At 32.5% G+C, this 72089-nt stretch overlaps 7 protein-coding genes across 10 annotated transcripts in view; 4 read left to right on the top strand and 3 right to left on the bottom strand.

Moving 5' to 3' along the window:
• Window positions 1-2193: 2193 nt before the first annotated feature.
• LOC106763689 lies at window positions 2194-4337 on the top strand. Its single transcript, XM_014647854.1, has 2 exons — window positions 2194-3815; window positions 3938-4337. The coding sequence occupies exons 1-2, from the start codon at window positions 2194-2196 to the stop codon at window positions 4335-4337; spliced, it is 2022 nt and encodes a 673-aa protein (XP_014503340.1).
• A 2294-nt stretch (window positions 4338-6631) lies between these two features.
• On the bottom strand, window positions 6632-10927 carry LOC106764302 (protein TIFY 8). The gene is made up of 6 exons (XM_014648579.2): window positions 10435-10927; window positions 9213-9400; window positions 8686-9110; window positions 8496-8583; window positions 7774-7918; window positions 6632-6932 (listed from the first exon to the last, which is right to left on the bottom strand). Exons 1-6 carry the CDS (start codon window positions 10652-10654, stop codon window positions 6886-6888), a joined length of 1113 nt encoding a protein of 370 aa, XP_014504065.1. The 5' UTR covers window positions 10655-10927; the 3' UTR covers window positions 6632-6885.
• Window positions 10928-20714: 9787 nt separating this feature from the next.
• Window positions 20715-24030, bottom strand: LOC106763017 (pentatricopeptide repeat-containing protein At5g11310, mitochondrial). Its single transcript, XM_014647169.2, has 2 exons — window positions 23343-24030; window positions 20715-22645 (listed from the first exon to the last, which is right to left on the bottom strand). Exons 1-2 carry the CDS (start codon window positions 23971-23973, stop codon window positions 21429-21431), a joined length of 1848 nt encoding a protein of 615 aa, XP_014502655.1. The 5' UTR covers window positions 23974-24030; the 3' UTR covers window positions 20715-21428.
• Window positions 24031-28238: 4208 nt separating this feature from the next.
• On the top strand, window positions 28239-33593 carry LOC106764090 (photosynthetic NDH subunit of subcomplex B 3, chloroplastic). The gene is made up of 6 exons (XM_014648311.2): window positions 28239-28555; window positions 28712-28825; window positions 32285-32338; window positions 32453-32515; window positions 33138-33200; window positions 33388-33593. Exons 1-6 carry the CDS (start codon window positions 28406-28408, stop codon window positions 33421-33423), a joined length of 480 nt encoding a protein of 159 aa, XP_014503797.1. The 5' UTR covers window positions 28239-28405; the 3' UTR covers window positions 33424-33593.
• Window positions 33594-47954: 14361 nt separating this feature from the next.
• On the top strand, window positions 47955-53647 carry LOC106765275 (cyclin-A2-2). Its single transcript, XM_014649842.2, has 12 exons — window positions 47955-48105; window positions 48371-48608; window positions 49492-49750; window positions 50386-50522; window positions 50741-50830; window positions 51421-51554; window positions 51671-51746; window positions 51846-51922; window positions 52648-52681; window positions 52796-52945; window positions 53047-53181; window positions 53330-53647. The coding sequence occupies exons 2-12, from the start codon at window positions 48399-48401 to the stop codon at window positions 53420-53422; spliced, it is 1395 nt and encodes a 464-aa protein (XP_014505328.1). The 5' UTR covers window positions 47955-48105; window positions 48371-48398; the 3' UTR covers window positions 53423-53647.
• A 335-nt stretch (window positions 53648-53982) lies between these two features.
• Window positions 53983-57688, bottom strand: LOC106765063 (serine/threonine protein phosphatase 2A 57 kDa regulatory subunit B' kappa isoform). The gene is made up of 2 exons (XM_014649555.2): window positions 55907-57688; window positions 53983-54747 (listed from the first exon to the last, which is right to left on the bottom strand). The coding sequence occupies exons 1-2, from the start codon at window positions 57047-57049 to the stop codon at window positions 54415-54417; spliced, it is 1476 nt and encodes a 491-aa protein (XP_014505041.1). The 5' UTR covers window positions 57050-57688; the 3' UTR covers window positions 53983-54414.
• A 10964-nt stretch (window positions 57689-68652) lies between these two features.
• Window positions 68653-72089, top strand: part of LOC106764970 (E3 ubiquitin-protein ligase At1g63170) — a 7923-nt gene continuing 4486 nt past the window's right edge. Inside the window, exons 1-6 of one of the 4 annotated variants that reach the window (XM_022782431.1) lie at window positions 68658-69126; window positions 69224-69264; window positions 69427-69514; window positions 69595-70243; window positions 70794-70919; window positions 71002-71281. In XM_022782431.1, the coding sequence (XP_022638152.1) occupies window positions 69636-70243; window positions 70794-70919; window positions 71002-71281 (1014 nt within the window). In that variant the 5' untranslated portion in view covers window positions 68658-69126; window positions 69224-69264; window positions 69427-69514; window positions 69595-69635. Of the gene's footprint in view, window positions 69127-69223; window positions 69306-69426; window positions 69515-69594; window positions 70244-70793; window positions 70920-71001; window positions 71282-72089 lie in introns of all 4 variants that reach the window. The other 3 variants (XM_014649431.2, XM_014649432.2, XM_022782432.1) reach the window with 3 other exon arrangements.

The following is a 72089-nucleotide window of genomic DNA, read 5'->3' as shown; positions in this document are numbered from 1 at the left end:
AATGTTTTATATGGTGTATTATTTCATTTGAGTAGCAATTATGTAGTTGATGTTATTTAGTGTGATTGTGATGACGTGTAAATGTATGCTTGTGTGGTGGGACTCAGTAAAAAGGTGGATACTATCAATTTCTGAAAGAGTAGTGGGGAGTGGTCTTTGCTCGTAAGTCTTTCAAGGAGAGCAGTGGAAGGGTAACTTTGTGTAACTCTAACGGGATGAACTTCGTTAAGGAAGCTCTTGAGGAGAGTGATGGAAAGTGGCACTTGTGTATTTCGTCACGCAAGTTCTCAAGAAAAGTGAGGAAAAGTGGACCCTGTTTGTAAGGCTGAAAGGGTGATTGTTCTAGTGGTGAGCAGTTGTTGGTAAACTGCTTACAAGAATTACAAATTGATTCCTGATGTTGAGATCACTAATGGCTATGTTAATTGTTGTGAGGATATATTTTGAGCCTATTTTAATATGTTTAAATTGTTGTTTGAGACAATAGGCTTTATGAGTGGTTGTGTGAGACGAATGATGAAATTGAATGTTGTTGTGGGACACTAAATTTATGAAAGGTTTGGACGAATTGTTATATTATTATTTATATATATTATTGATTATGATGTTTGATGTTCCTACTAATAAATTCTTATCTATGTGTGTTTGGTTGTGATAATCATATATGTATGACAACATATGACTATAGATATTAATATGGATTTTTTTTGAGATAAAGAATTTTGTTTTTATAAATTAAAAGACAAATATTATTATAAAGTAATGTACATTTTGATTTAATTATAAATTTTTATGTTCTTGAGTTATTTACAAATAAATAAAAGGTTTAGTTAATCTTAAAATGTGATATTAAAGTTACAAAATGATTTTTTTTTTTAAATTTATGAATTTTACTAAGTAACTTAAAGTATTTTAGTGAAGGTGTTATAAAAAAATAATTCTAAAACAATAACTTAAGAACTTCTTTAAAATCTTTGATATTAAAATTTAGGTTTAATTGCTTCTTTTGTTCCCAGTTTGGTTGAAGTGTGTCAAATTCGTCCCCCTTTTAGAAAAATGTCAATTTTGTCGTCATATAGAAAAAATTTGTGTCAATCAAGTCATCTCCGTTAAAAATCATTGCTTTCAAAACTCACTTTATCCACTGCAAAATCAGGAATCGGACCCATGAAGTGGTTATTATTCAAAACTCACTTTAAGTTTTTAACACCATTAGTTTATTTTTAACGGAGATGACTTGATTGACACAAATTTTTTCTATATGAGGACGAAATTGACATTTTTTTAAAAGGGGGACGAATTTGACACACTTCAACCAAACTGGAGACAAAAAAAGCAATTAAACCTAAAATTTATGTTATGCGGACATACTTTAATATAAAACTTTTATAAAACTTAAATATTAAATTTATATTACTCCAACAATAGAAATTTCCTAACAAGATTATAAGTTCATTCCCTTACACATAAGTCTGCGTATTCATTCTAATATCATGCATGTAATCTTTCCACTCCCTAAAATGCCGAACTTGTTAAAATTAACTTGTACTTATTTATATATATATATATATATATATATATATATATATATATATATATATATATATATATATATATATATATATATATATATATATATATATATATATATATGGTTATCACATCCAATCAAAGCCAATAATTTATAGAAAAATCCAAAATTTGTATTGTTTTTATCAAAAGCATTCTTAATTATATTGGAAGTCATATATCGATTAGAGATAAGGTCAAATTATAATATATAAGTAAGTTACAAACCTCACTTTACAAGTCGGTTTTGTAAAGTTGAGTTAAGCTTAAAAATCCACTTTTCTAACATGGTATCAGAGTCAGATTAACATGTATTTAGAAAGATGTATTAATATATTTGACCTCTAACTTGTTCAATTTTATTTTAGATAAAGATTTTGAAAATTTTAATTTTGGCTATCCCATGTTTAATTTAAGAAAATAATTGTATTAATAATAGAAAAACTAAAAGAGATAAAACTAAAATATAACTCAAATAGAATAAAAATATGCTATATTGATATTGAGAATTACTTTAACTAGAAAAAATTTAAGGTAAGTTTATTAATATTAATTATAATAATAAATTCTTCAATACGATAAATTAGTTGACTGAATTAGATGGAATATAGAATTAAGATGACGATGGCAGGAGACCTACCTCTACAACTTTTGCAAGAAATGCAGAGACAGATGCAGGAAATGAGGGCAGAGATTGCGGCCATGAGGGCCGATCGGGTCAATGAAGAGGGTGGACCATCCATCCAGTCGGTAAATGTCGAAACGCTAAACTCGGAGAGTGACGAAGGGGATAATCAGCTAACTCAAGGGTTGGGGATCAGAGGAGATCAAAATCCAGCGATTGGTGTGAGAGGGGGAAGAGCAAACGGTAGGGGAAGAGGCCGAGGGGAGAGGGGTAGAGGTCGAGGTAGAGGACGAGGGAGACGTGGAGACCCGGACAATTTTGATGAAGTAATTCATAATGATGGAGAGAGGCAAAACGAATTGGGAGAGAGGAATCATGTACTTAATGATCAAGCCGAGGGGTTTCACCCCTTTACACCCCAGGTTATGAGGGCAATTATCCCAGGGAACAAGATGATACCCCCATTGGACAAATACGGAGGTTCGTCAGACCCAGTTAAGCACCTTCGTTCATTTGTGGACGCCATGGCTGTGTATTCAACGGACGAGCTAGTGTGGTGTCGGGTCTTCGCTTTGTCGCTAAAAGAGGAAGCGTTAGATTGGTTCCATTCGTTGCCACCCGCAACAATTGATAGTTTTACAACGTTAAGGCAAATGTTCAGTCAGCAGTATGCCTCAAGCAAGACTCCACGAGTGACATACACTGCACTGGTGAGGATGAGACAGGGGATGGATGAGCCTTTCAAAATGTTCATGGATCGGTTCAACCGAACCGCCAGCCAAGTAAGAAATGCGGACCAAAGATTGATTGTGGGTGCATTGACGGCAGCGTTAAGACCGAGACCATTCTGTGACTATATGCATGCTGAAGAGCCTCGGAGTATGGATGAGCTGCAGAACAGACTGGCGAGTTTTATCCAGATTGAAGAGGGGAGGGCTCAACAGCGGGGAAGAGAGGAGGGAGAGCCATCGGTGCGGATGAACAGGGAGAGAGGCGTCAGACAGACGTTCGGGAGAGCTTATAGGAGGGTCGATCACCGGAGGGGAGATCAAACTCGAGCGCAGCAGTATGCGCACCACACCCCATTGAATGCCCCTCGGGTTCGAGTATTGGAAGAGGCTTTAAGGGCAGATTTGATGACTGTCACCCAAGCATCAAGCCCGCCAGGCGCTGACGAAAGCAAATACTGTCGGTATCACCAGAACAGGGGGCACACAACAGAAGATTGTGTCACACTAAAAGACAAGTTGGAGACTTTAGTTCAGGCGGGGCATCTACAGAGGTTTGTCCAACGACACAGGGGGACCTCTTCGAGCAGGGCCGGACGACTCAATACGAGGAACGACCCTCCTAAGAAAAACTATCACCAAAGGCGTGATCGGAGCAGAAGTAGGAGTCAGGACCGAATGGTCAGAGGTGTCATTAATACAATTTTGGGAGGTTTTGCAGGGGGTGGTTCGACCTTGGCTGCTAGAAAGAGGCATTTGAGAAGCCTACATAGCGTAAGCCGAACGGGAGAACCAAAATGGTCTATGCCCTCAATTACTTTTTCTGATCAAGACTTCCATGCGCCTGACTTAGAGCAAGACGATCTGATGGTCATAACGACCATGATTGCTCGGTACCAGGTTGGAAAGGTTTTGATAGATCAGGGAAGCTTGGCCAATATATTATATTGGAAGACATTTAAACGTATGGAGATTTCGGAGGATGCTATCATGCCGTTTAATGAACAAATTGTAGGATTCACAAGGGAAAGGGTGGATACAAGGGGTATGTGGATCTGAGGACTAGTTTGGGCACAGACAAAAAGGCCAGAGAGATTAAGGTCTGCTTTTTCTTGGTAGAAGTAGAGACCTCGTATAATGTCCTTTTGGGAAGACCATGCTTAAACGTTTTTGGAGCTATCGTCTCAACCCCTCACTTGACGTTGAAGTACCCGACAGATGATGGTGTAGTTCATACCGTTCGAGCCGACCAAAAGATGGCTCGGGAGTGTTATGCAGGAGGCCTGAAGGTGAAACCAAGAGCATCTGAGTTGTCGTGTAATAAATCAGAAGTAGCTATGATGGAGTTGGATCCGAGGTCCCCCCTGGAGGAACGAGTGGAACCGATGGGCGACGTGTGGCCGTTCGGCAATTGAGAGAAGGAGGGACAATCCACCATGTTGGGGCGCAACCTGACGGCAGATCAAGTCAAGGCGATAGGGAGCGTACTATTGAAGAATAAAGACTTATTCGCATGGACAGTTGCGGATATGCCAGACATTCACTCAGATGTAATATCTCACAAGTTGACACTATTTAAGGATGCCCGACCGGTGGCCCAGAAGAAGAGGAGATTAGGGGAAGAAAAAAGAAGAGCGGTAAATGAAGAAGTCGGAAAACTACTGGAGACAGACTTTATTCAGGAAGTGAAGTATACCACGTGGTTGATCAGATAAAGTCAAAACTAGAGTATAATATAATGATACGTGGGTTATGCAGTTTGAATGCGTGCATGCTTTTATTAAATTATTTTGTTAGTAATTAAGTTAATTAATTATAATAAAATCATTTTCAATGATACTAAATCCATTTAACTAAGGAAAAATCTTAAATATTGGGTGCACTTGAGGCTATGTGTTTTCGAAGTTTCAATGGTCATTGAACTCATTAAGATATTGATATAAGGCTAATAATGGTAGAATAACATTCAAACTAATATTAGTAAAGCTATTTTAATAATTAAAAAATATACATAATAAGAAAATCATTAAATAATAATTAATTATTAAAAAAATAAGTATTATATTGACTAATTTAGATATCATTTTATAAATTTAAAATTGATCATATTTAAAATAGTATTTATTATAAATGAAAAATTATAATTATTTTAAATTTATTTCTAATATATTGAATTAGGGTATAAATAATTTATTAAAATGGTATCCAACTTAATTAGTATAGTAATTAATTATTTTGATCTTTAAAATTGCTTATTACATAATGATTTTTTTAATTATAATGATAATATAATATAATTGTTTTAAAAATATAAATAAAATATAAAATATATAAACTATTAACATTTGAAAGATTTTGAAAAAGATTTGTCTTTTATGTAACCTTGTAACATTTAAACGATTAGATTGTTTGGTGTTCTGGTTTTGTGTGAAGTGAAATTATGGGTAGGTGAAGAGAAATTGGTTTACACATTCTGGAAATTAAATTAAAAAACAAAACTTAAATTATTAATTGTTATATTTATTAACTTTAACACAAATAGTAGTATTTGTTTCCTCCCAATTTTCATAGAGTTTGTTTCTCCAATTTTCAGAGTTTGTTTTTCAAAATTAAAAAATGAACAGATATAATTAGAGCTGTCAAAATGGGTAACCCGGCCCGACCCGGTTCGGTCCACTACAGGTTGGTCACTTAGTGAGTCAATCCAACCTAGCTCATTTACTAGCGAAAATTCGATCCTGGCCCGACCCACCACGGGTTGGTGGGTAAACAGGTTGGCTCACTGACTCACTTAAATACAATTTTTTTAAAATAAAAAAAAAATTATAAACTTCCTATAATTTAAATCTAAACAAATTTCACTTCTAAAATTTCACTCTCAAAATGGGTGTTTAATTAATTTTGACAATAGGGAACTTAAATAATTATTTCAAGCAAAAAATAATAATAAATATTTTTTTATAAAATTAAAATTAAATTTTAATAAAATAAAATTAGGTAGGTGGATTACTGGGTCAACCCGACCTACCACGGGTTCAACCCGCATGACCGGGTTTAAATGAACCGAGTTAAAATCTGACCAACATAAAAATACAATTTTTTCAAACCTAACTCGGCCCAAACCCATGATGGGTCGGATTGACCCGCAGATTTTAATCCATTTGACAAGATATAATAAAAAGTATTTGTCATAGTCTTTCAAGCTAATTTTATATCATTTCACACGTTTTAACTTAAATGTTCATTTGAAATATCATTTAACACTTAAAATATATTAACTTATTAGATCAAGAGAACTATTTTATTTATTTATAAAAATTTAGAAAACAAAATTTATCAAAATTTAAAATAAAGAGTGCGCACATATTTTACACTATTTGTTATTATCAAAACCTTATTATTTAAGGTAAAAATTTCAAATGAAGACTTATGTTATGTTTAGTCTTATATAAATCCTTTATGCCTTAATAATATTTCCATTTCTATTAAGATAAATATATAAGTTTTATAGAAAGATGCATTTCAACTTTCTTCATAGTCCTTGTATTACTTTTCTTTTCAATAAGAAACATAGTCTTTTTATCAAGGTTTCTGTAAAAATATAATAAAAATGGTAATGGAGGTAGAAGGATGTCACAAAAATTGTTTTAAAACATAATCTTAACGTTCAAAATTATGTTTCTCAAACTACTTACCCATTTATTTATACTTTTTAAATCTATCCATTTCTGTAAATTTGAAAAATATGTAAATTTTCCTTTGAAAGACCTTCATGTATTATATGATAAATATTCAATCGGCCCCTTTAGACAATAAACACTAAAAAAGCATTGAAAACTCAACAAAATTACACAAAAGGAGAGGATTATACACAGTAGTCATCAGAATTGTAGAAAGGTCTAAAGCATTCTAATAAATACAGAAAACCTTGTACACTAACTATATATCATTGTGTTCTTTTCTTCAGAACAGGGATTTGCAGCTTGAACCAGATTTTCTTGTAACTTCGGCTGAAAAGAAATCAAACTTTGATGTCAAAGAGCAAAAGCTTATTTTAATGAAGGGTCATGCTAACTTGGACAGGATAGGATCACAAAAACAAATACAGTTCAAAAAAATAATCTCTCCATTTTTACTTCATTTATCATGTTGGAAGTTTCACATCGACTAAAGATAAGGCCAATTTATAATATATAAGTGAGGTGCAATCCTCACCTTACAAACAGGTTTTGTGGAATTGAATTAGGCTTAAAACCCACTTTCTATAAGTGGACATTTTTGGTTTTATTCTACATGTTGTCGGGCCAATATTGGACCACCTAATTTCTACTATCACACACATCGACTAGAGATAAGGCCAATTTATAATATATAGTATTACTCAATTACATACTCACACAATAGTTTAACAATCATAAGTATATCATGTATTTACACAAAAACATGTGTTGTCAAGTATACTGATAGACAAATATAATCATTAGATACAATGAAAAAGCTAGTTTTGTTTCCTTAATAAGTGACTTCAGTATTTGCGTTTAAGGAATCATGCCACAACAAAAATCATGAAATTTCAACCAGACATAACCTATAAGAAATAAGATTTTGTATTCTGTCAACACCATCTCCATGAAGTATAATATATTCAGATTCTCTGCTGAGTTTTGGTATGTTTTTTTTTTCTACTGAGCCTTCAAAATACATTGATCTTGATACATCAAAATAGTTTTTAATATATTTTAAAACATCAAAATCAGTGTCCATCATTGTATTTTGAAGGCACGGCAGAAGAACAGCACCAAAATCTCAACAGAGAATACAAATTCATAATATGATATGATGCATGCATACCTGTTGTAGAAGTCAGTTGACCACCATGATGACTAGAATTTCGTTCCAAGTTACTATCATGGTGTAGCCTTACAGAAGATTTGGAAGAGAATGCTGTGGCCCAAGATCCACCATTAGAGCCAGCTAAATCCATTATAACATCAGCCTGCATTCATCAGAGAGCATGCAGAAGTTACAAAGCATAAAACATGCATAGATAACACTCTACACACTGCTAGAGAAATTACACTGTAATCCAATCAGAAACCACCACCATGCATAGTAAACTTATTGACTTTCATAACAATGACCTTAAAAAATCTTATAAACAATGATTTGATTGATCAACATACACAATGCATAAATGTTAAACTCTATCAGAACTAGCCCTGCTTCATATTAAGACCTTGCTATTTTCAATACTTATACACTCTTCATGGTTTACAACACAAGCCTGTTTAACAGCTGTTTAAGTGCGTGTGAAACATCATCAAGTCTCCTCTATTGTCAAGGCAATGGTTGGTTAAACAGATACAAACAAGCAACACAAATAGAACTGGCATAACAAATTTGACCTCCTAAAAACCTGCTATGACAAAATCGTTACATTGAAGTTAACAATAGTTTTCCAAGATACAAGTTTTCATTCCCAGATGATTATAAATTATAAACAAAAACTAATCTCAGTCCACATTTCACTAAATTCAGAAAACAGATAAGCCTCACTAACATAAAAAGCTGACCTTATTAGGCTGTACATCATCAAACACATGAGCTTGACCTCCGTAAAAGATAGTCATCTGACAGGTGGCAGATGATGAGCCGCGTTGACTGCAGCCAAACCAAAATGCATAAAGTCCATTTCCAAGGTAAAATCATAAAGGGCATGTAAAAAACATAAGGAAAAGTGGGAAATTATGTTAATAGATTTACTTCAGAATTGTAGAAGATTCAGGGTCTGCTATGTTTGTCACAGGCATTGCTCTGCTGCCACCAAGCATGGAAGAAGTCTTTTCAGTGACTGCATTGATTGTGTTAATGGAACTGAAAAGCCCAGGACCCTTGATTCTGGTTCTAGACCCTTCATCAGCAGCTAACTGAGAGATAAATGAAGGAGCAGCACTGGTATCACCCATCTTGTTTGAAGTTCTTTGGTCCATAAGAGGAGCTAACTGCATGAAAGGACCAAAATTCATGAGGATTGATCTTTCCAATTTATTTGCATCAGACTTAGTTCCAGTGGGAGTCTGCAATATCTGAGAGCCACTGGTTGTTGGCTTCAGTGACTGCATAGGAAGAAACATATCATCACCATTAGACCTTCTAAGGCAATCAGAAGTAGCTGCATTCCGAAGCATCTGTATCAAACCCAATTTCAAGAATTAACCAACAGAATGCAAAAGCAAAACGTGTTTCCTTTTTGGTCATATGAATGAAACAGATGAAGAATTATGTGAGACCTTCACCGAATGTGAATTTGGAAGGGAATGAGGGACCATTTGGAAGGAATCTCTGGAAGAAAAGGTAAAAGTGGTATCAGAATTACTTTTCTTCTTTCTCACTACTCTGTTAGCTATCTCAATGCCACAGGATTCCCTCTTCGGACCATAGTATGGAACTCCCTCAAGATGATTCCCAGTTTGTTTTTCTATCAAATTGATGAAGAACAAACAGCATTACACTCAATTAAAAGTGGGAAACACTTCAAACATTCATTTTTAATTTTCAACAATACAGTTTAAATATTTTAAAAAGTGCAGGACTAGAACCACCTATGTATTCAACGAAAAATCCAAGAATTAAAACAAAAAATTTAAAAAAAAAACAATAGAAATCGACATCAGCATTATGAAAAGAAGACTAAAAGTTGATATCATCAGTTTTTATTATCAACTGCACAAGCTCAAACAACAGAAACTCCTAGAGTAGATTCAAATATCTTGCTCAATTTTAGATCAAAAGATTTTTATAGAAGCATGAACTATGATGCATAAAATATAACCAACATACACCCACTAAAAACTTAAAATAAGATAACAAAAAAGGGTAAAAATTTACAAAACTTACCAGATAATGATTCTACCAAATAAAGACACACTGGGTGAATGGTTAACAGTGGAGAAGGAAATTCTCTAAATAAAAACAAATCCTCTCACACTCAAACAACTTTGTTGAGAAAAGAAAGAGCAACACAACCTAACAAATCCATCCAATTCATAAACTTCACAATAACTCCGGGAGAAAAGAAAATAAGAATGTAAACAAAAACTAAATTACTTCGATAGATAAGTTAATTGACGGAATCTCCATTATTTAGTTTTTTCAAAAAAAAAATAATTTTATGTATTGTGAAAAAAATTTAACAAAGTTTAGTTTTGACATTCCCCTCCCCTAATGTCCTTGCTAAAAAAAATTTCTTTATATATATATATATATATATATATATATATATATATATATATATATATATATATATATATATATATATATATATATTTCCAAACTGAGGGTAGAGAACAACACAAGTGTACAACGAAGACAGACACGTGAAACTAAAGTCACAAGTGAACAAGTGGCTTCCACTGAGAAATCCGAACTCGACCCTCGAAAATGTAGCAGATGGGGTTTGCGGGGAGAAGAAAAGATGGAGTTTTGAAGCAAATGGGGGTGGAAGCGGCTCACCGGAAGCGTGGTGGGAGGTGGCAGCGCCGCTGAACACGGTAGTGGAAGATAGGGAGGAGCGGGGGACGTAAAGATGAGAGGTTTGGGGGGCATAGAGCACATTGGAGTGAATGGGGTTGGTGGTCTTAGTGCCAAGAAAGTCATGGAACATGGGCTTCAGAAGCTGTTGATGTTTTTGTTGGGTCACAACGTTGTTGTTGGCATTGTTTTGCTGAGCCATTCTCTCAGTGAGGCCATTGCATATTGTTGTTAGTCTTCTTCATGGCTGCCTCTGGTTCAACTGTGCACTGAAGAGAGGGAGAGAAAAAGAAAAACAGAAGAAAGAGAAGAACAGAAGAAAAGGAGAACAAGCGTGTGAGAGAGAGAGAAAGGAAGGGAAAAGAAGGGAGTACTACGGTTCAGTGGAGAGCATGTCTTGTCTCGTTTTTATTTTTCTTACTTTTTTCATTAGTAAAATATAGGTAATGTATTTTTTATTGTTATAATTCTCCATTAAATTTGGAACAGTCTGAATTCATATTTAATTTTAATTTAATAAAATAATTTAGATTAAATATGTTCTTATCTTTTAAATTTTTTATACGAATTTAAAATTTGTTTCTAAAATTTTACATTAATTTATAAACTTAAAAATAAAAATAAAAATAAATAATCATTCTAATTAATTTTCTTTTTTAAGTACTAATTGTGAATTTAAAATAAAATTTAACAGATAAAAGAATTAACATTATTAAAGTAGAAACATGAATATCTTTCATTTGTAAGATGACAATTTTCTAAATATAGTTGTAAAACGCAAGTATTTCATTTATACCTTGGTCTTTTGTCTTATTTGATAAATAAAGTCTTAATCAAATAATACACACATAATCTAAAGTTAACGTTGTATTTTACAAAATGTTGTATGTTTATTTTTATGTTTTAGGAAATATTGATATCTTTGCATATATTAAGAAAATCTCTAAAGCTTCTATCTACATCAAATAACTCTTGTAACTCAAAAAGGTTACTTGAACACAAAGTACGGTTCAAGAGTATTTGAGAATGAAGAAATCCGATGTATTTTATGTTCACTTTTGAGACGAAATGCGAAGAATGAAAAGTGTGGATTTGCGAGATTTATGTAACAAGAATAGATGAGGAGGATGATCTAGAAGCAGGAAAAAAGACTAATGTCAGCAGACACAACTAAGGACAGGTGGCAGCACCTCATGAAAATGACGTGGAAGAAAAAGGGAAACGTGTGAGGCAACCAAATACATGTTTCAGAGGATATCTTCTGGAATGAAATTAGTTATATAGCAGAGGGTGGGGTAGGAAAGATGGTAGGCAATGAATGGAAATTATTCTTCTCTTTCTTGGGCGTAATTCCTTTTCGTTGTTGAACTTGTACTGGTGCTATTCTTCCATTTCTGTTTGCAATTTCTTGTTATTGGATTGATTCCCTATGATCTCATTTGAACTCTTAGGAAGTGCAATTTGAGACAGCTCTGTTATTAATATACCAGAAATTCCTTACGATATCAGTATTCTATTGTCTGTGATTTCCTCACTGTTTCATTGGTGCTTTCATCACCTCCACCATGACTACAACTACACCTTCACCGGAGCTCTCGCAAATACTAGAAATACTTGAGAAACGCGATCGTGACCACACACGTGAGATGGCAGAGCTGCAAAACGAAATTGAAGATTTCAAAGCCAATCTCCAAGGTGGGGACATGAACTCAAAAGGATTTACCCATCCCTTGCAGGTGAGGAACGTGAAGCTGGACTTTCCTAAATTTGATGGATTTGACGTCCTTCAATGGATTTTTCGTGCGGAGCAATTCTTTGAGTATTATAATACACTAGATGTACAACGCATTGTGATTGCAGCAGTCCACTTTGAGAAGAATGTCGTGTCGTGGTACCAAATGATGCAGAGAACCAGTCCCATTATCTCGTGGAACATGTTGGTTAGGTCCTTGGAGCTTGAATTTGGTCCTTCTCCATTTGATTCCCCTAGATCTACACTATTTAAACTCACACAATCAGGATTTGTAAATGACTATTATGTTGAATTTACTAGCCTTGCTAATCGTATTTATGGCGTTAGCGCAAAGGCTCTCTTGGATTGTTTTGTCAGTGGTCTTAAACCTGACCTTAAACGTGAAGTTATTGCACAAGCACCTGGGTCTATATTAAAGGCCATTTCCTTAGCTCGCTTATTCGAGGAAAAGTATACTGTCAAAACCAAATCTCAGTATGTGAGTTACAATAGACACATTCATCCCAACACCTCCACACAATCTTATACGAACCCTGTGCAACAACCCATTTTGGCTATGCCAAACACCAAACCCAATGCTGCTCAATTTAGAAACAATACTATTAAGAGAATGTCCCCTAGTGAAATGCAATCTCGTAGAGAAAGAGGATTATGCTTCACTTGCGACGAAAAATTCTCTGCCTCACACCGTTGTCCAAATAGACAATACTTGCTAATGCAACTAGATGAGGATGAGAAGGACAAACAGGCAATGGAGGAGGATGTGGCTAACTTAGAAGAAGAATTGACACATCATTTATCCTTTAATGCATTAAAAGGATCCGCTGGTGTAGGTACAATGCGGTTCACTGGAACAATTGCAGGGAAGGAGGTTCAGATACTGCTTGACAGTGGTAGGAGTGATAATTTCTTGCAACCTAAATTGGCCCAGTTTCTTAAGTTACCGGTGGAACCTGCTTCAGGTCTTCCAGTGTTAGTGGGTAATGGGCATACCTGTCAACTGAGGGCAAGATTTCCGAGCTGCAAGTTCAGGTGCAGGGTCAGATTCTGAGTCCCCCTGTTTATTTACTATCCGTTTCTGGTGTTGATTTGGTGTTAGGGGCAGCTTGGCTAGCTACCTTGGGCCCCCACATTGCCGATTATAGCTCACTGACTATTAAATATTATAAAGATAAAAAGCTGGTGACATTAATGGGTGACAAACAAAAACCTATTGGTTTCACACAATTCAATCAGTTGAAGCGCTTGAACCATACTCAGAGTATTGCTGAGATATTTACCCTGCAACTATGCCCCACTTTTACTGGCCCAGACCACTTAGCCATCGGTCTTTAGGATCTGGATCCAGAGCTCGCACTATTACTCTATACGTATAGAGGAATATTTGCTAAACCTGTTGGACTGCCTCCTCCGAGATCTCAGGATCATAAAATTTCCTTGCTACAGGGTAGTGATGCAGTGAAAGTCAGACCCTATAAATATTCGTATAGTCAAAAACAACAAATAGAGGTCATGGTGAAAGAGATGCTTGATAAAGGGATTATTATCCCAAGTTCTAGCCCTTTTTCTTCTCCGATAATTTTGTTCAAGAAAAAAGATGGGACATGGTGATTTTGCACTGATTATAGGGCATTGAATGCCATTACAGTGAAGGATAGCTTTCCAATTCCCACTGTAGAAGAGCTTTTGGATGAATTGTTTGGCGCTAAATATTTTTCTAAGCTTGATTTGTGGGCGGGTTATCATCAAATACTGGTAAATGAAGCCGACAGATACAAAACAGCCTTTCGAACTCATCAAGGCCATTATGAGTGGTTAGTTATGCCATTCGGGTTAACCAACGCTCCTGCCACATTTCAAAACCTAATGAATGATATATTCCAAGGGCTATTGAGGAAGTCCGTTTTGGTGTTCTTTGATGATATCCTGGTGTATAGCCTATCATGGTCCGCTCACTTGCATCACTTATACCAGGTTTTGCAGATTCTTGAGGATCATGTGTTGTATGCAAAAATGTCAAAGTGTTCCTTTGGGCTCAAACAAATCGACTATTTAGGCCATGTGGTTTCTAGCAGCGGTGTCCAAATGGAAGCCAACAAGGTTCAAGCAGTGTTGCAGTGGCCTGTGCCAAAAACTATCAAACAACTCTGGGGGTTCTTAGGTCTCACCGGCTATTATAGAAGGTTTATTAAAGGATATGCAACCATTGCCAATCCTTTAACGAACTTGTTAAAGAAGGATAATTTTAAGTGGTCAAATGAAGCATCTACTGCTTTTCTGTCATTGAAACATGCCATTACCACCGCACCAGTGCTTTCCTTACCCGACTTTTCCAAGCCATTTATCCTTGAGACTGACGCATCAGGGTCGGGAATTGGTGCAGTCTTGAGCCAGGAANNNCACCNTATTGCTTTCTTTTCCAAGAAATTATCCAACCGATTAGCCAAGCAGTCAGCTTATACACGCGAATTTTATGCGATAACGGAAGCCATTGCTAAGTTTCGGCACTATTTGTTGGGTCACAAATTCTTAATTCGCACGGATCAAAAGAGTTTAAAATCCCTTATGGATCAGTCCTTACAAACTCCAAAGTAGTAGGCTTGGCTGCACAAATTTTTGGGATATGACTTTACGATTGAGTACAAACCAGGGAAGGAAAATTTAGTTGTTGATGCCCATTCACGATCCTTCTTTATGGCTTATTCTCATATCACTACTGATCTCATTTCACATATTAAAGTTTCCTTGCATTCAGATTCCGAGCTACAATCCATTATTGTTGATTGTTCTCAAGGGAAATTCATTCATCCTCATTACTATTGGCTAGATGGAGTCTTGTATTGGAAAGACCGCATTGTGGTTCCAAGTGAGCAAACAATCAAAAACCAAATTCTCAATGAATACCACTCATCTCCAATTGGAGGTCACTCTGGTATTGCACGGACAATGGCACGAGTTTCAACTCAGTTCTTTTGGAAGAATATGCCCAAAGACATTACTGCTTTTGTCCAACAATACATGGTCTGTCAACAAGCCAAAATTTCCACAACCCTTCCTACTGGATTATTGCAGCCCTTACCAATTCCTCATCAAATTTGGGAAGACATTACCATGGACTTCATAATTGGTTTGCCACCATCTGAGGGATTTACCGTAATCTTTGTGATTGTTGATAGATTATCTAAATATGCACATTTTGCTCCACTCAAGTCTGATTTCAATAGCAAAAAAGTGGCAGAAGTCTTTCTCTCTACAGTGGTCAAACTTCATGGGTTTCCCAACTCAATTGTTTCCGATAGGGACAAAGTCTTCACTAGCTCTTTTTGGCAACATCTTCTTAAGCTCAGTGGATCCAAATTGAACCTTAGCACTGCTTACCACCCTCAGTCTGATGGACAANCTGAAGTGGTCAACAAATGTTTANAAATGTACTTGCGATGNTTTACTTATGAAAATCCCAAAGCNTGGCTCAAATTTCTACCTTGGGCAGAATTTTGGTATAATACCTCNTATCATCANAGTACTAAAATGACACCTTTCCGGATCGTTTATGGCAGAGATCCACCTGCACTTATCAAGTACAATTACTCATCACTAGATCCCCCTTCAATCCAAGAAATGTTGCAACAGAGAGATGNTGTTTTGGCTCAATTAAAGTTGAATTTGATTAAGGCTCAGGAAAGGATGAAGAAATATGCTGATCAGAAAAGAGTTCATAAGGCATTTGAGATTGGTGATTCGGTGTTGGTTAAGTTACAGCCATATCGGCAGCACTCAGTTGCCTTGCGAAAAAATCAAAAGTTAGGTCTTCGCTATTTTGGACCTTTTCCTATTATGCAGAGAATCGGCACAGTAGCTTACAAACTTCTTTTACCTCCTCATGCCAAGATACACCTCACCTTTCATGTTTCTCAGCTAAAAGAATTCAAAGGAGCTACTGATGTGGTTTATGTTCCATTGCCTTTAACGACAGTTGTAGAAGGTCCTATTTTAACACCCTTCCGAGTGCTCAGGAAGAGGCAAATTATGCGCGGTACAACCACATTCCTCAAATACTGGTACAGTGGCAAGGTTTAGGGGAACATGATGCAACTTGGGAAGACACAGATGATATAGTTGCGGGTTATCCACACTTTAACCTTGAGGACAAGGTTCAATTTAAAGGGGGAAGCAGTGTAACAAGAATAGATGAGGGAAATGTTCTAGAAGCGGGAGAAAAGACTAAGGCCAGCAGACACAACCAAGAACAGGTGGCAGCACCTTATGGAAATGACGTGGAAGAAAAAGGGAAACGTGTGAGGCAACCAAATACACGTTTCAGAGGATATCTTCTGGAATGAAATTAGTTATATAGCAGATGGTGGGGTAGGAGAGAGGGTAGGCAATGAATGGAAATTATTCTTCTCTCTCTCTTGGGCGTAATTCCTTTTCGTTGTTGAACTTGTACTAGTGCTATTCTTCCATTTCTGTTTGCAATTTCTTGTTATTGGATTGATTCTCTATGATCTCATTTGAACTCATAGGAAGTGCAATCTGAGACAGCTCTGTTATTAATATACCAGAAATTCCTTACGATATCAGTATTCTATTGTCTGTGATTTCCTCACTGTTTCAATTTATCAATTTTTCATTACATGCGAGAGTGCAACGATTTGCAAGGATTGACGATACAATGTCTTCTTTAACTTTTTGCCTATTATGTAATTCCAGTCCAAGTCCTCGTGAAGCTTATTTACATCCATTCTAACTATGACATAACCGATTTCATACGAAGATGATGGTTGAAGATGAAGTTTGAAGCTGAACAAGATGAAGAATAGTGGCTGAAATGAAATATTTTGGAGGAATATTCGGTTCTCTTCCACTCGTATTCGGTTCCAGGGGTGGAAAGAATTTACATGACCCCTGTATTTGATTCCCAGTTGTTGTTGTTATTCGGTTCCCCATTGTATATTTGATTCCCAAATTCGGTTCGAGGTTGAAGCATTTCCAAGCTTCAAAGCTTCATGGTGGAGGTGCAGGCGTCATGTTCGACGAAGCTGGAAGTTGCTTTGGTGGTGGACGCTGGATTATATGCGATGAAGGTGGAGGATCCAACTGCCTTGGCTTCCGGTCAGAGATCCACTATCACCAACACATTTCTGCATGTTCAAGCAATCACCAACACATTTCTGCATGTTCAAGCAATCCCAACTCATGTCTTACCAGGCAATGGACAGAAAGTATTGTGATTTATAAGAAATAGGGAAAATGCAGAAAAGGGATGGTACGTAACAGATCAACAACAACATTACTTGTGTCTGTTTCTGCAAGTAACGTGTGGAAGAAAGAAAATACATAATGCAGTACCTGTTTCAGCAACAACTTTATATTTTCTTTTTAATCTTTCTTTTATTCTTCAATATTAATTATTATTCTTCTATTTGTAATTCATTATTATAACCTATAAAATACATTTGATTTGAATTATTAAATTACTTCTAAAATTTAGATTCTGATATATAAATATTTAACAGCATTTAATATTATATTTAAAAAAATATTAATTATATTACAAATCATACGTAGTAAATTATATTACAAAAATTATTAAATTTAAAATAATTTTATTTTACTAAATTATTATTTTTTTACATTTTTAAATTTAATTTTAATAATTAATGTTAATTTTTTACTTTATATAAACTATTTTACAACAAAATATAACATTAACAATTAGGTTTAAACCATTTAGTTGTTCCTATTTTCGGGAGGTTTTCCCATTTTGATCCTCGTCTTATTCGAATCCCCAATTGAGTCCCTATAAGTGCTAATTTCAATCAATTAAGCCCTTGCCGTTAAATTTAGTTAACGAGATTAACTATTTTGCACAGCTGGGAGGATGACCTGTTAATTTCTATAAACGTGGCCTATTTAGAGTTGAAACGTGGCATGAATTGAGTCCCATAAGTGCTAATTTCAATCAATTTTAACTCTAATTCATGTCACGTTTCAACTCTAAATAGGTCACGTTTACATAAATTAACAGGTCATCCTTCCAGCTGTGCAAAAAAGTTAACCCCGTTAACTAAATTTAACAACAGGGGCTTAATTGATTGAAATTAGCACTTATAGGTACTCAATTGGGGATTCTAATAAGACGGGGATCAAAATGGGAAAACCTCCCAAAATTAGGGACAACTAAATGGTTTAAACCTAACAATTACTATTTTATGTTACTTTAATAATCAGAAACATTTTGGTAATCTTCAATTTCTATCAATTAAACAAAAAAATTTTATCTGTCACATCAATCAAATCCTACACTAATTTTCATAAATTTTAATTCCAAATTCACTCTCATTTACATTCAAATATACTCAAATAAACAATAATTAATTCACCCTCAAATTCATCCACGCACTCCCCAAATTCTTCTCCTCAGGTGAACACAACCTTAAAGATGAAAACTTGATCTTGCAACTACTCTTTCCTCAATTTTTTATATAAAGAAATCTTTTAAATTTGAAGAAAAAAAGAATGATAGAGTTGTCCAAACATTATCAATATTAATGCTCAAAAGTTTTTTATATTCCTATAGTTTCACAATAATATTGTTTGGGTTCATTATCAATATTAATGCTCAAAAGTTTTTTATATTCCTATAGTTTCACAATAATATTGTTTGGGTTCATTAATAAACTAGAGTGTATAAACCTTGTATCCATTGAAAAATGGTACTTCACTTTTGTAGTGAGAAAAACAATTATTTATATAATTATTTCTTTGTAAAACTCTTCTAATTATGAGTAATGACCTTTTAAAAAACATTCAAGTCTTAACCAAAAGTAATTATGTTCTAAAGAAAATAAAAATACTCAAGTTATCTAACTAAGAGTGAATATTTTAAATAATACTTTTGATATGCAGGAAAACTCGAGAAAGAGGGGGGAGATGAGTTGTTGAATAGTGTTTTAAACTTTTTAGCAAATCAACGTTTAATTACAATTGCAAGGATTATATTATGTGCAATAGTTGTTAGACTTATGCATTTTCAATAAAGCGTTTATGAAAACTTTATAAGCAAGAAAAATAATAACACAAATATTTTTATACTAGTTCGTTCAACTTAAGTTATATTTAGTCTCCCTTAAGACCTCTTAAAGGGTTCCATTAATATTTTACAAAGATTACAACAAGTACAAACCACTCCTAGTATACAAGTATTATCAGTCACTTTTGGTTCCAACCCTAGTCAACCTGACTAAAACGAGTTTAACCACTCCTAGTACCACACTAGACAACATGTCTAGAACATTTAACATCAATGAGTTAAAGAATAAAAGTGTTTGAATTCACTTATGAATATAACATAACAAGTGTTTTGGTTTCTTACAAGACAGAAGACAACTCTATTAGAGAGGATATATGAATAATACAATGTACTTCTGAAGGCTTGTAAAGTTCTTTCTCTTTGAACAAAAGGCTTTAGATGATATAAACTTAGAGGTAGAGCATCAGCGTAATGATTCAAAGAATTGTTCTCTTTTCTTCTTCTTTTTTTATTATTTTCTTCTCTTTTGCGAGTCTTCTTTATATAGTCTTCGAGAGAGATGACCATTAATCAGAGCTTTAGCTTAGAGTCAGAAGCTATGTTGCTTCCTTGCAGAACAATTATGTTGTGTACAGATGAGATAGGCAAAAGGCATGTATGAAACATTCTTTTAATATCCTTATGTCTCTAAACATTCTTCTTCTGATTATGAGAAGGCTTTTAAATAAAGTTGATAATCTGCATAGAAAAAGAAAGCACAACACAACAGACAAAAAGTATGTACATGCATTCAAACCATTAAATGATCTAGGCATTTAATGCGTTAGAAGACTTAAGTGCTTAGTATAATTATTTGACGTTTTCTTGTTTTTAGTAACTTGTAAAGACATTTACTTTTACTTGTGTTCAGACACTTTATCTTTTTAATCAAATGTTATGACAATTTGACACTCTCTTAAGAGTTCTATAATCAAATGTTATGATAATTAGGCGCTTTATTAAGAGTTCTATAATATTTAGCGCTCTTTAAGTTTATGTATTAGATGCAATTGTGATGTCATATATTCATATATCATTTGATAGCATTTAGCATGTTATACCAATATTCTATACCATTGTTTCGTTTAGATGCTTCTCGATATTAAATCTTGAGCTTCAGCGTTAAGTTTAACATTTACTTAACGCTTGCAGTAGATATTTGCTGCCACCATATTCCCACCGTAACGTCTCACACCATTTAAGGTAAATTAATCTGAGCCGGTTGATAGACATCAAAGTCGTGATAGAGTCCTAATTTATTTAATTTTTTGTTGTGAAAAATCAACTTGATATATCATCGATCCTATACAATAATATTTAATATAAATTGTATTCAAAATAAAAAATAATGGTTAAAGTAAGGTGAATACAAAGGAGTAAGGATTTAAGATTTTAAATAAAAGTAAAAAAAGTATATGGTAAAAGTAACAAAATTTTTACCCAAAGGTATTTTTAGAAAAAAAAAATTGAAGAGGTACAGGAGAAGTGTGTGGGATGGTGTAAGGAGAAGCCCTACAATAATAGACTCTACAATATTGGGTAAAAGCATACATAATACATCGAACTTCATCCTAAAAAAATATTTTTGATAAATAAATCTAATATACATTAAAGAATGCAATATATATATCATCACAATCTCTTCTGGATTGAAGCTTTTGAAGTCTGATGACCTTTTTCTGAGCATACCCAGAGAGAGGCAGAGGAAAGCAATTGTCTGAAACAACAATTTATGACACTTTCCTGCACAGAATAAAATAACCACAATTGCGAATTCTTAAAGCCATCAATTAGCCTTCTTAAATAGTGTGTAATTGGGATAAGTCAAGTTCTTCCAAGAAACAATAATTTATGATCTGTTAGCATTCAGTTGATGTCATCTTCATTGATAAATTACCCGCAATGTGGCTCCCAAGAAGTTACTTTCTGTATAACTGACCCAGATTGCGCCTGTTAATGTAGTCATGACAGCAGTAAATCAGTTCACTGATCCCCGTATTAACCTCGTTGTCATGCCTGCAAATTGCATAGCGAAGCACAGCAGAATTTTTTGAACATGAATAAATGCAAACTGAATCCCATGTGTTTCAAACTTTCCATAATTGATCCCTGCTTAGTGCTTACTGAGATCATAGAAGTTTCTACTGAATTTCATTTTCCCTCAATCTCCACTATCATAGATTTTGTGCTTGAGACAGCATTTTCTGATGAATTTCTATACTGACGAAGCTCACTGGGATCCTTACAGTCCTTCAGCATATCAGAAAATGCTTTAGCTTTCCGAATTATAGATTTTCTCCGTGTAAGAGCATCTTCTCTGTCTCCACCATAAGTATTTGGCAAGTTCCCAGAATAGGGAACAGAAGACATCAATTTGCAAAGCTTTTGAGCCATTTCAGTCATACCTTGTCTCTTTAGCTCAGCTTTCATTCTCTGGAAAGTGAGATACTGAGGAACTATACCCTTTCTTATCATGTCCTCAAATTCAGCAAAAGCCTCTTCCAACCTATGCATTTTGCAGAGCAAATGAATTAACATGGTACTGGTAGCCAAGTCCATGTCATATCCATTATGCCTCATTTCCTTGCTAACTTGAACTGCCATGTCTAACTTCCCCTCTTCACATAACATCTTCACCAAAAGATGGTAAGTTAACCGGTCTGGGGTATAACCAGACTCAATCAACTTTGCATACAGGTTCATCCCCTCCTCAACTTTTCCACATCTTGAAAAGTACCTAAAAAAGTAGTTATAGGTAGTGGGACTTGGAATGAAGCCCCTGCTTATCATCATTTTAAGAATCTTACTAGCACCAACAAGATCTGCAGCCTTACAAAACCCTTTTATGAGAGAATTATATGTTGAGTCAGTAGGGCCAATTTCCAAAACATGAAATCGTTCCAACATACCCAAAGCCTCTTTGAATCTTCCAGCTTCTGCTAGTGCATCAATTATTGGGTTGTATACAATTGCATTTGGTGCAATTCCTTCCCTGCTCATATCACCAACCATTTCGAGTGCTTTTTCGACACGTCGCATCCGGCAATATCCTTCCACAAGGGTACCATATGTCACAACACTCGGTCTCACATTCTCCTTCTTCATCTCTGCCCAAAGTCTCTCGCCCTGCTTAAGTTTCCTCGATCGAAACCATCCATTCAACATTATGTTATAAACCCGAATAGAAGGAACCCAACTTAAGTCCAACTCCTTTTTCCAAAGGAAATACTCTGAAGCTTCCCTCACCGACCCTTCTTTACAAAGTGAATCCATCAATATCTCAAACAAACTCATTTCTGAGCCAGAATCCACAATGGACTTTTTATCTTTCGCAAATTCATAAGTTCTGATTGCAAGTTTGGACATACCTGATTATTTTTTCAGAAAGAAAAAACATTCATCGTTAGAGAAAGAAACAGAATACTTTTGAAAAACACTACACACATAATTTGAGTTATGAAAATTCGTAAATAGATTGGCTGTAGTAGTATACCAACTTAAAATTCAGCAATTTTAAACAATTACAAAGATTCATATCCCTTTTGACCTGTGTTTCTACTATAAGAGCAACAAACAAAGAATAAAAGTAGATTTTCCAGAACCAATTTCAGTACACGAACAGTGAAAAAATCTATTGCCATGAACACATTAGCAAAGGATTCATTAGGGTAATTTCCTTCATTTATTTTTTAAATTGAGTTTATTTGGATAAAAAAAACATGAGTCATATGAAAAAAATTCTTAGGTTCTATTCCTTTTAAACTTGAAGTGCAAAGAACTTACATTGATAAGCCCAAGATGGTTTTTATAAATGAATCCAAAGAAAGTTACTTTTACAAATTTTTCTTTTACAGCAAATTCACTTTCTAAATTAAAAATTAAGAAGTCTATAAACCCACTTCTCAACTCATGAAAACCAACTTCAACAAACCCTACTTCGCAAATCCAACCCCAAACACACACAATGCACTCAATTTGAGTTCTGAAAACTCTCAAACACATTGGCGAAACCGAAACTGAAATTGAACAATCCGAAACGCTAAATCACAGAACATAATCCGTTACCTGCACGAGCATAGCGTCGAATCATGATGGCAAAGGTCCTAACGGAAACCAAGCTTTCGTTTTCTTCTTCCCCATCTCCACCGACGTGATCGAGAACGAGTTTCCATGCGACGTCAAAGTCCCTTGCCTTTGCGAGTGCATTGACGACAGCGTCAAAGAGGTTCGGGTCGGGCCTGAAGCCGGGTCGCGTCTGGGCCCAGAGGAAGAGCGAGTGTAGGAGCTTGGGGGACGAGCCAAAGCGGTCGAAGACGGCGAGCAGGGAAGCCGGGTCCGGTTCGATGGCGGAGCGGTCGAGTTGGGCGTGGAGGACCGGACCGGGCGAGACGGAAGGGTCCGTGAAGAGGTTGGAAATGAGGGAGAAGGCGTTTAGGTTCGGAGAGGTAGGGTCGGGTACGGGGTTAGGGTTGGGGTTGGAATTTGGAGGAGGGTTTGGTTTGGGTAGTGAGGGCCATTGGATGATTGGATTTCCCGGTTCGGATAGCCATGAAGAAGAGAAGAGACGGTGTGGGGAGGGTCGGAAGGAAGGGTTTAGGTTAGGAATAGGGTTTGGGGTTGTGATTGGGTTTGGAGTACAGGGTAATGAACGGAGGGAGAAGAGGGAATGTGGGGATTTCAGAGAACGAGAGAGCATTTGGTTCAGTTTGGAAGATGGAATGGTCTAAGTGGTAACTGAAGTTCACAACTTTTAAGTACTACTTTTATACACGTTCATACTCTTGTCTAAAATAGGAAAATTATTTTTTGAAACTCACTTTTTTTATAGTTAAAATAAGTGTAAAATCAACTATATCAGAAAATAGTATTCTAGGAAGAAAATCCAAAATATCTCATATAAAATAATTATATATATATATATTTATTTATTTATTTATTTATTGGGTTTTATTGTTATTTCCATGGTTGGTTGGCTTCCTCTTGGTTTGACGAGAGTATAGAAAGGAAAGTAAGTTCTTTTTATTTTCTAAATGTTTTATTTAATGTGTTTATTTTCTTATAATTATTAGGGTTTTCTTAGCTTTGTTTCTATTTCCTTCTTCATCTGGTCAAGTATTTTCTCTTCTTTTTTTTCTTGTATTTTTTCGTTTTAATATATACGTGGGTTTTTTTATATATAATATCTATAATTTTTAACATAAAATTTAAAGAAAATTTTAATATTAGCACTTTCATCATTTCTATTTTATAAAATTAAAAGTCAGATGCAAAATACAAAATAATAAACATAATAATATTAATAGTAAATAATGATATATTATTATTATTATATACTAACTTTATAACGACGAAAGAACTAAATAAATTCTAAATCTTTAATAAATAATATTTTTTTTATATTTTAAGTATTTAATAATAGTTTTATATTATTTATCTAATAAATTAAATATTTTATTCATTTTATTTGAATCAAACATGTCAATGAGTTAAAACATAATATAATGTTAAAAATTATATATATTATATGTAAAAAAACACACATATATATAAACATTTTCCTAGAAATTTAGAACAAAATTTTACCATTTATTAAGTAATTTGAAAAGAAAAATATATATTCAACAGTAAAAATAAGATTGAATCAAACTTATTTAAAAAAATATATCACAATTTCAAATTTGAGTCATGTAAATGCTCCGTTAATGAGTCATGTAAATGCTCCATTAATGTAGAGAGAGAAAGAGAAAGATTGTTAAGGATAATAGGGAGGTGTAGGGTATTTTTGGAATAAAAGAAAATATAAGGAGGTGTAGAATATTTTTGAAATAAATAAAAATAGTGTGGAGGTACAGATTCCACTTGGGGAGGTGTAGGGAGCAACACCCATCCACGAGTTGTTAGGTTGTCGACCTGGCCCGTCGAATATGTCCCTTTTTGCTAATCTTATTTATTGTAGATCAAAGTTTTTGTCACTTTTATTATGTATACTTTATTGAAATTTTCACACAATTGTATGTGTTGTAGAGTGACCTTATACTATTTATGGTTAAGAAAGAAGATCTAGTTGCGTGGGAGGATAGATTAGTAAAGAATGAGACTTACGTCATACATAATTTTAAAATTCTAAAGAACAAGACACAATATTAGATATGTGATCATGTTTGTAACTTATTGTATATTGGTGCTATTGTCATTAAAGTACAACTACTTTCTAATATTCCTATGAAAGCATTCAATTTTAAAAGGAAGGATTGTGACTTTTATATTGTTATCTTGATTAGTACGTGAAATTTGTTTTTTTATGTTGTTATTTTCCATATATCTTATGTTGATGTTAGTTGTTTAACTTATCCATTTAAATGTAATTTAAATTCGGCACAATATGAAAAACAATCCAAACCCTACAAATGTTTTCTTTGATACGTCTTATCTAAGGTGAGTAAAATAATTTGTTTGAATTACATTATTTAGTGTGTATTTAATTATGTTAATACACTTGAAATTGTAATATATAATGGTTTTGCGATTGGTTGCACTTTATTGAATTTTTTGTGCAACAAAGTTTATGGATTATTGAGATAGAACATAAAAATATGGGTATTTATGTGATAATCTTGACACAAGTCAAAATCAAGTCTGTTTCTGGTAAGAATACAATTATGTAGTATATATTGCCTTACATGTGAATTAACTAAGTTATTAACTTTCTCAAGACCATGGTTGGTGTCTACATCCAACTCTTGGCATGGTACCAAGTTATTGATGGATCAAGATTTTCCACAAATAAAAGAAATGAAGCACACTAGTAAAAAAAAGAATTTTAACTCGCGCATTTGACATCGGTTTAGTTGTAACTGAAGCAAAAAAATAGTACGGTGACATTCTTGTAATTATCGCAAAGGTCTACTATCTCAATTGTTTAAAGAACCGAGGCATAAAATAACTGAATTTTTTTGGAGAGGGTTTAGGCATCAGTTCTTTATAGAACCGAGGCTGTAGACCCTTATTACCTTGGTTAAAAAAATAACTGGGGTAATAACATTTGTTTAGGGTTAAACTTTGCAAACAAAAGCATTTTCAAACAAAAGTTGCATCACTCCTTGCTGTTCTCCCATTTTCTTTCACGTTTTCGAGAGGGAGGCTTCCTTCCTCTTCTTTAATCTAATTTGTCTTGCTTCAAGTCGTGCATCCAACCTAGCCTAGGGTTCTTTGTATCGAGCGAACAACCAACCTGAAGCGATCATCAATGGTGCGATGGAGGCGCGACGAAGACGGGGCGGGGACGCAAGGGCACGGTGGTCGTTCTTGTTCTTCTTCTTTTCTCCGTTCTGATTCACAATGAAGAAGGAAGCCTCCTCCCCTCCCCTTTTTCTGATTTTGATTGGGTTATTTTATGTTTGATTGATTCTCTATAGGAGTGGTGGTGTTTGATTGATTCTCTGCAGGTGGTGGTGGGAGCACGCTATCCTTGTTCTTTGTTCTTTACAATTGGGAATCTTTGATGATAATGGTGTGAGATGGAGCAATGAGCGTTGATGGATTGCAGCCAGGGGCTAACAACTAACCTCGCGGATGGTGAAAAAAAATCCTCTACTACCTCGATTGGATTTGAACCGAGACAAAAGTACAAACCTTTTTTTCTCGGTTTAGAACCGAGGCAAAAAGTCTATCTATTTTTATCCCGTCTGTATATGTCTCGGTTGTGGAACCACTGCGTATAAAAATAACTATTATTATTTCTCTTTACTATACTAGTAACAGTATGTATTTTTGGTCATTTTTGCTATTAAGTTATTGTTATTTACTTTTTTCAATTTTTGAATTATACAAATGAGTTGAGCTTGTGTCAAGCTCTAAGTCAACAACTCATCACAATATAAAAAGAAACATTCATATATAAAGCATATGTAAAACAAGTTTGTGAGTTTTTAATCACGAAAGATGTATCACTCTTGCAATCATTATCAAATTTAATTTAGAGAATGATGGATAGAGTTTTCCAGTGTGTAATTATTACAAAAGAAGAACTGAAGCAATTGGTAATTTTAAATGTGTTAAATGTAACGCATCTAATAAAAAAAGATGTAGACATTTTTTATATCAACAATCTGTTTACATATTCAATTTTGGTGATTATATTATTTTTATTTTCAAGTTATAGATATTATAGGTATAAATTAGTTTATTATGAAAATTGGATATGGTAAGTACTTCCAATGGGTTGATGGATAGATTATCGAAACACAAAGATAACTTTATTAGAATGTATCATCAAAAAATTATTTTAAGTGAACAATACACTTGAAACAAAATTCAATATTCAACCCAGTAAACATTCTTGTTAAAATTTTATAATACTTTTTATCTTGTGAAACAATAAAAGAAAAACTATTTTCTTCATGGTAAGTGTAGTATGAGAAATAGGCCGATCGGTCGGATTCATATCGAAGGGTAGGAAAGGATTGGCCAGTCGTGAGACAAAGAGAGGGGAACCGGACTGAGCAGTAAAGAACTGAGGAAGGCAGTGTTAAAAGGTAATTAATGTCATTAATTGACAATATTGCATAAAGGGAAATGGGAGATACATATTTACGAGCAGTTAATGCTGATTGTTAGGCCTAATATGTATAAATAGGAACTTAACAACAAGGTAACTCACTTTTGATCTAATTGTATTCACTTTGATCTCCTTGTGACCTAGTTGACTTGAGTGTCGAAGTGTTTTATTGCAGATCACCACCGTTAGGTCTTTTGAGTGGAAACCTTTGGCGTATGTTAGACAGACGATTGGGAGACTGAAGGAAAGCTTGAAGAGTTCGGTCTCAGATCCCATATCCGAAACATTTATGTAATATGAGGAGTAAGTCGATCCGTCACGAGATAAAAAAAAAAAGGGAACCAGACTGAGCTTTAAACAAGAGTAAAATTATTCTCTGATCGACTTAAACTTGGAATTCATAAATATTTTCACTTAGCTATGTAGGAACGAGCGAGTTCTAGAGCGTCACATATAAATACAAAACGGAGCATAAAGTACGATATCTCGCACACTCAGACACCACCACATTGGCCATTGCACTTTACATCACAAAAACAGTTTGCGCGAACCATCGATAACACAAAACAGAATGGCTTCCATGAATTTATTCACCACCATTTCCCTCGCCGCCGACAGCCGGAATTCCACTGCCTATTTTCCCCGGAGGCGAGCCAACTCCGTCGCTATGGCCGCCACTTCGCCGGAATCTCCTCCAGAAATAGAGCTCGAATTCATCGGGGTAACCTTCAACTAATTCCATTTCTACCTAATTTCAATTGAATTACACACCTTCGATTTGTCTTCTCACTTTGTTCATGATAATTTAGCATATGCGAATAGAGTTAATTAGGGTTAGTGAATTTGAAATGAAAAATGTGGAAACGGTTTGTTGCAGCCGAAAGCGGAGAGTGATGGAAAGTATCCGGTGGAAAAAGCAAAAGCGATAAGCGGGGAGAAGCTGTTGAGGAACATCATGACGGATAACAAGATCGAGCTTTACGCCACCTACGTATGTCTCATACCACATGATTTTCACTCCACCACAACCACTAACTCCTTTTGCACCACATTTTCAATGACTATATATGCACTAGTTTTTCTTCCTTATTAGCAGGTTTAACTACTTTTACTATAGTTATATAATTTATTTTATGGTTTCCATATTTAAAAAGATTAAATTAACTTTATTTTATAGATTTCGTTATTTTTAATTAAGTTTTTATATTAAAAAATTTTGTTTTACTTGAGGTTCAAACTATTTCTTATTTTTATTTAAGTTTATGTTCTTTGATTTTGTTATAAACAAAATAATTTATTATTATTTTCATCTTTTTTATCTTTAATTTACTAATTAGAGCTGTTGTTTTATAATATTTTTTAAACTCGTTAATCAATTTTTTTTTCTTAAAAAAATAATTGACCGAAGAGTTAAAATTTATCCAAAAATAAATAAAAATTATAATTTAGCGGTAAAAGTAAAAAGGTAAAAGGTTAGATAAAAATAAAAAAATATTTAATACTTAATAAAAACAAAAATTTATCATGTTAATATATATATATATATATATATATATATATATATATTATTTTGAATTATTTTAGTTTTAAAATATCTCTAGTATAGTTTTTTAATCAGAATGTTATATTTAAAGCCTAAACCTTATACAAAAAAGTTGAATTAATGTTAAATTGTTAAAATAAAGTATTATGACTTAATACTATTGGTCCTAATTTTTGTCAACTTTATTTGAAATGGTTCTCATTTCATTTTTTTTTTAGAATGTTCAAACGTAATCCTTTATATCGTAATTTATGATCAAATTAGTCCTTTTGGCAAACAACGATTAAATTGTTAAAATGACATAGTGTCAAAGTCAGCAATCAATAAATGATGTAACCTATTTTATTTGACGTGATTGTCTCTCGTCATCTTCATCCTGGCCACTTCATCATTTATGTTTTTTTAATCTTTTAATGGGGGTCATTTTATTAGAGAACCCAAATAAGGATCAAGACTTTGTTCTTTTAGAATATGGGAACCTAGCCTTAGGGCCACACAAGAGAGATTCTTCCCCTATCTTTTCTTTTCTGGTCTCAGTTTTTTAGAATGTTCAATGTGGTCCTATATATCGTAATTTATGTTCAATTTAGTCCTTTTGGTAAATGACTTTAAAATCGTTAAAGACACTGTGTCAAAGTCAGCAATCAATAAATGACTTTGTTCTTTTAGAATCTGGGAACCTGGCCTTAAGGCCACACAAGAGAGATTATTCCCCAATCTCCTCTTTTCTGGTCTTCATTTTTTTAGAATGTTCAATGTAGTCCCATATATCGTACTTTATGTCCAATTTAGTCTTTTTGGCAAATGACTTTTAAATCGTTAATGACATAGTGTCAGAGTCAGCAATCAATAAATGATGTAACTTATTTTATCTGTCAGAGTCAACAATCAATAAATGATGTAACCTATTTTATCTAGCATGGTTACCTCTTGTCATCTTCATCTTGGCCACTTCATTTATGAGTAAATTGCATTTATGATTTTAATTTTTCAATAGAGGGCATTTTATCAGAGAATCCAAGGGTCAAGACTTTGTTCTTTTAGAATCTGGGAACCTAGCCTTAGGGCAGAGATTCTTCCTCAATCTCTTCTTTTCTCCATTTACTGTAAGCAAAACCTAGAAGCTTCAAGCTTCTTTCCCTTCCTTCCTCACGGAGGAATTGGTCTTGGGTGCCATTTTTCTCTCGTGCAAAGTTCTCTCCTAGGGAAGGTTTTCTTTTGCTTTTCTTTCTTCTAATTCAAGTTCGCGTGGAGGTAGGGGAACCATTCTTCTCTTCTCTGTTTCAGGCTCGCGCATCAACCCTATCTGTAGAGGGTTCTCCTTCGCTTAAAGGAATTTTGGTTTTCTTTTTGGGGTTTTACTGATCTTGTTTGCGAAATTAGAAATGGGGATTTAGGGTTTTTCGATTGGGAGATTTTATGTTCTTAATCATTCAACGTTTGCAATTGAGGTTGATGGCTACGTTTTGGGGTTGTCTCTACGATTGAGAGTTATGTTCTATATCTAATTATTCGTTTTTTTTCTGACTGCGTGAGTAGTGGCAAGGGAGGTGCAGATGGAGGTGAACATTTAGTCGTTAACGATTTATCGACGTTTGCCAAAAAGATTAAATTGAAGATAAATCACGATATAAAAGATTACATTAAACATTCTAAAAAAATTAGGATCATTTCGAATAAAGTTGACAAAAATTAAGACCAAAAATTATATTAAGCCAAATATTATTAAAATATGAGTTTTATAATAACTTTTTGGTAAAGTAAAATTTGCAAGTCTTTATATCTGCCATAAAATAAAACTTTATGAGGGAATGTAATAAAATCCTGCATTGAAGATGCTGTTTGGAGTCTAAATTTATAAAACTTAAAAGAACTTAAAATTAATTTGTAAAAGTAGTAAAATAAATTATTTTAAAATAAAGGGACAAAGATAAAATTTATATAACAATCCGATTGAATAGTCACCATTATATATTTATTACATGTGAAAAAACGTTCTTTAAAAGAATGCAAGATGTGTTGTATACCAAAAAACAAAACATAGTGTTAATAATCGAGAAGGAAAATTAGTATTTAGCAAGAAACTTCTTTTATCGTATTAAAAATTTAAAAATTATGTGATGTTCATAATTTTAAGTAATCAAAAGTATATTAAAGTTTGCTAGTAAGTATTTTTAATAAGACAATTTAGATGTAATATTTTAGTTTTTTTGTTATTCTTTAATCAAAATTTTAGTTACACAGATAATTCTTATAATAAATATTTACAAAGACCACGACTAAAAAAAAATTCTGATTAAAAAAGTAACATGAGAAGTATTAAAACAACTAATTTTAAATAGTTGACAGCGCAATTTTTTATGCGGATATATAATACCTTTTATTAAACCCTTAATTTATGTAACTATCCTGCCTTTAGTTTTTTCAATATTTTTTATTTTTTTATGTGAAATGAAGTAAATTTTGTATAAACTTTGTGAGTTGATTTTTAAGAAATCTACTTTTATTTTAATACTCGTTTAAGATATCTACTCCGTTTTATAGATTGATAAGTAGTAAGGTGTAGAAAGATTTTCAATTCATTATTAAATGAAAACATGGCATTTAACTAAATTTAGAATATTAAATTAAAATTCAATTTTGTAATAATTATTGTTATAAAAATAGGTAAATAATTTATTAAAAATATATAATCTAATGTTATCAACGCATTTTTGTTATTATTTTTAATAAAAAAAATCTTTCATATAGTAATTGCTTATCCATTGTTTTTAACAACATCGTTTAAAAAAAATAAGAAACTCAAACTTTATATGAATTAACTCAAATTCAATACAGCAAAACTGATCAAGTACTCATTTAAATAATATTTATGTAGCTGTTAAATTTTAACTTCATGAAGAGCAGGGGAAACTGATGAACTGCGGAGGAGGAGGTAGCTGTGGAACTTGCATCGTAGAGGTAAATAGTTTTGTTGTTATCATGATAACATTTTCCATTATTAAGCCGATACTAACTTCAAAATTCAATTATTTCAGTGATCACATAATTTGTAAAATGATTCTTTTGTTGCAGATTATTGAAGGAAAAGATCTTTTAAATGAAAGAACCAATACGGAACTCAGATATCTCAAGAAGGCATGTTTTTTCTCCCTCTCAAATTCATTACACAAGAACGTTTTGTTCGAGTCATTCTTCAACTTTAACTGCTTAAATCTATAGTTGAATATTGGATATTATTAGAAAGAATGAAATAAGCTATTTAAGGTCTAACTGATTGGAATTCTCCTATCCTAAGCCAGTGAAGAAATTTCATATTTCGAGATAATGATTTGATATTATGGTCATTGAATTGAATGCACACCATATATGCAAATCTCACCTTATAAGCCAGTTATGGAGTTGAGTTAGGCTTAAAAACCTATATTCTAATATGGTATCAAGTTTAAGAGACTATTCTAGGGATATTCTTATTTCTAGGACATTTCTGTTCCACCCGCTATCGGGCTACTATTGGACCACCCAATTTCTACTATCACATACGAGATGTTTATTGTGAGGTTCAATTAGGCTTAAATCCACTTTCTAACATGCACTTCCATCTTATCCAATGGAACAGTGAATTACTGATGATTTATAGCCCCTTTTTTTTATTGTAATACCAATTTCTTAGAAAGATCATCTTACTCTGAGGTGATATAATGGTAAGTTTTGAAATTTCTGTATCTTCTAATTCTAAGCTTTGGAGCATTTTAAACAGAAACCTGAATCTTGGAGGTTGGCTTGTCAAACTATTGTTGGAAACAAAGAAAACTCTGGCAAGGTATCTTTCAAATTCAAGCTTCACTTTAAATAGCTATGTTTTCTTTTTTCTGTGCTATAATTAGTCGTTCTGTGTATCAAGAGTGGTGTAAAGAATGAGACAAAAATATTGAGTGATTACTTTCAAAATTAGGATTGGTTTGCAGTAGATCTGGTGGATTGATATATTTGCTATGATGGCCTTTTAGGTTGTTGTTCAAAGGATTCCTCAGTGGAAGAAGTAATAGACCATACCAAGCAGGATTTCCATTTGTTCATCCTGGATTTAACAGGGTTAGAAGCACCAGTACAAACTAGTGATTCCTGCATCATAAATTTATTAAAACTTTTGGTTTGGTTCTTAATGTAAACTGGCAGATACCTATAATATATAATTTCCCTTCATGTTTTTTAATGCTTGTCACTTGCTTTCAATTCTTAGGTTAGTGTACAAACCTTTGGTGTACCATAACATTGTAGCTTTATCCAAAACAAGGATCCAATATGCAGAATATGTGCAAAGAATATTACAGAAAAGAGAAAAAACATCAGCACCAATGTTATCAAATTCGAAAGTTTATATAAACTCGTGAGTAAACTAAACTTATAAATTCGTAAGAACTTACTTCAGATGAAAAAAATTATATAAATATCTTAATTCAATTAAGTCTACAAAAATATATAACTTTAAATAAATAAAATTTATAGTCATATTGTTCATAAAAATAAATATTGTAAAACATAAATACTTGGATTCTTGTCATTATTTTTGATGCATTTCATTGAATATATAACTTTCAAACTCACAGAATCGTTCTAAACTTGCGATTCTACACGATCTTACCGATTTCACAGTCAATTCTACCGAGTTTATGTAAAAAACGAGTTTACTTTCGAGTTAACTTGGAAGCTATGTCTGAAAACGTAAACTCGTACGAGTTTACGAGTTAACTCGAGAGTTTGATAACCATGATCAGTACAATTTTGAACTAGTTTATATACTTAATCCATGGCATGTCTTATCTAAGTAAGAAGCTCAATTAGATTGCGAATGGCATATGATCTTTGATGTGTAATTCACAAAAGTAATGTATTCTTTTTCTTCACACAAATTGCTGAAGGAATTCCTTTACCGCAGCAGCTTTCTCATGGCTATAGTGAGCTAGATCTTCATCCGAATAGTGAGCTAAGTATGTTTAGATAATTTTAATTCTTATTTCTCCTCTCCAAGTCTTTATGCTCAATGAAATTTTAGAACTTGATGGTATTTGAAATTTCCTTTTACAAATGATAGTAGAGAACAATAAATTCGTCCCTTAAGAGTTCAATTATTCGTGACACAGTAGAAACTCATGATCATTGAAAGATTAATCTTGTTAAAATCTCCGGTCACAAACACACTCTAATATTCCCGTAAAATTGAGTCTAATCTTTTTATTCAGTATTGATGGCTTTAATAGTCACGTAAATGCCAAAGACTGTTTTAACAAAACGTAATAGTAACTAGAAGCAGAATAAAAACTATCTATCGAGCCGGATTCTATAAACATAATAACAACAACTGTTCCTAACAAATACCACAGCTGGCCGAATATATCAATAAAAAAAATATAACTATTTGATACTTAACCAAAACGACAAAAACATTAAAATTTTCTCAAAATTACAAATAAGTCCCTTTTTTATTTAAGTTTATTTAACAAAACTTCTCTATACTTAAATTCTTTCTTCCTTTGTTCCGATCCACTCTATGTATTCTTGGATCAATGCTAGCATCTTTAAATTCTTCAAAGTTTTCATTTTCTACTCTTGTCAATAGACATATTATATCTATTTCATCAGTGAAGTTATAAATGTTATTTAGACTCAAAAAATCTGAGCCTCATTGGTTCATCTTCACCATGCTCATTCATCCCTACATTTGTGACCTCCGAGCATTTGGTATTATCATTTGAGTCCTTTCTCCCAGAAATCATACTTCTTGAAGGCTTTTCCTTCAAGTTAACCCAATTTCATTCACTATTTTCATTTATTTGGACATCTCAACTTTCCAGAATTTTGCCTGAAACCTGGTTGTAAAGTTTGTAAGAGTTTGCCTATTCATCATAGTCAATGAAAACATACCTCTTGCTTTTGTTATCAAGTTTCGTTCTGAGTTGACATGGGAATGTCCATATGTTATGCTTCCGAAAACTTTAAAATGCTTGACACTTAGCTTTCTTCCACTCCATGCTTTCATATGGTGTCATTCCATCCAGCTTCGAATTGAGGACCTGTTTTGTATATATATAGCACACTCCACAGCCTTCGCCTAAAAATCCTTGGACATATTTTTCCCTTTAAGCATAGTTTGAACCATATCAAGAATAGTCATATTCTTCCTCTCTGCCGCATCATTCTGCTATAGTGAATACGAAGCTATAAGAAAACACTTTATCCTCTACTCTTCACAATACTCCTTAAACTTTGCTAATGTAAATTTACCTCCCATGTCAGATCGTAATGCTTTAATTTTCTTGTCAGTTTCCTTTTCCACCATCAGCTTGAGCATCTTAAATGTCCCTAGTGTTTCTGACTCTAAAAAATACAATACCTAATCCGTCATAAAATCCGAATTACCTTTTTTCCATTATCTGACTCATGCTTAAAATATTGTTCATCAGTTCAGAAACATAGTAAATGTCCATAATCTCTCCAACTTGTCCATTCTTATACATATGCTGGATTGTTCCAGCCCTTTCATGGCCACCTTGAAGTCATCTCCGAAAGACACAAATTCTGTAACGTCCCAATTTTCAGGATTTCATGGGTTATTCAAAAATTGGTAAAAATTTCAAGCTTAACATAACACGGAAACGTATTTTCAAAAACCTCAACATTCACACGTCATAAAACATAATAGTTCCAAAACATTTGTCCAATGAAAAGTAACGAAGGAAATAAAATGACATCATTTATATTGTCTTAAAGTTCAAAAGTAATAACTGTGGATAAAATTCCAAGTTTGTCCCCCGTCATCTCTCGAATCTATCATGCCTCAGCACCATCTGTAACATCATATGCTCACGTATAACACATATGATCATCGTCAATAATATCATTTACAACACACAAACACAAACACGTATGGAATAAACTACCGATAAAACAATCATAATAACAAGATATAAACATATTGATTATATCAATAATAATCAAACACCCCATACATAGTAGTCATATCAATTTAAACATCACATTACAATCCAATCACAATGGATTACTCGATCATTGACCCTCGATGTCATCACTAACATCTCACACCTATACCCTTGGTTTATCCACTCCTTAGCACATATGCTAACTACTTACTATAATTATTATAATAACATCGCTATCACATAGCATCACCTGAAACATTTCAAATACCATGATTACCCTCATAGTTACATCATCATCATGATTATTTTAATCATGAACAACATCATGAGCATCACCAAACCATGAACTCCATTATGAAAAGACTCTGTCATACTCTTGTATCCTATCTCAACTGATTGTAGTTGTTCCTACAGTCTCATATGTAGCTTCCCCATACAAATACACTCGAGTCATCCTTCTTCTAGCTTCTGACTTGTTTCCTTATCACACAAGGCAAAACATGTATCCCCCTCACCAAAGAAGATTCAACATGTAGCCACCTCACCAAAGAAATCACCCAATGTTTGATTTCTTGGAGATTTCCCCACCAAACCACCATAAAACATTCACACTTCAAAAATCTGTATTTTGGAATCTACTAACCTCGAAATGTCTGATTAAATTTTAGAAAACCACTTCCAAATATCACAAATTCACATCATTATGTGTTTAAGTGGCTATGTCAGCTAATAACTATAATGTAATTCACTGATTGCTTACGTCGACACTTAATTGTTAAATATTTAGACGTCATCAGCAAAAAAGACCAAATTAAACATAAATTACGAAATTGAAAACCATATTAAACACTAAAAATAGTCTCATATGAACAAAGTTAACAAATATAGAAACAAAAAATTATATTAAGCCAAAATAATATAACTACCTGACACTTAACAAAAATTAAAATTCTTTCAAAATTATAAATAAACCCGTGTTTTAAGTTAAGTTTATTTAACAATTATGCCACTAAATAAATTTGTTAACACTAACAGAGTGACTTGCCTTGAATTTAATTGCAAAAATGGTGCACCGACAAGGCGAGAGTGTGCTAACATGCTTGATAATGCCATTGAATAAGATGACACAACCAGAGATGGAACATGTGGCCATTGTTCTTATAATTAGAACAGTGGACAAGACAGATAGTAGACACGGATAGAAAAGCAGTAATAATATTTATCAAAGAAACAAAGATTATCAAAGAAAATTAATAAGATACAAAAAAATAAATCTTTCGACACTAATCGTTAGACTGAAAGAAGAGGAGATAAACTATATCATGGATGGAAGTTATATATATATATATATATATATATATATATATATATATATATATATATATATATATATATATATATATATATATAATATGGGGATTTTAAAACAGACCCATAATTAAAATTTATCTTTATTTCAAATTTTAAAATAATTTAATTTTTAAGCTTTAAAAATAAATAAATATAGTTTTTATTATTTAATTGTATTATTTTTTTTATATCAAATAATATTGTAGATTGATATTTAAAATGCTTACACCACGTTTTAATTAAAATGTCAGTTTAAAACACTATTAAAAACATAAAAAAAGAAGTAATGTTATAATATTAAATGAATTATATTTATTTACTTTTAAAGTTTGGAATCGAAAATATAAGACATGAAAAAATTTCAATTTTCCTATTAGTAACTACAAATATTTTTAACTATTTTTTTCTTTTATCATCTTTTAAAGTTAAAGAGATGTAAGAAAGGAGATAAGTCCTTCAAAAATTTACGTAAAATCTAGAGTCAAAATGTTAAATAAGAACAATGAGCTTTAATAAACTTGCATGGCAGGATTTATGATAATTAAGGTGAATGTATAAACACACGTTTACTAAAGTAGTGATTTTTACCTTAATATCAATTGTTAGATGCAACATTTTGTCATCACTTAATTAAAAAAATAACTTATAATCAAGGTGGAATGCAATTCTTTCTCTCTATTATCTGATAATTAAAATCACCTATAAACATATAATATACATAAATATAAGTATCCTATCATACTTAATATAAAACCCTTCTAATATAATCATACAAACTAATAAAAGTAATTAACTCATTTTATTTTGTTGAATTTTCAAAACAATATTACTAATGTATCAAATTTGCCCTTATTATTTAATAATTATAAAACTTTCTTCTAATTATATATTGATAGAAATACAAAATTCATAATATTTAATAAGAACAAACAAGAAAAATAGAATTGAACCCTTCATAGAATTTTAAAAAAAAAATGTCTTTTAAAGGAATTATTTATCTCTTTTAAACTGTCTAATATTAAGGACTAGAGATACTTTTTTTTTCCTTATTAACGTTCTCTCTTTGTTTTACTCTTGTTGATATTGAGTAATTTATAAAGTAAATGTATAATGTTTATATACAAATGTAAAAATCGATTTTTACTTCTTTCTATTATTTTACTACTTGTTCCTGTTTCTATTGTTTCCTTTTATTTCTCTCAATACTAAAATAGTTATAAGGTAGGCTGCTGATGTTTTCCAATCTCTCACTTGAACATTTATGTCAATATGTCTTCATACATTAACCAATACAACAACTTTTTTTTTATTTATTACTCTTGCCAGCCAACTAAAGTTGAGCACTACTAATAGTTAATAGTTAATGTTTCTCTTTGTCAATTTTTAGTGCTTAAATTCATTTACATATATAGTTAATAATTATAAATTGTATCATTCATAACAAGAGGCTTGTGTTGCACATATTCTAATATAAATAAATGCATAAAATTGAAACAAAAAATCAAACAGAAAAGTGAAAACTGTGAGCATCGTGAGAGATAAAAAATTAATTGAGATTCTTCGTTCCATTTTCTTTCTTTTCACAATAGTGTAAAAAGAGTGACATTTTTGTAAATAAATACAATTGTAGAATGTCTAAGTCTCATAAAATTTGACGTTGTCAAATTCTATAAGAGTTTCGACGACGTATTATTTGTCAATCAGAAGTCAAAAAGTAACTCGTTTTTTATTTTTTTTTCTTTTAAATCACATATAATACGTCATTGTTTTTCAACCAAAAGTTTCCCTTTTTAATTTGAGCGGAAGAATAAAAATTCATTCATTTTATCTTAGCGCGAGACCTTTTTCTCAAACTTTTCTCGAACGAAGTTTCACGACCTATCACATGTAATCTTTCTTTCATTTGATACAAATGCATGTTAATTAACTACTTTATGTATGATTTTTGTTTGTTTTGATTGATTATTTTCATGTTCCGCATTCAAAGTTTAATTGAAGTTTTTTGTTGTTGTTGATACTATACTACTTCGAATATTAACAAAATTCGACGATTTTGAATTCAAAGTGAAAGGCCAAAAAACTACGACGTTATACGATATTTGTGTACTAGTGTCATGATAATATAGATTCTTTTCAGATCAAGTATTTTTCTTATAATTATATTTTTACATCATGATGAAATACGACTTGGCTGCAGAATATCATTCTCAAGCAAAGATATAAAGAGATGATAATGAGGACTAATTTATTTTGTTTTAAAATGAAATGCTTAATTTTTAGTCAAATATGTACTTTGATTGTCATTATGCAAAAACTTTTCTCTTTTAACGATTATTTTTTGAAGTCTTATTAATTCTTCATTAGATTTTGTTAATGTAATATACTTGGTTTGGGATAAGGCAACAAACTTTTCTATTTGTTATATCCAAATAATAATTGTAATATCATTATTGAAAATGTAATTAATGAGTAGATATTTTTATGCGACCGAGACCTTAACTTTTCTAATTTCGCTGTTTTTCGACCCTTTTCTTCAGTATGACGGGTTGGTTTCCTTCATTAGGTGTGTGTTGAGTAGTTTTTCTCTCAAGAGAATATGTAGTAAATTGTTATCACCGTTGAGTATTTGGGAGTGTGAGTAGAACGACCTCTTTTTTGGCTCTTATCTTATATTTATAGGCCTTCCTGAACTAGTGCAGATCCAATAAAATAAAAACAAACTTATCTTTATATTCAGTTTATTACTCGTAAACAACATATTAAATATCACAACATATCAAATATTTTTAATTGGATATTTCATATTTGGTTAGTTACTCATAACATATTTAATCATTGCTTTATTATTTGTTGGACTATTGGTCCAATAATAATATTTTAAACCCCGACCCAATTATGGTCCAACATCACTATAACCGTTCTATCTCTACCATACATATATTTTATAATATTTAGCTTTAAAATCAAAGAAAATATTTAACTAAACTCAATTCTTTCATATGGTTTATTTCAAGATTCTTAATTAGTTATGCTTTGTACCTCTTAGAATAATTATTATATTCTTTCATTCAATTAACTCATTTGTTGTGAAATAAAAGTTAACAACTACGTCTCTTCTTTAATATCAAACTCACTTATAAGGATCTATAATCTCACATACTTCTTCTTAGTTTATAAATTCTAAGCAGATTTATTTGTCCAATATGGTGAAATTTTTCACAGCTGGTTTTGTTGCAATTTTTTGATGCAAGGATCATATACCAGCAAACATATATCCTGATTTGAATTTCATTGTTGCAATTACTGAAATTCAAATGAAAAAAAAATTGTCATTTAGATGTGTGTCTTTAAAAATTTTATAAATTTGATCCACATATATATATATATATATATATATATATATATATATATATATATATATATATATATATATAGTCATGCTAGATATTTTGTTGAATAAATTCTAAAAGATTTGGGAAGAACCTCTTTAGGTGGTTAAGGTAATTTGTTGAAAAACATTTGTTTAATTTGTGTAATTTTTGTTTGGAGACAATTTATATGATTATAAATATTAATGGTCGAGGACTTTTATAAAGGATAATGATATTTAGACAACATTTGAACATTATTACATGTCAATTTGTGATTGGTCAAAAATTACTCTACAATAATGTTTATGATTATTATTATTGATTGTGGAGTAACTTTTGATCAATCACATATTGACACGTAATCAATGTTCAAATGTTGTCAAAAAAATGTTGTCTAAATATCATTATCCTTTTATAAATTATAAGGAACATACATCTTTTAAAAAAAGAAAAGAAAGTCAATTATTGACAAACAATTAAAATTTATATTTAAAGAATAAAAAGTCATCTATGCAAAGTTCTTTAACAGCTTTTGTGAATTCTTTCTATGTTTTTCAAGCAAATTCTTATACAAATTTAACACTCTTATAGGTTTGACTTAATTTTTTTCTTCTTTTGGATTTTATTCTTTATCTTTGAAAATTTTAGATTCTTTTACATATGTAAAAGGATTTTATTGCATCATGCTCTATTATCCTTTAAAATTGTGGAACTTTGCCTTTCAAGTAGCAGTTTACTTAATTAATCGCTTACACACTAGATTGTATTTTCTTTTTAATGTGTAATATTATGGTGATGCCTTCATATTTCAGAAAATTAAATATTGTAATCATGTGTTTGTTGCTTGATTATTTGATTAATGGATATAGTGAACGTTTAGTAATAAATAAACATTTATTTTGAAGTTATAGGTGAATTAAGCAACAGATGAATAAAGTTAGAGTTCCTATTTCTTATTCAAAAATTATATTAATTTTTCATTATTTGAGATTGGTTGAATTAGTTATAGAATTTGTTATTACTCATTTATTTTTGGTATTATTTAATGTTTTCAATGGATTGGAATTTGATATCCCAAGATTTACAAGTTTATCCAAAATTAATTTTTTAAAATAGGCATAAACTAATTTTAATTTGTGGAAAGATTAATTATTTTTCTATTATAAGCTTTTGTCAAAGATTTCCTTCATAGTGTAAAGTGGAGTATAAAGGATACAATAGTAAATAGTGACAACACATGGTCAAAGTAGAAACTTCTACTAAATGGTATCCAACAACAACTATTGTCATCATTGTAATTTATTTTTCTTTGTGTCTTTGCCAAACTTTGAAACTTGGTTTCTCTTCAATTACAATCTTCTTCTTTCCTTTTCAACATCTTCAAAAGACTTGCCACAAGCACAAAACATGTTACATCATTCTCAATCACTAATTTTCCATTCATTATGTGTTAATATATATCACTTTTTTTTTTTAATTTGATGCATAGAATAAAATACTAAATTTAGATGGTTATATTATATTATACCTTTGAATAATAATTTTTTTTTAGTGTAGATGGAATTTGAGTTTAATTAACTAAGCTTCACTTTTTTGGAAATTTTTTTAGAACCTAAATCATAATAAAATTAGATACTTTAATGGGTTGTGTATAAAATAGTAAAGTTTCAATTTTTTTTAAGTTATGGATTTTCCTATCCAAAGTTCACTTTTTTAAGCAATCTGTATTGGTATTATTTAGTAATGAAATCTCATACATATAAAGATTCAATGTCGGCGCCATTTTAAGGCCACAAGTGATATAAGATACTTAAATATTAATACTTTTAAAAAAGATTATAACGAAATCTAACAACTTTTTTTGAAAACGAAAAGTAAATTTTTTGGTATTTAGAAATAAGAAAAAGATGTCAAATCCTATTTGAATTTAGAGATTGAATTATTGAAGAGAAAGTGCAACATTCACATGACATGGTAAGTGAAAAGAAGGGAAAGTGTAGTCTTTTCTTTGGGGGTTGTGGAAAGATGGTTGTAGTGTTGTAAAGGGTATAGCTAAAGGATAATGACACTTCGACAATATTTCTTTTATAATATTTTAATATTTTTTATGTGTCATTATGTTATTAATCTAAAATTATTTTATAATCAATAATAATATCATGGATCAATTATAGAATGACATGTAGATAGTGTTAAAATATTATAAAAAATGTTGTTAAAGTATCTTTATTATATTATACTTGAAGCTCCCAAATTTGAGAGTTGGTTTTGAAATTTAAATGTTGAGTGTAGAAAGAGAGAAATAAAAGATCCAAAATTGGTTGTAGTCAACAACCAAATAGAGCCAAAAAAGTGGGTACCCTCCAATTCTTGGGCTTTTGTTGTGTAGGGATATGCATTTGTAGCCTTTCTCAAAAACACACACAACCTGCCAATGCTGCCTTTGCACATAGGGAATCATGTATCCTATAGGGGACCTTAGCATTTCAATGCTTCAAATTACCTTTTTGTGTATCTATATGTATCATGTGCTTAAATGTGTATAAAAAACTGTATTTTTTTTTTAAATTTCATCTATTTTGAAGTACACTAATTTTTGTCCTCCAAGTAGTTTGGATAGGTTTTACATATGAACAAAGGTAGTTTAGATACAACTTGAAACATAAAAAGAAGTGTAAATTTCAAAATTGGGGAGATGAAACAATAATTAAGATTTTTTTTAAAAAAAAAAAAACTAAGATTAAACTTAAGAGATTTGAGAAAAGTAAGAGAGTTCATAGGTATTATTAACAGTTTTTTTTTATTAGTGATAGATTTTCAATATGAATAATAAATCTTTTAAGAGGAAAAAAGTTAAATAAAAAAATATTTACAAAAAAATAATTAATGTTATATTTAATTAAAATTTAATTTTTAATATGTTTCTGACACTAAGATAATGATGATTACTAAAAAAACAATACTAACGAAACATTAAGCTTAATTTATATATATATATATATATATATATATATATATATATATATATATATATATATATGAGAAATTGACATTATATCTAGTATCAAAATCTCATAAAAATATTTTTAATTAATATAAAACTTACATTTATATTTTAATTTTTCAACAGAAATATACATATATGAAACAAGATAGTTATAAATAATTTAATAACAGATGAAATAATAAACTTATCAAACCTTATTATGATAAACTCTAATATAATATTAGTAAATAAATTTGAGTCTAATTTATAAGATGAGCATTGCTCTTGCTAATATGAAATTGACCTTATCTTATATTTTTAAGAATTGTGGATATAAAAGTGTTGTGAAATAAATTGGTATGATGATGTGATGATTAAGATGTGATTAGAGTGTTAAGATATAATTAAAGAAAAAGAGAAGAATTAATGATAGGGATGAGATGGCCCTAAAGTTTAAGGGGTGGTGGACAATAAGCATATGACATTGTTTATGGTTGGAGGGTTGAGAAATGCACATAGGACATACGAGGGAGCGGGGAATGAAGGAGACTCGTACAGTGGTGTGGGTCATCTTATCATATACTTTCTCTTATTCATTCAATTTTAAACTAAATCTATTGCTGCAGTTGGGGGTAGTTGAATCCACCCATCTTCCAATCTCCTTCTCACACTACTTCCACACTTCAATTATTGCACAACCATCAATGCCATTTAATACCCAAATATCAAATGAAAAAGTTCTTTAATGAAAAAGTTTGTTTAACAATTTTTTTTTTTTCACAAAGTATCTCGACATCTTTTAGTTCATTTTAAATATTTTTTTAAATATAACTTCAAATAAATAAATAAAATAATAATATGTGTTTTGTTATTAAAAAGTTATTAAAATAAATTGTTAAAATGTGAGATCTATATCAAATATATGTATTGTAGTACACTATTATAACATTTTTATACTCATTTCATACTGAATATAAAGATAAAATAATTATAAAAATATAAATTTTTGTATTTTTTTAAAAGTAAAAATTTAGAAAAAATATTATCAAATAAATGTGAAAATTTTAATCGTGCCAGAATATTTTTCATTCTAATAAATCTCCTAAATACTAAAAGGCTTAATATATTTTTCTCGTTATATTCAATCTCATTTTTTGTAATTTCTTTTCTTAAAATAATTAAATATATTTTTTTTTCTTTCATTGTCCTAGATACATTTTTAAAATAAAATTAAGATAAATAAAATTTTAATGTATACAATATCTAAAATATATGATAATTAACTTTAATAATATTACTCAACAGATTTAAAATTAGATTATTTTTAATCTCTTTATAAACGATCGTAAAAGTACCGAAAAATTATAAAAAAAAGATAATGATATTTAGACAATATTTTTTTTACAACATTTGAACATTGATTACGTGTCAATCTGTGATTGGTCAAAAATTACTCCTCAATAGTGTTTATGATTATTATTATTGATTATGGAGTAATTTTTGACTAATCACATATTGACATGTAATCAATGTTCAAATGTTGTAAAAAAAATGTTGTCTAAATATCATTATCCTAAAAAAAATCATATGATGTTTACAAAAGATAATTTATTTGTAATGGTAAATTAATGTATTAGTTATCGATGTAATTAGGGTTAATTTATGGGAAAGTGAGTTTTGAAATCAGATTTCACCAACTTCTGATTAGTCAATGGTTTTGAGATTGGTCAATAAAAATTACTTTCATTGTTTACAATAAGAAGATAGTTTTGCACACACGCAACAACACTTGAATAAATAATCATTATAAAAGATAGTAGTTAAACCATTCCCTTCACTATCACAAAAATCTGCACTTGCATTACATCTCTTGATGTGTTAATTTGACCATTTCTTATTAGACTTCAAAATTGGAGCTTATTATTTTACCACAATTGGTGTTTCTTCAAGTTTACTGAAAGGTTTTCATGATAAAAACCGCAATGTTTGATTTTGTACATAAAATGAATTAAAAAATTTATTGATAGGGTTTGGATTTTTTTTTTTTTAATTTTCTTTATCTTTCTACTATGTTCTCAGATATAATTTCTTATTTTGATATTTTAGAATATACTAATTTTCTTAATATATTAAATTTAATATATTTTAAAATACACTATATAACAATATCATAATTTCAGAGAGTTTAGATTTTAATTCATAAACTTTCTTATGAATTTTATATTATGAAATTGAAGGTTAAATATATTGATAATTTTTAAAGTTAGATGTGAATATGAAGTCCGTCAAACTTGGATATATTCTTGTTGTTAAACTTTATAAATAAATAAACATTTAACATAATAAGTTTTAATTTTTTTAAATATTAAGCAACAATTAGATTAACATTTAGGTTAGAAAGTATTAAACATATAAATAACTTAAATATCATGTCAAATAAACTTAAGGTAATTAGATTAAAGATTATTTTTATTTATTTTTAAAGTTTAAGACCATATTGTATTAAAGTACATAAATAAATTTTAATTTTATAATAAAATTTAATCATTATAAATATATTTAACCTTAAAATTATTATTGAAGCAGACAATAATATTTAAGATTATAAAATAGAAAATTATGTTTCTATTAAAAGATATATCTTTCACCAATAAATAACTTATACATTAATTACATTAAATATCTTATAATACCATTATATTAAAATAAAAACTCAAAAATATCTTAAGAGTCATGTATGTATGACATTAAAATCCAAAAAGATTAAATTAAGACTTATATAGAAAGAAAACTTTAATGAATTTTTTATAACTTGGTTATTATAATATATTTTAATAAAAAACATATTAGGGTAAATTAAAAAGAAAAACAGTTATTTTTTTTTAACTTGGTTTACTGATTTGTTATCTACAATTTAAGTACATGTGAGTTTTAGTTAATATAATAATTCATTCCTTAAATTTTTAAACAACTACAACTATATTTGAGTTAATCTCATTTATTTTTTTTTCTTCTGAAGTATAAATAATTTACTTTCCTTATTCCACATATTCAATTGACAAAAATGGGTATAAATAAACAAAATGCATCATGTTGCCTAATGAGGTATTCAATTTAAGAATAAGGACAATAATCTAAAAATTGGACATTTTCTTTATTATATGTCAAATTTGTTCAAATTAATACATTTTCATTCATTTTCTAAAAATGGAAATACATTATTAATATGACGTAAAAAGTTCCATAATTAACATGTTTTATAAGGAAAGACAATATCTATGTCATACTTGAATAAAGTGATAAAGACTTGTACTTTTTTATAAGAAAATATTTTTGTAATGTACATAAAAATAAGAAACCTTATTTTTTTTAAGAAAATCTTAACCATTAATTCAATTAAATTTCTCAACTTATATATAAACGCAACTAAAATTCTTATAATGGAAAAAGTCTCCCTATACTATAATGTAAAAAGGAAAGGAAAAGAAAATGTGATTAAAAGAATAAGATAAATTTTAGGTATAAGTAGAACAAACTCAAAATAGCAGAATCATAAAATCTAACAGTGCACATTAAAAAAATCTCTCCTACATCATTATAAAAAAATATAAAAACATTTAATTGAAGAATCAACACAAAACTAAACACAAAAACTTTAATTCTTAATGGCAGAAAAACTCAACAAGAAAATATGTATTTGAATAATTTTAAATTTTGAATATTTATAAATTTATAAATGATCAATATAATAATAAAAATATAACAAATCATAAACCGCCTTAAAATACATTTTATTTATATTATATCTTATTTAATTTTATGTAAACTTTATAATATATATTAGAATTTTAATTTCTAAGTTTTTGATTTTAGTCAATGTGGTATTTGGAAGACAATCTAGAAAATCTAATAAAATGATACTGTAGGCGTTTAGATTTTGCAGAGTTTATAGTGACTCCCTCTCTCACTGATGCTCTGCTTTTATTATTACTCAAATGATATTATCTCCCTCTCTTACTTTCTCTTCAATTTCCTGCTTTCTCTCTCACTCTCTCCATCTTTCAATCTCATGAGAGTAGAGTAAGCATAGCTTCCAGCTCTAACAAACTTCTTCCATAACTTTCCTTCTCCATTCCATCACTGTTTCTCACTATTCTCATGCACAGATCTAACCACCATTGCCATCGCTGCGTCTCTTTCCCACAATTTAGCCTATCATTTCAAATTCCACCCAATTTTCACTTGCATATAGAATCATCACACTCCGCTGCCTTAATTTTTAGTAATTGATTATTGACTTATTTCGATGTTTGTTACGGTGATTTAATTGTGGTTGATTTTTCAGGCTGGTGTTGATCTTCGAGGCATGAAAGATGGATAGGGAAAATGCTGTAATAGGTGTGAAAGACAGTGTTCGAGTGACGCGAGCAATGGCGAGAGCATTGAAAGAGGTCTCTGCCTCTTCAAGACCATGCTTTAAGAAACAGAGAAAAGTGGAAAAGAGCAGCAGAGCAGCGCTGACAGATGTAACCAATGAATACAGAAAACCGCAGCTTAATAAGTGCACTGTGCCCAGTTTTCAGGTATACTGAATTGTGGTTTTGGAGTTGCAATATTGTTTTGTGTGGTCACAGTTGAGGTGGCATACACCCTAAAAGTCTTGGCATTGTTCGCAGTCCTGGATCGTATTTTTAAAACCTATGATCCACTTTTTTTTTTTTTTTATCCTAATTCACATGGACTTCTACAATCGTGCAAAGTCATCCATTGCAACATAAATTCAAATCACATGAATTCTCAAGCGTGCATAATTGGCAGCATTAAAAACACAGCTGGGCCCAACTGCCACTTTTATTTTTGTAAAATAAATAAATAAATAAAGACTTAAATTGATTTTTCTACTCTTATCTCTTGGTGGTTGAGTGAATGGATAATGTGAGATATTTTAAATGGCATGCGAGAAGTATCTGGTGAGGCAGAAAACTATACCTATCTTAAAACAAATAAATACCTGTCCAACTTTAAGTATAACTATGTGATTCTTTTCTGTATTCAACCATGGTCGAATGGTTTTGAGTTTTATCCGAAATAATCATTAGAAAGATTCTATTTACCTCTGACATGTCAGATTAGTTTGAAGTGAAACCTTCATATATTTGTGAACTGTATTCATGGACCTAAAGAATGTAATAATTTTATGCTACAATACTTGTAACCGCAATTTGAAACTGCACTTTTATAACTATTGATTGTGCAAATGATAGTTTTGAATTTGTAATGTTCCAGTTCTTCGATTTGAAACTATTAATTGTGCATGTCATAGTTTTGAAATTGTAATGTTCCAACACTTTGATTCTTATAAAAAAAATAGCTCAGCAGGGATTGTATGAATTTAAGAATCACTAGATTATAAAAAAAAACTCCGAAATTGGGGAGGTTAATTTTAAGTTGCCTGGCACTATATAGACAAGAGGAGGTTATAAGAAGCGAAACAGAGTTGGAGCTTCTAATGTCTCTATGCAAGTTTGGTCAACTCAAGATGTTAGAACAAAGTCAGCAAAAGATTTATCCGTAATATCGATGGTACAGTCACATGAACCTGTTGTTGCTGAAAGGCTGGAAGACAGAGAGCTAGTGCCACCTTCTATGTCTGTCATGGATGGTCCCCAGCTTTCAATGCAGGACTCTATGCAGTCTGATGAACTCCTTAGCTCTCCGAACAAAGGTTTTTTTTCTATAATTTCGTGTCATTGCTTGTATGTATTTCTGCTGCATTAGACTATAGTTTAACTGATTTATGAGATAATGATTTTAAAATTGGCATTTATAATCGTACTTGTTTTGTTACAATGAGGTAACTGTTTCTTGTAACAGTTTGTAGACTTTTCTTCCTTATGTCTTCATTTTTAATTGTTTACTCTCGTTTATAACTTCTTTTGCAATCTACTAAAATAACATCTTAAATATTCCACCATATCTATTATTACCTAGAAGCACTGAATGCTATCTGATTACAGGCCTTAATATAGAAGCTTTACCTGACGGCTGTTAATGTATTTTATGCTTATAATATGGATTTAATTTGAATATAAATGTCATTCACTCAGACTGTCGTGCATGGCTATATTGTTGACTATTGTAACAACTACTTTAAGGGTCATAAGGGTCATACCAGGTGTATTTTTTAATTGGTTGACATTGTAAAAATTTTATACACAGACACTGTATGGAAGGAACTTCAAGTTCTGAAGAGTTACAATTTATGCAATTGCCCTCATTAAAATGTTCATAAGATAACGTGCAAGTTAGCTTTCCATAAATTTCTGATTTCATTAATTGTAAGTTGATTGGATTATGCAGATATTGATATGATTTCAGAGAAACTAAAGCATTCGGATGGTTTGGGCATTGTGGACATTGATTCAGTGGAGTTAAAGGATCCTCAAGTTTGGTGTTCATATGCCCCTGATATATACAATAATATATGTGTCAGAGAGGTTAGTGTGTAGGCATGTCATTTTATGTTTGGATTGTTTCTCCTAGTTTACTGGTGACATTGTAACTAGCTTCTCTTTATCATCTCTGTATTTCTTCTATTTCACCAGTGACTGCCGCGGCTTATATTCTTAACAATATAGTCTATATGGAACTCAGGAAAAACTGGATAAGTTTCACTGTAAAAAATTGATAACAAATTTTGGTTAAATATTTCCAGTTTGAAAGGAGACTAACCAATTACATGGGCGAGCTGCAGAAAGACATCACTCCAAGCATGCGCGCAATTCTGATTGATTGGCTTGTGGAGGTTAGTCTAGTTGCACTTTTTAAATATTTACTACTTGAAAACTTTAGCTCTTTTCCCTTGTTGTCACTTGTTGCAAATTTCTGTTTGTGTTGCTCAACTGCGTGAATGCAATGTTTGGTCTTTGTATAATTTTGACGGTTGCACTTCTTTAATTGTGCCTCTAGTTTATTGCAGAGAAGCTTTTAAAATAATCAAACTGTACCAACCTATGTTTTTTTCCTTCACAGTTTAAATTTTCAACACTCTCCAACCGTGTTAGTTTTTCACTTAACCTCAAATTTATAACCCAAGTTTCCTTTTCTTATACATGTAATAGTTTTATAACCTGGTGTTACATTTCTGCACTCAACTTCAATGTCATCTCAAGCATTATCAATTTATCACCGTGTCTTTGGCAATTATGAACCAAAAAAAATTGCTAATGCATTCTCATGGAAAGCTTTCAATGGAAACAGTTGAATATACAGAGAAGAGCTGAAATTTTATATCTTATTAATTATCATATAGATTTTAATGCTGTTAGCTGAGTTGCGTGAATCTTTGGCTGCTGAATGGGTTATAGCTGAAGTTTTGTTATATCCTCTTTTCAGGTTTCTGAGGAATATAAGTTAGTTCCAGATACTCTTTACCTTACTGTGAATCTCATTGATCGGTTTCTTTCTCAAAGTTTGATTCAGAAACAAGGACTACAGTTGCTGGGTGTTACTTGCATGCTGATTGCATCGTAAGTACAATACTTTATAAATGTCCAGTTGGACCTGATTAAGTAATATGAAAGTTCCACGTTATGAGGAAATTCTAAATTGCTTGTCGTGTTCTTTTTTTTCATGGCTTTTTAAGAAAGTATGAAGAGATTTGTGCCCCTCGAGTGGAAGAATTTTGCTTCATCACAGATAATACGTACTCAAAAGCAGAGGTATAACACTTGGTAGTATTTTTGTAACCTTCTTCTTTTGAAATTGTATTAATTACGGTTGATAGTGACATAAAACACCTAATCGTTGGCACTTGATAGGTATTGAAAATGGAGAGTGAGGTTCTAAATCTGTTGCATTTTCAATTATCTGTTCCCACCACTAAAACATTTCTCAGGTGCGTATTATATTTGCAATTTCGATTCAAATGCTCACTAAGTATATCTCAAGAGCCGATGTCATGATGCATGCATTTAGCAGATGATATAGTACGGCTTTTCTTTTCACGTTTCTCACTTTTCTAGCTATGTTGCATGTCAATTATACTCACGTTGGTAATTGAATGGATTCGAACACACTAATACTTGTGGTTAAAGAGCTTAGAGAACATATATGGGAAGTTGGAAATGTGAAGATAAGCTTTGGAAGTACATGATATTGTTAAATAGAAATAAAACAGTAGTCAAGCTTAATGGGAAATTTTAATGCAAAGTGATGAATTCTAATAAAAACACCCTGGATGTATGTAACAAAAAATTGGGTAGTAAAAGCCAACAAGGATGAACTCGATGTAGCAGAATTGAAAATGTTGCTACTAAACAAGATATGGTAAAGAGTGAAGCATTATAAAGCTGGGGTAGCATTGAAGAGAGTATATCTTGTGGAGGATGACTCAATCACCATAGCAAACGGAGACAAAAATATATGAAAAATCATTAAGAAACACTTTACAGGAGGTAAATAATTTGTCTATAAATATGATTTATAATAGAACATGAAGTTATTTGATTCACATAGCCGACCCCGAGCCATGGAGGTGGCTTAGTTATTATTGTTTTGTACTTGCGTTGTTTGTCATTTAGTTAAAGTTTAACTGCGATGATCATCTTGTCTGGCTTTCAGGAGGTTCATCCTAGCAGCACAATATTCTTGTAAGGTACCGTAGACTGCAGTTGCAATTAAACATCCACAATTTAACTTTTTATTATGCTTAAAAAAAAAAGGGTAACAAACAAAACCCATTGTGTTGTAAATTTTCCATGTTATACAGGTTTCTTACGTTGAAGTGGAATTTCTGGCAAATTATTTAGCAGAACTCACTCTTGTTGAATACAGCTTCTCGCAGTTTCGACCATCCATGATAGCTGCGTCTGCTGTTTTACTGGCCAGATGGACCCTCAACCAGTCAGAACATCCATGGGTCTGTACTTTAATATGACTATTTGAATGTTGACAAATTTACCTTATTGTTTGGATGTAAATAAATCTAAATTAAAGACTCACCTGTGCATCTACTTTCAGAATTCAACTATGGAACACTATACGAATTACAAAGTGTCAGAGCTTAAAACTACTGTCCTTGCACTGGCAGATTTGCAACTTAATACCAAAGGCTGTCCTCTGAATGCTATACGAGAAAAATATAAACAGCAGAAGGTAGACATACAAAGCCAAAAGATGAACTTGTCACGTGCTTTATATTTATTTGTTTTACTTTCTTTTAACCCACTCCTTGTGATTAAAAAACCATGAGTATTAGGCCAATGAAGATCCTAATGAAAGTGAATATTGCTTCCTTTGACAGTTCATGAGTGTGGCAAATTTGTCTCCAAAACCAGTGCAGACACTTTTTGAGGCTAAGTATAAAGTTGTAAATGATGGTATCTCAGAAGACTAAATATTGACTTTTGGAACTTCAGATACAAGAAATGTGTATTGCCTTTGGTTGTAATTATTTATTTGACCTTCTAATTCCCAATTGCAGTCTGATTAATAGCTGTAACTTGTAGGAAGGTACCCAACTCTGGTACTTGCATATTGTTATTGTACTGAAAATTTGTTACATCAGGACACATTAAAGCAGAGAATTATAGTTTGAGGCATCAATTTTAAACTTCATTTTCATTTTCAGGCAACAAGCTTTGCAAGATCTTCATGCGTAGTTTTGTGTCTTTGAAAGTGCTTCATGCATAGTTTTGTGTCTTACCAATCGTCTGCGGTAACAAAAATTGTCTAAAACTGGTTTACGTTTATTCTATCTTTTACTTTATACGACAGAATCCTTTTTGAAAGGGCATCAAAATCTTGCTAAAAATATAAAATCAGACTGACTAAATCTTATTAGATCATTTATAATCTATAAACAATGCAAAAATATTTTTCTAATTAAGGATATAATAAATTTATTATCAAAATTGGATTATAAAATTTTGCTTAGTTAAATAGTACTCGGGACTGTTCTGGTGAAAGTAACCATCCATCAATTTGCATTTTCAAAAAGAAAATTACAGAATCCAAGGACGGAACTGTTCAATTTTTGTTATTATAACTAGCTAATACTAAATCTCGGGTGTGCTTGTTGGCCATGATAGTTAATACAAGAGAGCTTGAGTCCTTGATTTGGGATGAAGATCTGTGCCTGGTGACTGTAATGTAAGTACAAGCACGACATACACAGAAGCTTCTGGAAATAAAGTTACACAGAAAATGAGTTAATTCACTGCATGGTCCTCATCACTTCTTCATCTGGTACCAGAAGCATCATAGAACATAGGATTCAAAAACAAAATGCCAATCCCAATTACCAGCTATTCCACATTTCTTATAGTTTTCCACCATAACATGAGACAAGTGAAAAGAGGATTGAGAATGTGCAGTATGCAATACAAGTCAGGACACTAACACTGCAGTATTTCCAGTAACAGGCCTGAGACTGGCGGCATGCTCTAGTTGTTTCCATGCCTCCTTCCGCTTCTCTGCTGCAGAGGTCAAGATTGTTTCTTCCTCCTTAAAGTGATTATGGCAATAAATGAAGAGCTTTTCATCCATCTCCAAAAACATCTTTCTAATATTGTGAGTTAGGTTGACAACTGCCGGGTTCCAATGGCCTTGAACATTCCTATCTAAAGCTGGAAAGATGATGGGCAGGATCACTTGCCGGTTATGTGCAATCAAGTTGACAATGTGATCATTGTTCCATAAGAAAAGGGCCCTTTCAGCTACCTGCAAGAATCCATGTTCAATAGACACAGAAAAATGTATCATTCAGCAATTAACAAGCTGATTAATGGCAACTAGCGCCGAAAAAGTTACAAGTTCATTAAGGAACAAAAATAGCTTCATTTCCTCAGGGGTTTAAAAAAAACAAAGGAATTTATGGAAAATATAACGCCCTGTACAGACAAGAATGTTGTTTATCCTCAATCCCATGATCGTTTGAGGTCCAACTAGAAATTTCAAACTAACTATGGATGACAACACAAATTGCTTTCATATCTTCCTCAGCCACAAATTTGTCCAAACAAGACCTCTGTTTTATCTTTTAACACCAAAGTAAAACCCATTTAGAGTATCTCCAAAATAATCTTTTATGCTTACACTCCCGATCCACAGTGAACGTTTGTTAAAGCATAAAATAAATGTGCACAAATAAACATAAATCTTGTGAGATGAAGCAAACTCAAAGTTTGTTCCATCATCGAGTACAGTTCCTCTTTTAAAAATCAATAAAAAGACACATGACCTAGTGCCTTAGAAAAATCTAAGTTTAAACTTCCAATACGACCATCTAAATTATTACTACTCTAACATAATCCACATCGGTAGCTGAGCTACCAGCTTACATCACATTCACAAACAACTGTTTTCTCAAAATCTTAAGCACGTGAAAACCTTTGTTGGGTAGACAACGTTGAAACTAAATACAGCTATTTAACTGGATTACCATTTACAGTACCATTAATATTTAATTAAATGTCATTATATCTTACACAGAATTTGCTTCATAAAGAGGGTATTAGGACACAGATTCTACGGAAGCATTTTATTCAAACATGGAAAAAGATGGAAGAAGTCCAAGAAAAGTAAAAGAACTAATCCGACCATATTGCATGACAAATATGCTTGAGCTATTCAAGCATTTGTTTACATTTTTATACTCAAAATATATTGCAAAATAAGAAAGATATTAATGTCTGTAAGAAAGATTGTACTGTAAATTAATAGAAATAAAAGCTGCCAGAACCAGTAAGTGAAAGAAAAAATATAGAAGCACGCAAAAGATGCAACAAGGATCGATTTCTTTTAAGTTAAAAATTAACACAAAACTAGAAATAGGCAAATGATGAGGATTTACCAAATGAATTCAGTACAACAATTTTACCTGAAAGTGTAAGCTGTTTATGCAGCATCCAATACGCCAAAACAAAGGAACCATGATCCTCTGGAACTCTACCATGTTAATTACTTCCAAAATTTCTTCCAGTTCACCCAGAAAGATCACCTCTTTCTGACTATTTGTTGCGGGCCAATATTTCAACAAACCCCTTATGACAATGCTCGCTAACTTGGGCTCCTTTTCTATAAACTGCATAACACAGTAGGACAATTGCTGAAAGTAGACCCCAATTGATTTCGGCTTGTGCAAGGGGACCAAAACCCTCCATAAGAAGATTTTATGTTCCTCTTTCAAGGGTAAAGCAAACCCAGTAATCACACTCCCAAAAATTTCCAACAACTCACCAATCCCACTGTGCTTCTCAGTCTCAAACACAAACCGATAAAATATGTTGTTAATAGATTTCCGAATATAGGGTCTATGCACCATGAACTTCCCATAAATCCTATGCAGAATTGCCTTCAAGCAATCCCTTTCCCTAGGATCCTCCGAATCAAACAACTCAAGCAATCTAGCAATAAACGAATGATCAATATACTTTTTCGCCACCTTCGCATCAAGGCACGAAGAAGATATAAACTTGAGCAGCAATTCATACACAAGTTGCAAATGTGGCCAAGCAGGATCAAACATAGGTTCATCATCATCATTCTCACCACCACCTGTCCTATAATTAGGAGGGAAAACTCTAAACAAATTGAAAGCACACATTCTACACAAAGCAAGGATAGCAGGCTCACTAAACTTCATTGTTCCACAGGCCACAAAATCAACAAGCTCAACCAAAGTCTTTCTTTTCACATCTTTATCTGCAACGCTCTTACTAGGGTCACTGAAATCAAACATTACACAACAAAGGCTCAACTTGCTCACGAACAGGTTCATCTTCTCAGCATTAGCAACATCCTTAAACGGCACCAAAGGTTCAAATCCGGACACCATGCTCGCCGGAAACACCGCTGATGACGAAGCTCGCTTCGCAGCGGTGGAACTGCCGCCATGTGGTCTTTGGCTTTTACCGGCAACGCGTGGCGAATCGGATGAAAGCCCGGAGTCACCCCAAGACGACTCGTCCGAGTCGGGTTTCAACGACTTCCGAGGAAGCTTGCTGAGGATTTTCTTGAGCATTGCGACCCAAAAGCTGAAATCAACTGTTTACGAACCTATCAGACGTAAATCGAACCCATGAAGGAAGAATCGGAACCAGTCGAACTCGAGAGTGTTGATTCAATCAAAAGTTTTGAAAAGGGAAAGTAGAAACCCTAGATCTCGATCACAGGAAAATCCGAGAATTGGGGTGTGTCCCGTGAAATTGAGATCCGNAGTTGAAATGGGTTTGCAGAAATTTTCGATTTTGCATTACACATTGATGGAAAAACCAAATCTTAAAGGTTGGGGTTTGTTGGCGAAGAAGAACGTGAACAAAAAAGATGCGCCGGGAGAGAAAGAGAAAAGGTGAAACGTCGATAACAAAAGAAGTGAAGGATAATAAAAATAACACTAATGAGAAGTTTAGCTTTGAATCAAAGAATCTCACATTCTCTGAACACAATTGCTTCAACTTTTGTTGGGATGCAGAGAGAGAGAAAGAGAAAAGAAAGTTGAAGTTGATTGTGAGAAAGGTGATAGCTTATTAGGGTAAGCAAGAGATAGTGAGTGTGGTTGCAGTGACAATGGAAGCTATGCAGAGATATTGAGTCACTGAGAGAAATCACTGTGAGCTGTTTCTAGATTCTTATTGTTACTGATATCTATCTTGTGAAACTCAGGAAAACAACAGGAAAGGGGAATAGTAAAATAAACACCGTAGTGGTATTATTGTTATTATCCCATACAAACCAACCTCATAATTTAATTATATTTATTTTATTTTTTAATTTAAAATTTTATTACATATATTACATTATTAAAATGGACTATTTTTTAAGAGATTTGAAAATATTATTCTTCAATGAGTGAAATAGAATGAGCTTCTATGTTTCTCTTAGTTGTAATAAATTTATAAAAGTTACTTTTGGTATATTTAGTTTCTAGTTTGAAAATTATTTCATATAGTAAAATTTTAAAATTTTAAGAAAATTTTAGAAGTTAAAAATAGTATCAGTGGAGAGCAGAAAAATATTTAATAAAACAAAATGTTTTACTTTTTGTTTTTTAAATTTGAATATATTTGTTTAAAATAAATTATATACATAATAAAAATAATTATTTTATTAATATTATTATGAAATTAAATATAGATCATTTTTATAATTTTATTGTATATAATTTTTATTTATTTTATAGATAATTTTATAATTAAAAAAATAATTATATTTAAAGAAGCGATTAAATTAAAAAACACTTAATTTAAAAATAATAATAAAATATTTATTTTAATTTAAAAACTTTTATTTAAAAATGAATACCACAAATTTTCTTTATGCATAAAAAATAAAAGTCAACTATCACAAAAGTAAATAAATAAATATAACATTGTTTGAGTTAATACAGAAAATAAGAAGTGATATAATTTCTTTTTTTATTGTGTATTATTTTAATTATTTATTGTGTTAAAAAAATTATCACCATCGATGACTTGTCACTATTTATTATAATATTAAATATTAGTACGGTTGATTATATTATATTTCCATTTTTTTTCTTTTTTTCTCAGTTCACTTCTTTTAATTTTATACCTTTTTCTTTTAAAATTAAATCACACAAACCATTATCATTTATTGAAATATTTCTTTTTAAGAATTTATAGCCAACATTATCCTTTTTATCATTTTTTAAAAATCTTTATAAACATGATATGTTTAAATACTTTTTTTTATAAGCAATATTATCTTTTTTATTATTTATTTTAATAATTTAGTTAAATATTTTCTCAAGTCTTTACTAGCAATATTATACTTTTTATTAATTATGTAAGATTTAATCATTTTTGTAGTCTTTATTTATGTTGGGTTTTCTAAAATAGGTCTTTTTTTTTTCTCAATTGGATCCCTAAAAGTGAAAAATTGAAGCAATTGATTCTCTATCGTTAAATTGGACTAACGAAGTTAAATTTCTAGTAACGTGTAAGTGAGAACTGGAATCATTTAATGACGTGGCATGTACAACCTCTTAGGTGAAAAATATATAGTTAAAAAAAGGTGTTTCTGAAATGTGAATGCCTTTCCTCTTATAACCATGGCAGCCACAATGCTTTCTTCCATCCACCACCGTGAGTGAAGTAGTCGCGCTTCCTCATTGTGAACTATCTTCATCGCACCACCTCCTTTGTCCTCCAATATCAATACGAAGCTCCACACTTTCATTCAACCTCCGTTATCAATCTTTTCCATTGTTGTCCATCACGAAAACCTCAATCGCAACCTGCAAAAACCCAAATTCACAAAACCAAGACCAATCACCACGAGCAAATCCTAAATTCCCAAATTTTCAGAAACCCTAAGATGTGCCTCATCCACCATCTTTGAACCCAACTTTCGGTCAACCACCACCAAACCTATAAAGAGGAAAGCGAAGAAACCAAACCTACAAAGAAGTTTAGTACTTGAAGCATTTAATGATGGATGGAAGATTAACAGGAGATGCTTAATTTGGTTAGTGAAATTCTTTGAAATTTATAAGTCGTCATCAAATCTAGGCAAAATATCTTAAAAAGTGTCACAATTCTGCCTCGTGCTTCTTTAGTTTACGATAACAAGGATAATGAAAAGGGAAAACCAAAAAATTGGTTGAAGAGGGAAGACGCAGGGAAAGGAAGCATCCAGGAAATGTGGTTCAAGGACGAACCAAGCGAAAGTTGGTGGGCATGTCACACCTGGGCACTGACGAGGGCGAGGAGTGATCGCTGGTGCAAGAGGCACAAACAAGGAGCGACTCTTGGCAGGCTTCTAGTGGAAAGGGCACATGGACGAATCGAACATACATCGGAATGAAAGGGATCTAGAGACTATATAGGTATAGGAGTATACAGTCGAAGGATAACTTACAGGAATTGGTTGGGCTACTCATACCAACAAATGCATTTGTTTTTCGGTAGCCTAACCCATAAGAACTCCATGGTTAAGCGTGTTTAGCCTGGAGTAATTTAGGGATGGGTGACCTTCTGAGAAGTTTTCCCATAAAGTGCGCGAGTGAGGACAAAACACATTGGAAAACCTCGTGTTGATGTGTGGGGGCAGTCAACATTCCCTATAAGTTGTCAGGATGTAAGAATGACCTTCACTTTTTGGCTGAATTGCTTAAAATATTACATGCACCCAGGTTCCAATTTTACCTCCACCCTGACTTTAACCAGCCACATCTTTCCATCTACATTTCTTTTTCTTTGCCATTTCCTTGGTGAAAATAAAGATCAATAGTTTACTTAGCAATATTCCTTGCTACATTCTTGACTAGTATTTAAGATTACCTATGAGTACCTAGAAAATAAAAAAGGGTAAGCAATTTGGGGCAGATTGTGATTATTGTTTCTGAGTTTGTGAAATTTGGGATTTCTCTACAAGTCTGTTGTGAGGCGCAATTCATCCTAATTTGGGGTTGATTTTTGGGTTTCCTTTCGCAGGCTTGATGGATAAGGAAGAAGATTGTTGGGTGATGCACATGGAAGAAGATTTTTGGGTGGTGCTTCATCGTAATGGAGGATGACCATTTTTTTTTTATTTTTTAATTAAACATTTTCCACCTAAGAGGCTCTGCTCATTAAATTAATCCACTTCACACTGACACATCACCTGAAAGTTAATCTCGTTAAACCAATTTAACCGCATGGAACCAATTGCTTCAATTTTTCACTTTTAGGGACCCAATTGGGAAAAAAAATAAGAAAGGGACCTATTTGAGAAAAGTCAACATAAATAAAGACTACAAGAATGATTAAACCTTTATTTAAATATCTTTTAAATTGTTATGTACAATATTATCTTTTTTTATAATTTATATAAATATTTAAGTCTTTATAATCAATATTAATGAGTATTTAAATATATATATGTATACAACAAAATGTGTCTAATTCAATACCAACGACTACATTAAAAAATAGGATGTTGAATGCATTGAGATTTTATCTTCGATGGTCCACATACTTTTATTTTAGTCTTATTATATTGGTAGCAAGTGAAGACATGGAATGAATATCACTTTTATTTATGGTCATTTGGAAGAAGATATTATGATGCTTTAACCTAAAGGTTTTAAGATCAACGATAAGGAAGAGTGAGTGTTTTAGTTGAAAAAATCATTATACAAACTTAAAATATTTCCTAAACAATATATAAGATGTTTGATTAGTTTATTGTGTCTTATGGCTATGGCAAAAGTCCTTATGATGTATGAGGAGGTGGAACATAATAAGTTTGTTTATCCCTTGTGTATGTTAAATGTGAATTTGGAAACACATTTTTAATAAATATTTTTTTTTTTCAAAAGTGGGCTTGAAAGATAATGTAAATAAGAATGGAAAGTTTGTGATATATCATTTGTTAGTAAATAATCCATTCAACCTATCATATCTATTGTATCTAAATCTTTTGCACATTATCCAAGGCATGGAAGATCATCTAAAAAATGTCCAATATGTTGGTATTTTCAACAAAATCCTTTGGTGATGAAGGATATATCATAAGTTCTATAAGCTAGAAGGTTCAATCTATTAAGAAATTACTATTAAAGAAGAAAGGTTTATTAAGCAACCATATTTTTTTATGGTGAATATCTTGTAAATGCAACTTGGTCTAATCCTAGCTAAAACGAAAGATGATAAAAGATGAGAGTATTTTGGAATAATCAATCTGTCTAATTCAGTAATAGGTCATCCAATATTTATATACAATAGGTTATTCTAGAATACTAATACCACCAGAACAGACAAAATAACAAAAGCAGAATGGACAAAAAGAAAAGGAGTTCTTTGGACTAGGAGGAGGAGTGAAAGACATTTGGAAGGAATAAGCAGAGCAGAGTGGTGTGGCAGAGTGGTGCGGAGTGGTGCTACAGAGTGGTGCGGAGAATGCAAATTTGTTACAATACAGTACAAGTTTGTTAGCCTCCCGCAAGCTGGAGAGGGGTGTCAACCATCTCTAGCTTGGACAAGTTTGCATGGAATGACTGAGGAGGAAGAGCTTTGGTAAAGATATCAGCAAGTTGCCGAGATGATGGAACAGGAAGGAGCTTCATTAATCCTGTTTGTGCTTTTTCTCGAACCAAATGACAATCTATCTCCAAGTGTTTTGTTCTTTCATGAAAGACTGGATTTGCAGCAATGTGTAAAGCACTTTGATTATCACAATAAAGTGTTGCGGACTTAGAACACTGGATTTTGAGATCATTGAGAAGGTAAGTTAACCATTGCAACTCACAGGTACTAGTAGCAAGTGCTCTATATTCTGCTTCGGAGGAAGATCGAGACACAATATTCTGTTTTTTGGTTTTCCAAGAAATTAAAGAGTTCCCTATGAAGAAACAATAACCTGTGACTGATCGACGTGTGGAGACGCAAGTTGCCCAATCGGCATCACTAAAACCAATTAGGTGGATAGGAGAATTCCGTTTGAAGTAGAGCCCCTTGTTTGGACAACCTTTCAAGTATTTAAGAACTCTTTTGGCAGCACCTAAATGAGACGTTGCAGGATTTGCCATGAACTGACTTAATTACTGAGTTGCAAAGACGATGTCTGGACGAGTCGTTGTGAGATAAATCAAACGACCAATGAGTCGCCTATAGGATAGGGGATCATCAAGTAATTCACTCGAATTAGCTTGTTTTAAACGAAGAGAGTTATCCATAGGAGTGGAACTCGGTTTACAACCCAATAATCCTGAATCTGAAAGCAACTCAAGGCAATATTTCCGTTGAGATACAAAGATGCCATCATCAGATCTACTTACTTCTAATCCCAGAAAAAATTTGAGTTCTCCCAAATCTTTGATACGAAAATTGGATTGAAGTATATGCTTGAGCTTGGTTATTTCAATGGGAGAGTTTCCAGTTAAAACAATATCATCAACGTATATCAATAAACCAGTAAATTTCCCTTTTTCATGCTTGATAAACAAGCTGTGATTAGCATGTGATTGAGAATAACCAGATGAGAGAAGAAGGTTAGAAAGTTTCTCATACCATTTTCGACTTGCTTGTTTTAGCCCATAGAGGGATTTTTTGAGCTTGCAACACTGTGAGGATTCATACCCATATAGACCTTGAGGAATCGTCATGTAAACTTCCTCGGACAAGTCACCGTGTAGAAATGCATTACTAACATCCAATTGCTGCAATTCCCAATTATTTATGGAAGCTAGGGCAAGGATAACACGTATGGTAGCCATTTTAACCACAGGAGAAAAGGTTTCAAAGAAGTCTGTCCCTTCAACTTGGGAGAATCCTTTCGCAACAAGCCTCGCCTTATATCGTTCCACACTCCCATCTGGCTTTCTTTTGATTTTGTAAACCCATCTACATCCTATGGGCTTGACATTCTTAGGAGTTTCCACAATCTCCCAAGTTTTGTTTAGCTTTAAAGCCTCAATTTCATCCTTCATGGCTTCTTTCCAACACGGCTTCAAAATTGCTTCTTGATAGCTTCGGGGCTCAATCTCAGAAATAAGGTTCATGACATAATGACGCTTAGACTCAGTAAGGGAAGAAAGAACAAATTGAATAGGATACCTGCACGTTGCCGATGTTGTAGCAAACAAAATCTGCAAGTCGAACATTAGGTTTAGAGCCACGAATGGTTCGTCTTGGTATGAAAGGAATAGGGTTTGGATGAGGTGATGAAGAGATATGTGGTGAGATTGACTGGGATGGAGAAGTTGATGGTGAAATTTGTGGAGAGAGTGAAGTTGTTGGAGAAGGTATGGTTTGAGGTGAAATGGGAGTGTGTGATGGAAGTGGGTCCTGAGGTGTAAAATGGAGGGGATCAAAGTCATGGAAGGTTTTGATATGTGGAGGAAATAATTTTTCTTTTTCTTTTTCTTGGGCTTCGTCTGTGTCAGTAAAAGGAAAGTGGGACTCATAGAAAACAACATCTCTAGAGACAAAAATGTCTTTATTTTGTAAGTCTAAAATAATATAGCCTTTTGTGCCAAATTGATAGCCGAGAAAAACTCCTTCTCTAGACCTAGGATCAAATTTCTGTTTGGGCCCAGTGGTTGAAGCATAACATAAAGAACCAAAAACTCTAAGCATGGAAAAATCAGGTTTTTGGTTATGCAAAAGTTTGTAAGGAGTTTGTTTCTTTGTAACGAGAGAAGGGATACGGTTAATAAGATAAATTGCATGTTTTATTGCATAAGACCAAAAATGTTTGGGCAATTGAGATTGAAACATGAGAGCACGTGCCACATTAAGGATATGTTGGTGTTTTCTCTCAACCCGCCCGTTTTGTTGAGGGGTATAAACACAACTGGTGTGATGTATAATCCCTTTAGAAGCAAAAAAATCTTTAAGAAAAAATTCTGGACCATTATCCGTCCGAATACATTTTATTTTGGAATCAAATTGATTTTCAATTAGAGAAATAAAATTTTGAACATATATTTTTACTTCGGATTTAGATTTCAATAAGACAATCCAAGTATATCTACTAAAATCATCCAAGATAGTTAAAAAATATTTTTCACCATGAATTGAGGCCTTAGAAAAAGGTCCCCAAATGTCCATGTGCACCAAATCAAATTTTTTTGAAGCTCTACTATCACTAAGGCAATAAGGCAATTTTCTTTGTTTTGCAAAATGACAAATGTCACAATTTTCATTAATATGTTTTGGAATAAAAGGAAATTGTTCACATAACATGTTTAATTTGTTTCCTGAGAGATGTCCTAATCTATAATGCCAAAGGTTGGAGTTTGAGATGGTATTGGTATCACTTTCATTAATGGAAGGTTTTTTGGGTGAAAGAACCTTGGCTTCTCTGTTGACTTGCAGATGATAGAGACCTTGTTGAAGATTAGCCAAACCAATCATCCCCAACGTACGCTTGTCCTGGATAGTGCAAAAAAAATCATGGAAGATGAGGATATATTTATGAGTCAGTATGAGTTTGGATATGGATAAAAGATTAAAATGGAAGTCTGGAACAAACAAAACATTGTGAATAATAAATTTTGGAGAAAAAATGACTGTTCCAGATATATGGGCTATAACAATGGACTTATCAGGTAAGCTTATTTGTATTGGTTTAATGTTATAATAATTTGAAAAGCAATTTAGAGAAGATGCAACATGGTCTGTGGCTCCCGAATCTATGATCCAGGGGACATTGTGAGTGGCATAAGAGGTGTGGTGTGTTTTATTGCAAAAAACTAAGGAGATACCACTGGACTCAAGATGTTGTTGAGCATTTGGAGTGTGAATGAGATTCACTCTATTGGGCTGAATGAGAGAATTGGGCCATGTAACATCAGAAGCATTCTTTTGTTGCTGTGGTTGGAGCAAAGACATTAGGGTTTGATATTGGGCATGAGTCAAAGTGATGGGGCCTCCCTCCTTCTCTGAACCGTTGCCTCCTTCGGTGGGTTCGATCACAACAACACTGTTAATGGAGGAAGAGCCAGAGGCATCGCAATTGAACTTCGACCTCCCTGGGTATCGAGGATGACCAGGGGGATAACCATGTTTTCCCCAACACACGTCAATAGTGTGTCCAGGACGGTGACAATAGGAGCATTTTTTTGTTGGAGGCTCCTTTGACAGTGGGAGAAGAACCAGAGCCACGCCCTTTGCCGGAGAAAGAGTGATTTGCAGCATTCACAAAGGTGTTCGGTTCAGTAAGCGAAGGCGAAGCGAGTTGTCGTTCCTGCTGGACAACCATGGAGAAGACGCGGTTGATAGAGGGGAGAGGATCCATCAAAAGGATTTGTGAACGCACAACAGAGAAGCGTTCGTCCAAACCTTTGAGGAATCGGATTATGAAATCTTGTTGATGGTAAGTTTTGGCAAAACACGAGCAAGAAGAAAAGGGCCTGTAGTTATCGAGTTCTTCCCAGAGGGTCTTCAATGCGGTGAAGAACTCAGAGACAGAACGAGTTCCTTGAGAAAGACCATAAATTTCTTCCTGGAGCGCTGCGATTCTGAGAAGATCACCTTGCGAAAAACGTTCGCGAAGGTCATTCCAAATGTCTATGGCACATTCGAGGAAAATAACACTTTGGGCAATGGAGGGAGTTACTGAGTTGAGTAACCAAGACATGACAAGGGTATTGCACCTTTCCCAAGCAGAATAAAGGGGTTCTTCGACCTTAGGGACGGGAATGATGCCTAACAAGAAAGCCATCTTGTTTTTTGAGATTAAAGCCATTCTAATGGCACGAGACCAGGACTGGTAGTTTGTGCCATCAAGGACAGGGGTTATGGAGACAGAGGAGGGTCCTTCACTAGGGTGGATAAAGAAGGGACTTGATGGGTTCATGGTGGGATCGGTGGCTTCAATACCACGATTTCTGTTTTAGGACCTTCATTATCGGAGTTCTTTGGACTAGGAGGAGGAGTGAAAGACATTTGGAAGGAATAAGCAGAGCTCCAGGAGGGAGCTCTGATACCATAAAACGAAAGATGATAAAAGATGAGAGTATTTTGGAATAATCAATCTGTCTAATTCAGTAATAGGTCATCCAATATTTATATACAATAGGTTATTCTAGAATACTAATACCACCAGAACAGACAAAATAACAAAAACAGAATGGACAAAAAGAAAAGAAGAGTGGTGTGGCAGAGTGGTGCGGAGTGGTGCTNCAGAGTGGTGCGGAGAATGCAAATTTGTTACAATACAGTACAAGTTTGTTACTAGCTGTAAAGGAAGCCCTAATGTTTGCTCTTTGTTAGTTCACGAGGGGTCATCCTATTACAAATTTTGATCATAATCATCTAGGAACCTTTGAAAGTCTTTTTTCTATGAAAGACTAGATTAAAAAAGTTTCATAATGAACAAAATGCCAAAAATAATAAGAGAAAGAAACTAGAATCTTTTTTTGGAGAAGTCTTTAGTTTCCTTTCACTACCTTTTCTAGAGAACACCTTTTCTTGTTAATTCTTCAATATTGAAGTACATCAAAATCTTCAATGACATCATTATTTACTCTTGATTTTTCCAATTAAACAATATTACTAACGACATATTTAGATTCACTCTGACACATTTTAAAATCTTACAATGCATTACATATTTCCTATTGTTGGAAGTCTCATATCGACTAGAGATAAAACCAATTTAAAGTATATAAATGTGTGTAAATTTCACCTTTCAAGCCAGTTTAATAATGAAATCACAGAAAAAACACTAGGGGTAAATGGTATTTTTAGAATCTTTCCACAAAACAACGTCTAATAACTTGTAAAGAAGATGTGTAAGGATTTTGAGATACTTAGATGTTAGTTTTTATAATATAAGTAAATGGAAAATGTTTTGAATAGAAAAGTAGTAAATCACAAATTTTTATAATGATTCACTCAACCTAAGTTACATCCCATTCTTTCTTAAGAACTCTTAAAGAGTTCCACTAATCCTTTTCAAGATTACACGAACTTTTCCTCTTCAAGATCTCACCAAGTATTCCTACAACTCTTAGTTACAATGAATATTAGCACCACTCTTGATTTCCTGAATAACATATGACTAAATGAATTTAGTCACTCCTAGATTTAACCCTCAACATCTATCTAAACATTCAATTCAACTTTGAACAAACAAATATTTTTGAGTTATCTTTAGAAATAGTACATACGACAATTTTCTTTTATATCAAATAAAGTAATTAATCACTCTTATCAAAATTTAATTAATTAACAACTAATTATAATTAAAGAGGTTAATTAATGCATTTAATAATATTAAATGTGCAAAAAAAAAAAAAGAATTGCGTGTTTCTTTAATGATCACGCATAATATTTATGACATATTCTACTTTTTAAACATTTAATTCTTTAATTTCTTTTCACTAATGCATTTATTTTCTTTTCTGAATTTCATAGGTTATGGTTAAATTATCAAACAATTGAAATATCTATTCCATAATATCACTAAGCGAAAATCATCAAATGCTAATCAAATTTAGTGACTATAAATAAATAATTATTATATTTTATAAAGATATTTACAATAATTATATTATTAATAAAAAATTATAATTAATTTATATATTAAAGTCTAAATCAATCTACAATATAAGTTAAATTTTAATTATTTATTATTGTTGATTTAAATAAATATTAATTCAGAATGGTAAGTAATTGGAACCTTGATAACGAACGTCACAAACTGATTATAATTTTTTTACTGATAATTTCTTTTACTAAGTATAAAAACTATATTAGACATTAATAAATTTTAGTTTGTAAAATGATATTCAACCTAATTAATATAATGATTAATAATTTTTTTTATCGTTTTAATTTAATAATATTTTTATAGTGCATATCTTATATATTACATAAAAGAATATTTTTATATAATTATAATGAATACCCAAATATTTATAGAAATAACTTTAATACATTTTCTATTTCTATTACTTATACGTTATATGTCATCCCTTATATATTAATTTGTAAATAATAAATAAATCAAAAGGATCAATATTTTTAACACTATACAATATCTATTAAAAAAATTAAGAAGGAAAATACGCACAAATGAACTTACTTAGTTCTAAAAATAAAATACCGAATTAAAGTTTTAATTTATTCTTACAAAGAAAACAACAACGAAAGTTACTTCCGGCTTCTTCGTTTTATACCTTTCCATTGTCATCATTTTCGACGAGGGAAAAAAGGGGAAAAAAAAAAAAGAAAAAGAAAAGGGAAAAGATACTGCGAGGTAACACCGCAAGGAAGCAACGGAAATGTGCATGACAGCCTTTATGTGATTGTGACCTCCCTCCTTTGTTCCTCTTTCCCTCCGTCATCATCCCCAAACTCCATACGGCGCCGTTTCCCTTTCATCTCTTCTCTCTCCGATGCGCTACTCCTTCTCATTCCGCTCTGTCGTTTTCCTCGCGCTTTGCTTTGCGCCGCGACTCTTCCAGTCAACGCTACCGTTTCGCTCCTTCTAATCGTCGTTTTATCGATTCATCCGCATAAAGCACTCTCCTCGCACGCTTTCCTTTTTCACTCTCTCGCTCGGCGCCTCCATTTCACTCCGATTTTCTTTCAACTCTTCTCCAGAATTCAGCCGAATCCCGAACTGTTGTTTGGTTGAAGATAACACGTATTCGATTTTTGTTTTTCTTTTATTTCTTGAACTGTCTAGGTTTCCAATTTCAACGCTGTGAAATGATTGCTATTGTTATTTCCTTGTTTTGCAGCTTTCAATTGATGGTTTTTTATGCGTGATCGCCGGAATTAGGTTAGCTGATGTTCCTTTCTCGCTTTACAAGCAAAGCGACTGTATGCGTTGTATTTTTAACATTTTGTTTTTAATTTAGGTTTTTTTTTAACATATTTAGTAAAGGATGAGAATTGTGTATGGTTTTGGAAGTAAGCTTCGCTTCGCTTTGATTCTTCGTAGATTACCAATGGAAGTGGCTGACTCTAGAGCATCCTGATTTTGGCGTTGCAAGGAGGAGAATTTGTTTTCAGTCAAATTGTTTTTGAAGGTAGTGTGTATATATATATATATGTGTGTGTGTTTCTGTGGTGGAGTTAGATTAGTTAGATGTTATTGTTATCTGACCAGAACGATGTCCTGAAGGTCCGGGCGACTGTCTGCCGTAGTTGATGGAGCGGCCTGGAAGCTTAAATGGCAGTCAGCATGTGATAGAAATAGGTGGGAGTTCCGATGCTTCTACTTCAACTGCGACACATCATGATAGCAATTATAATGGCACACATGTTACGCTACACGAAGAAAGGGTTACCGGTGCAAGGACGCCTCTATCTCAGCCTTCAGTTTCAGTCACTAGTTTATCAAATGGGTCTAATAGTCGGAATTCCTCGTTCATGAGACGCGGGGATACGCGTAGGAATAGGAGTCCCGTGCATTCGGGGTTGTGGATATCGATTGAGCTGGTCCTCTTAGTGAGCCAGATTGTTGCTTCTATCGTTGTTTTATCTTTGTCAAGGCATGAACATCCTCGTACTCCATTGTTTCAATGGATCATTGGTTATGCTTCTGGATGTGTTGCTACCCTCCCTCTGCTTTATTGGCGGTATTATCATCATAACCATACGAGAGAGCAAGATTCATCTCAATCAAGGCAAACATCTCCTCGGATTAATGATCCTTCAGGGACACTCCTTTTCAGTTCCAGAACTAGTGGTGGAGAAGATGGTCAGGCTGTTGCATCCACCAGAAGCAATCAAGCCTCTGTGTTGATGAATAGAAGGTAGTTAATCAGTTATGATTGTCACCTTGTTTATACAATGTTAGAATGTCACCTTTTTCCTTTCATGCTGAATACAATTGTATAAAAAATTGCTGTTTTAGTCTTTAGAATTATATGAAGTTAATGTGCATTCATATCTTGAACAAAGTTTGTATGTTAGACTCATAATGCTGACATATTCGCTTGTATAAAGGTGTTATTGAAGCATATAACGAAGAGTGTTGGTGTTTTTACTTTTAATTTGTGATGAAAGCGTGATACTGATTACTGGCTTAAAGAATTATTGAGATTAATTTTACCCGTAATAGTTATGGAAAACGTTAAAGAGTTTTTTTTTTTCCCTGAAAACTGATATGAAGGAAAGATCTATATCTAATATTTAAGTATTCTTTGGCCTATCCTATACTAGTTGCCATGTTCCTCGACTTGCTCTAATTTCACTATTTATTCGTTAGATTTGTAATTTCAATGTTCATGGTTATAAGTTGCAAGTATTTGAACTTGTAATAGCTTATGAAACTGCTAAGTCCTTGTTATTCTTGTAACACAGAATGAAGACTCTAGTGCAATACTTCAAAATATCTTTAGATTGCTTTTTTGCTGTATGGTTTGTTGTTGGAAATGTATGGATCTTTGGGGGACATTCGTCTGCGGATGAAGCTCCTAACTTGTACAGGTATAGCCTTTAATTCACTCTGGCATTAATCCTTTGGTTTTTCAGAGTCATGAAATTATATCTGTTCCATTTCACTTGGCAGGTTATGTATAGTGTTTCTTGCATTTAGCTGTATTGGTTATGCTATGCCCTTCATTCTCTGTTCAACAATCTGCTGTTGTCTCCCATGTATAATTTCCATCCTTGGGGTTAGAGAGGACATGTCACAAAACAGAGGGGCAACTTCTGAATCTATTAATGCTTTGCCAACTTACAAGTTCAAGATGAAGAAAAATAAAAGAAATGGAGAAGGCAACTCAACTGAAGGTGGAGTTGTGGCTGCAGGTACTGAGAAAGAGCGAGTTATATCTGGAGAAGATGCAGTAAGTACCATCTTATTTATATATATAAATATGTGTGTGTGAGTGTGAGTGTGTGTGTGTGTGTTTGTGTTATACTTTACTCCATCTTAATATAATTGAATTTCTAAAGAGGCGTGTGTTTGTAAACGCTCGCTAAAGTGTGTTTTAGGTGAATAGAGATTAAGTAGAATAAGCCCCAGTTGGTTTCTTTTAGTGTCATGACGTAGTTAGGGACCTCAAACTGAATTAGGGGGGATAAGAAGGGGAAATGAAACCTCTAATTCTGGGAAAAGGAGGGAAACAGGAGAATGAATAGCGGGGTGTAGTGTGCATTGTATGACAGGTTATGAGAAAAGGGGAGAGTGATTTGAAGGTTTCAACTTTCTGACAATAGGTACAATCCAGACCATGTTTGTAAAACATGCATTTCCATATATTAGTGATGGAAGAGTTGGAAGGGGAAAATTATGAGATGCTAGATGAAGGAAAGATTATCATAGGTGTAAATCATGCACGACAGCACTGTGATTTAAGGATACTGGAGTGGAGATCTGAGAGGTATAAAGCTGTGATGTACTATATATGCACCATAGAAATGTATGCACTGTGATTTTAGGATAGTGGAGTGGACAACCAAGAGGTATACCGATATATGTATAAAGCTGTGATGTACTATGTATGCACCATAGAAATGTATTATTTCTTTCTAAGATTGCTTGATCTGTGAGGTAGGTGCAATGATACATGTATGCTGATGGCTCTGCACAGAAGCAAATAATTGTTACCTTTAATAGTATTTATAATTGAATCCTGACAGATAAACAAGTGC

The sequence above is a fragment of the Vigna radiata genome, chromosome 6 (assembly GCF_000741045.1).
Source record: "Vigna radiata var. radiata cultivar VC1973A chromosome 6, Vradiata_ver6, whole genome shotgun sequence".
Taxonomy (NCBI): domain Eukaryota; kingdom Viridiplantae; phylum Streptophyta; class Magnoliopsida; order Fabales; family Fabaceae; genus Vigna; species Vigna radiata.
This window is presented reverse-complemented; position numbering and strand designations above follow the sequence as displayed.

What these genes read in the sequence shown, in the direction of transcription:
- LOC106764302 (XM_014648579.2), bottom strand. Translation starts at nt 10,654, where the DNA reads ATGGCTCAGCAAAACAATGCCAACAACAACGTTGTGACCCAACAAAAA. An exon ending in CAAATTCACATTCGGTGAAG is followed by an intron (nt 9,111 to 9,212) that starts GTCTCACATAAT and finishes GGTTTGATACAG; the next exon opens with ATGCTTCGGAATGCAGCTAC. An exon ending in TCAACTGACTTCTACAACAG is followed by an intron (nt 6,933 to 7,773) that starts GTATGCATGCAT and finishes ATTTCTTTTCAG; the next exon opens with CCGAAGTTACAAGAAAATCT.
- LOC106764090 (XM_014648311.2), top strand. Translation starts at nt 28,406, where the DNA reads ATGGCTTCCATGAATTTATTCACCACCATTTCCCTCGCCGCCGACAGC. An exon ending in TCGAGCTTTACGCCACCTAC is followed by an intron (nt 28,826 to 32,284) that starts GTATGTCTCATA and finishes CATGAAGAGCAG; the next exon opens with GGGAAACTGATGAACTGCGG. An exon ending in AACTCAGATATCTCAAGAAG is followed by an intron (nt 32,516 to 33,137) that starts GCATGTTTTTTC and finishes CATTTTAAACAG; the next exon opens with AAACCTGAATCTTGGAGGTT.
- LOC106765275 (XM_014649842.2), top strand. Translation starts at nt 48,399, where the DNA reads ATGGATAGGGAAAATGCTGTAATAGGTGTGAAAGACAGTGTTCGAGTG. An exon ending in GCACTGTGCCCAGTTTTCAG is followed by an intron (nt 48,609 to 49,491) that starts GTATACTGAATT and finishes GGCACTATATAG; the next exon opens with ACAAGAGGAGGTTATAAGAA. An exon ending in ATAATATATGTGTCAGAGAG is followed by an intron (nt 50,523 to 50,740) that starts GTTAGTGTGTAG and finishes AAATATTTCCAG; the next exon opens with TTTGAAAGGAGACTAACCAA.
- LOC106763689 (XM_014647854.1), top strand. Translation starts at nt 2,194, where the DNA reads ATGGCAGGAGACCTACCTCTACAACTTTTGCAAGAAATGCAGAGACAG. An exon ending in ATAACGACCATGATTGCTCG is followed by an intron (nt 3,816 to 3,937) that starts GTACCAGGTTGG and finishes AACAAATTGTAG; the next exon opens with GATTCACAAGGGAAAGGGTG.
- LOC106763017 (XM_014647169.2), bottom strand. Translation starts at nt 23,973, where the DNA reads ATGCTCTCTCGTTCTCTGAAATCCCCACATTCCCTCTTCTCCCTCCGT. An exon ending in TCGACGCTATGCTCGTGCAG is followed by an intron (nt 22,646 to 23,342) that starts GTAACGGATTAT and finishes AAAAATAATCAG; the next exon opens with GTATGTCCAAACTTGCAATC.
- LOC106765063 (XM_014649555.2), bottom strand. Translation starts at nt 57,049, where the DNA reads ATGCTCAAGAAAATCCTCAGCAAGCTTCCTCGGAAGTCGTTGAAACCC. An exon ending in TAAACAGCTTACACTTTCAG is followed by an intron (nt 54,748 to 55,906) that starts GTAAAATTGTTG and finishes GGATTCTTGCAG; the next exon opens with GTAGCTGAAAGGGCCCTTTT.